The 72,089-nt window shown below is 36.5% G+C and overlaps 3 protein-coding genes across 4 annotated transcripts; 2 read left to right on the plus strand and 1 right to left on the minus strand.

The window, feature by feature from the left end:
- The first annotated feature begins 26,959 nt into the window (after positions 1 to 26,959).
- LOC136800022 (uncharacterized) lies at positions 26,960 to 32,905 on the plus strand. 2 transcript variants are annotated; one of them, XR_010845660.1, is made up of 7 exons: positions 26,960 to 27,548; positions 27,844 to 28,120; positions 28,342 to 28,463; positions 28,590 to 28,761; positions 30,977 to 31,625; positions 31,920 to 32,539; positions 32,716 to 32,905. XR_010845660.1 is itself a non-coding variant. In XM_067056640.1 (6 exons), exons 1-6 carry the CDS (start codon positions 27,479 to 27,481, stop codon positions 32,409 to 32,411), a joined length of 1,782 nt encoding a protein of 593 aa, XP_066912741.1. In that variant the 5' UTR covers positions 26,960 to 27,478; the 3' UTR covers positions 32,412 to 32,576. The 2 variants fall into 2 exon arrangements, 1 of the variants encoding a protein (XP_066912741.1); XM_067056640.1 differs by lacking the exon at positions 32,716 to 32,905 and having other exon boundaries at positions 31,920 to 32,576.
- A 6,987-nt stretch (positions 32,906 to 39,892) lies between these two features.
- On the plus strand, positions 39,893 to 52,426 carry LOC136800023 (nuclear pore complex protein Nup153-like). The gene is made up of 3 exons (XM_067056641.1): positions 39,893 to 40,091; positions 46,696 to 46,773; positions 47,672 to 52,426. Exons 1-3 carry the CDS (start codon positions 39,960 to 39,962, stop codon positions 51,017 to 51,019), a joined length of 3,558 nt encoding a protein of 1,185 aa, XP_066912742.1. The 5' UTR covers positions 39,893 to 39,959; the 3' UTR covers positions 51,020 to 52,426.
- Positions 52,427 to 53,069: 643 nt separating this feature from the next.
- On the minus strand, positions 53,070 to 56,748 carry LOC136800024 (procollagen C-endopeptidase enhancer 2-like). Its single transcript, XM_067056642.1, has 4 exons — positions 56,544 to 56,748; positions 55,617 to 56,027; positions 54,456 to 54,839; positions 53,070 to 53,766 (listed from the first exon to the last, which is right to left on the minus strand). The coding sequence occupies exons 1-4, from the start codon at positions 56,611 to 56,613 to the stop codon at positions 53,564 to 53,566; spliced, it is 1,068 nt and encodes a 355-aa protein (XP_066912743.1). The 5' UTR covers positions 56,614 to 56,748; the 3' UTR covers positions 53,070 to 53,563.
- Between the last annotated feature and the right edge of the window lie 15,341 nt (positions 56,749 to 72,089).

The raw sequence follows: 72,089 nt of genomic DNA on the forward strand, positions 1-72,089 counted from the left end.
TTGTTAAAGGCTTGTGTTCTTGTAAGAAGCACTTTTTGCTCCAAATGATCTTCTTTAGGGATATTGGATTCACTCGGGAACAGGAATTGTTTGGCCACGGCTTCATAAGTTGCAATGACTTTTCCACCTAAAAGAAGCAAGCGGGCAAAATTCAAAAGGTACTTAATGGCACTGAGAGAGCTTTAAGCAAAAATGCAAAGTATTGATTAATGTTTTTTTTATAATTTAACAAGAATACATGAACATACTAACACTAAAATAGGAGGGTTCCTACCCCGACAAAAAGAAGTTACACCGCCATGAGAGGAACCTTTTATAATGTATTGTTATGTCTTCTATTATTCAAGTTTTCAATATTAACGTTTTGGAAACCGGGCTAGCCGTGTATCTCAAGAAAGGTGCATCTGAATGCCTGTCATGTTTCTTTAGGTACAGGGTGATCCGCAAAAACGTTTCCCTCTTTGAGGGAATGGGAATGGGAATTTTTGAAAAATATTTTTGAATCGTAAAGAGGAAAGGTTAACTTAGATTTTGATGTATCATACATTAAATTCTGATCAATATTTGAAAAGTTAAAAAGAAAAACTTTTTTTGTGATTTCAAAAAATCGTCAAAAAACGAGGGTATCAAATTTAAGCAATTAATTCTAAAATGACACTCTTTTTAAGACTTTTACGACTTCATCAATAGTTATAGTCAAACGTGCGCAACGCACTGGGCTCAACTTAGGTATTTTCCAGTTATTCGAAGGCCCAATTGTAACATTTCAAATATTTAGTATTAGGTAGCAAATATACTTTGGGGCAGGCTGGAGACTTTAAAAATTGTCCCAAACTGCCTAAAGTTTTGGCCTCGTTTTTCCGAAAAACTCGTTCCCAGGCCCCAAAAATCAACAATTTAAAAAAATAAAAAAACATTCTCCAGATATTCGCGAAGGAACAAGTGTGCCAAATTTCAGCCAAATCCGACCATTTTTGAAGTCTCCAGACTGCCCTAAAGTTTAAGCCTCGTTTTGGAGAAAATCTCGTCCCCAGGCCCCAAAAATCAAAATTTTCAAAAAATGAAAAAAATACCCTCGTATATTCACCCAAGGAACAAGTGTGCCAAATTTCAACCAAATCCGACCATTTTTGAAGTCTCCAGGCTGCCCTAAAGTTTTAGCCTCGTTTTGGCGAAAAACTCGTCCCCAGGCCCCAAAAATCAAAATTTTCAAAAAATGAAAAAAATACCCTTGTATATTCACCCAAGGAACAAGTGTGCCAAATTTCAACCAAATCCGACCATTTTTGAAGTCTCCAGGCTGCCCTAAAGTTTTAGCCTCGTTTTGGCGAAAAACTCGTCCCCAGGCCCCAAAAATCAAAATTTTCAAAAAATAAAAAAAAAACCCCCGTATATTCACCCAAGGAACAAGTGTGCCAAATTTCAGCCAAATCTGACCATTTTTGAAGTCTCCAGGCTGCCCTAAAGTTTTCGGACAGACAGACACACACACAGACACACAGACATTGTCAGATTGTAGCTCAACTGAAGTTGAGAATAATGGCTTAAAAAACAATTTTTGTCAAATGTAAAACAATGATATGAAGAGCAGAAAAAATAAGGCAATTTTTGGCAATTTTTCAATAAAAAGTTCTGCAAAAACATTAAAAAGGCCTAATTTGATACTCTTGTTTTTGTTGCTTTTGACGATTTTCTGAAATCACAAAAAACTTTTTTTCTTTATAACTTTTTGAATATTGATCAGAATTTCATGTATGTTACATCAAAGTTAGCCTTTCCTCTTTACGATGCAAAAAGATTTTTTTTAATTCCCAATAATTTTCGAAAAAATCCATCTCAAAGAGGGAAACTTTGTTGCGGATCACCCGGTATATTTGGGTGAATAATAGGGCCTGGAAATGGGTTGAGAACAAATATTAATAAAAACGTCTCCAAGCTATTGATTATATATTTTATAATAGATTTTAATCAACCCTGAATGATCAAACTGTTTATTCCATTTATATAGCATGAATTTCAAATCAAACTATATTTCAACAGGTTATATCTTAAGTAATACCTTTAAGGGAAAGAATTTGGGTGTAGTTCGCGAAAAGAAATTCTGCAAAACACTAAAAATCTGGTTAAAAAACATTTTCACCCTAAAGTTGACCTCTTTAGGCAAAACTTGCCCCATAAATTTGCTACAAATTCTCATCAATCCCACGAAACATCCCATTTTTTTGTGGCAATTTCTTTGAATGAAAACTTAAGGTAGATAAATTGCAAATTACAAACCTTTTAGTCTTTTAGATTCTTGTTTAAGCTCGATTAATATGGAGTCATCTAAAAATAAAAAAGAGACGTCGAAAATTTATTGAATGTTAAAGCTCTAATTGAATACTTAGTTTTACAATGCTACATAAATATTGCGCCATTCCTGGAGCTACGTTTACAAATTATCGATTTGGCATTTCAACTAATTTTAACCCCCTCAAATTGGCTATGATTTGATTGAATGTTTTGTTACCTTCTAAGATTTCTAGCACATGATCTGGCGTCTTGGCATTGGTGAAGATCTGCAAAAGTAAAAGTATACAATTTTCAGCAATTTTAAGTTTATGACGTTTCTACAAAATGCTAATTCTCGGTTATCAGACCTTAAAACTTTTAAAGTGTCAAATAAACGAAGGGGGTGTAAAAATAATCAAGAGTATGGAAAATTTCCAAAGTTTTGATAAACAGGAGAAGGAATCAAACATTGTGTCTTGTGTAGAAAATGAGTTTATATTAGACGGTGAGAAGAATTTTTTTTTGCTCTACAGTTAGTTTGAATCGCTTCAACTTTCCTTTATGCATAAGGCGTTTTTTAAGCATACTGAGGCTGAGATTTTTGGTCTAGAAAAATATAGAAACAATTTATTGGTCTATTATGAAGAAACTTTGTAGCATGTTCCAGGCCACATTCATATGACCAAAAGTATAAAAAATGGATCCAAATATTCACTCACTCACCCTACAAAATTTGAATTTGCAATTGAAAACCATAGGAAATGATGGATAAACAGGATGTGACTGGTGTATTCGTCCAAACAAGTACAACGTTAAAAATACAGGATTTCTGTTCCTCAGGTGCAATGTTCCTGGACATTCTATCTAAAAAAAGAGATTATATTAATCAATTCTCTATTATGTTCAAGAATCAGGCAAAAGAATAGAAATTTAGCCAAGCTAAGGATTTATAAAAAGGCATTTAAAAAAAGACAGTCCTTTTTAAGAGTATATTGCCTCAGAAAGATTCCGAGCCATCACAAGAAATCTCCAGGTGGACCGTTTAGCTAGGAAAGAAGAGTAGCGAAAAAGAACCACCTTGTTTGAAAAAGTGAAACCTGCTCAATCTTGATGCGAACTGTACACTTCATTGTGAAAGTAACATCAACAATCATTTATCCTGAAAAACAAAATAAGCAAAGGCTTTGATTAGTTTTCTGTTAATTACCAAATTATATCAAATTTGTTGTCTTATCAACAATATTTATATTTTACATGACCAATGACCATGAAAGGGTAGTCAGGGGTCTTCTCAATGAAAATTGTGTCACTTTTGTCTCGAATTTAGGCACTAGAGAGGGTGTGCCCCTTTGTTGACACTGTTCCATTTTCTTATTTTCTATCTTTTCTATGGTTAAACCCTTTATTTTTTAGGTTTAGATTTTTTAAAGATTTATCTAAAAAGTAAAAAACCCCAAGAAATTTTTCCAGCAAGCAAACTCTTTGTGGTATAAACTCAATAAGTTATCACATAATCTATGGGTTTTTTTTAAGTCGCCCTGATATAGCCACTGATTATCGCGGGTCTAAACGTCATGTTTTTAAGTATATAACGTCAAATATCATGATTTTTCGGCTGCGGTATGGGAATATTTTGGTTATTTCTCAAACAAACAAAAATATCTTTGGAACATTTGTTTCTTTTTCTTTTTAACACACACATGCCATAAATTAACAAATTCCAGAAACTAACTAACAATCAAAATATGTGATATAAACGCTATTATGCGGTGGCTACATTAGGGTGGGAAAAACCAGCCACATTAAGGCAAAACATTGTTTGTCAACACCTTGTCAATTTTCTTGGGTTTATATCATTTTCGCTTATGATTTTGTTGAAATTAGAACTCATTCCTCTGGGAGAAGGGTCTGCGCAATCGCAGAAAAAGAAAACATTCAAAATAAAAACATGAAGTGAAGAAGAACCACGATGATGGATGTATGGATAAAAGGATTGTAGCCCTGACCCCGGCCTGTGACTTGCGACCTATTGTAGAGCGAGCGGAACCAAAAAGACAAATTAAAAAAGGAAATGGCATCGTAGAGAAGCGATGGATTTTTTTAATTGATTTTCAGTGATACAGCTGTTTCTTTCGTAATAGACGAAAGTCGAACCTAATTGAATAAAATCGACAGCAATCGAACCTAATTGACAGTAATCAAACCTAATTGACAGTAATCAAACCTTAATTGACAGTAATCAAACCTAATTGACAGTAATCAAACCTAATTGACAGTAATCGAACCTAATTGACGGTCAATTGAACCTAATAAACGGGCAATCGAACGAGATCAAACACTAAATTTCAATTGAACCAATCAAATTTTCCCCAGAATTTCACGGTTCGATTGAGAATCGATTGCGTTTGACAATTGAATCGCAATTGATCGATTGCGTTTAATTTGGTTTGATTGTCGATTCCGTTCAATTGACATCACCTGGTTAGGCCAAGATCACAAATAACTTGTGTTCACGTCATTATTGGGACTAAAATATGGGTCGGTCAGTCGGTCGGCAATAAAAATGTCGGAAAAATACACTCTGGCCATTAGGCTTGTTCAGACGGCAAGAATCATCTAGCGTGCAGTCTGCAGTATATTTTATTGTTACCGTCGAAAGGGGCAAAATGGGAAGTCACAGTCTATGGGATTACCAAATATCTGGTCTTGTTGGTCTCTTTTTGATAACAAGTTTGTTTTGATGACTTCCCCAAGCTTATCAATCACATCAAAACCAAAACAAGAGTAACATATCAGATTACTGTAATGCAATTAAAAAAAAACATGAAAGTTAATTCGTAAAATGTCTACTTCAGTTTGTCGTCATTTTGTTTTTAGTTTCTTGGTCTCCAGAGATCCGCAAAATAAAAGCACGTAATTACAGAGTAATTAGGTTTAAAAAATTACCGGGTGCCGAAACAATAACGCACATGTTTAGCTTTCCCAATGCTTCTTTATTTTAATTGCTTGGATTTTGTCGTTTTTCAAATTTTGTTTTATTAGTAACCGTTACATTGCACTTCTCTGACCATACTTTGCACTGTGTATTTTACCGAATAGCGATATGTACATTTTAAAAACGAAAGTGAATTTTTGTTATGTTTTGATTTGTAATTGATCACATGTTTCAATCTTCTGTAAACATGAGATTCAATCTGATGACCGGAATTTTATGAGTAAAACAAAGGAAATAAGGTGAGTGCAAAGTATGTCAGAGAAGTGCAATGTATCACTGTTCGACGGTATATCTTGCTAAATTTATTTCAAAGGGCTCTTACACAACCAGTCGTTATTTTTATATTGGTCTGAAAAAAATAAAGCTTACCCTCTTCAAACAGAAGTGTTTATGTTATATACAGGTGTATGTACCGCAAAAGGCCCTGGTACCGCAGAATGTCAGTGTTTGAATTTGGCTTGCTACAGGTCAGCAAATTCGTTTTAAACATACACCATGTTGGTTTTTATATGACTTAAGGATGAGAGATTTGATCCAAGCAGCAATTTGAGCATTTTGACTTCTCTGGAAAATGTTATTGGGCTTTATCACAAAAAATTGTAGTGGAAAATTTTAGATTTTTGAGGAAAATCATGAATAAAAATTTGTATTCTGAATATAACTCAGTAAAGTAGCTTTTTTCTAGCAGCTTCAGCACAGTAAAGGTTGGTTTGAGTAAAAAAATTGGATCCCCAAGGCTGTAAGGAAAATATAGGGTCACTTTTGTAAGAGATATTAGACTGACATTTTGCGGTACACCAGAATACTAAAATTGAACAGTGAAAATTCATCGAGTTTTTAAGCACTATGAACAAATTTTTTGAATAAATTTTGAATACTATTGAATAATATGGAATATAAATAGGTAGAAATAATTAAATAAAATCTTACAATGAAAATATCTATGAATACATTAGAAAAATCTTGAAAAACCTTGAAAAAAAAAAAAAAATAAGCTACAATTTCTTTCTGTCCGTGTTTTTAACTAGTGAAAAGATTTTTTTCACTTTTTCATAACTTGGAACATCAAATTTTGATGAACCTTTGAGTGGATCCACAGACATGCCACTAGAATAAGCTAATTATTCAGACTTTTTGTTCAAATTAAAGTATCTTAAAAGACCTTCAAATCTCTTACCTTTTGTCTGGACTAAACATAAACAATTTTAAAACACTTTGTATCTTCAAAACAACATAGACTAACTAAAAAATCATAAAAACAATCAAAAATGCGTTCGCAATAAGGAATTTTTCAAAGAATTTGTTTAAATGACTGACACTTTGCGGTACCAGCCACTGGCATTTTGTAGTACAAGATGGATTTCCTCTGAATATAACTCTGCACCAATTTAATGCATCAAAGAGGAATTTATGAGAAGCTTTTTGTCCAAATTTCAGGGTTGTAGGTCATTTTGATCAAAAGATACCGCCGTTTTTCCAGACTGACCTTTTGCGGTACGCAAGCATAAAAAGTTAAAAGTTCAATCGGAAAAAAATATATCAAAATTATCAAAAATTGACAAATGCCTTACCAGGAAGAGTTTTTATGATTAAAAACTTACTAGAAATAAAAAGAAAATCAAGAAAAAGCTATGTAGGCAAAATTTATAGGACTTTTAAATTTCATGTACCTTTTGCGGTACATACACCTGTACTACATTTTCTTTTTCCTGTCATGTCATGAAATCAATTGTTTTGAGCTTTGTTTTTTGTCACCATGTGCAAGGGCATGTCCAGGAGTCCAGATAGCTGATGGACTGGATGGACAGCTTCTTCTTACCTACCAGCTTACGTCTGAGGTCTTGCTCTCTGTTCTGTTGTTGTCCAGTGGAAGTTCGGGTGCAACTGGAGTTTGATAGGTATTAGCGAGGTTAAGTATCGGTAGATAAATCAACGCGACGAACGGACGGGTTTTGACCCGCAAACCTGGAGTAAACATGTGGACCTGCATGACCTGTACTTTTCTAGAATCCAAGCTAAACAGCTCAAGAACGAAAAATTGTGAAAATCTTCGTTGTTGAACAAAGTGGATATAATATCTACTTTGCTACCCTTACCATCTTGCAGAGAAAAGGTCCGTTCGTCGCGTTGATTTATCTTCGATACTTAACCTCCCTATTATATGAGATGAAGAACAATGTTTTCATTGTACACGATATATACACCAAAAGCAAGCTAGCATGAGATTCGCCAGCAAGACTTTCGTGAATCTCATGCTAGCATGAGATTCGGCAAAACCCAGCATGAGATTCGAAAAATTTGGCAATTCTGTCAATTTTGACTGAAAATCACAAGGATGGACTACTTCAAACTGCATTTAGAGTAAACTACAATATAATACCTTCCAAATCCAAAAAGAATTAAGTTCCAAAAAACTTTTCCCTTTCCTGGAAAATTCGGTAAAGGCGGCATACTTTTCTTACAGAAAGCTCATTTTCAGCATTCAAGTCTATTTTTAGACCAACCAGAATTATTTGGACGAGTTCAAACTGAATTTAGAGTAATCTACAGTATAATACCTTCCAAATCCAAAAAGAATTAAGTTCCAAAAAAATTTTTCCCTTTCCTGGAAAATTCGGTAAAGGCGGCATACTTTTCTTACAGAAAGCTCATTTTCAGCATTCAAGTCTATTTTTAAACCAATCAAAATTATTTGAACGAGTTCAAACTTCATTTAGAGTAAACTACAATATAATACCTTCCAAATCCAAAAAGAATAAAGTTCCAAAAAAATTTTCCCTTTCCTGGAAAATTCGGTAAAGACGGCATACTTTTCTTACGGAAAGCTCATTTTCAGCATCCAAGTCTATTTTTAGACCAACCAAAATTATTTGAACGAGTTCAAACTGCATTTAGAGTAAATTACAATATAATACCTTCCATATCCAAAAAGAATTAAGTTCCAAAAAAAATTTCCCTTTCCTGGAAAATTCGGGAAAAACGACATACTTTTCTTACGGAAAGCTCGTTTTCAGCATTCAAGTCTATTTTTAGACCAACCATCGGATCTATTATTTTGGGTGTCTTGAATTTTTTTAAAAGGTTTGTTACCGCTGCAGCAGGGCATGTCTGGCTGTTCCTGACTTCCATTGCAACGCTGGTCAGTTATAGTCTACTCTATCCACCACTAAAGAAAAAGCGTTAACCCTCCGATCGCAAAAATGGTGGCGATTTTTTCATCTTGATGATCATCCGAGAAGCTTATCTGAAGGCAACATGTAGAGGCCCTTTCCGACGCTATAATCCAAACTTGACCTAGCTTATTTCAAAGTATTTTGGTACCTTTTCACATCGTTTTGTAACGAGACCGCGTTGTTGATGACGTCTTTCAAGTTGACATGAAAGAGCCGCTGGGCTTCGACATCCTCAGCGTCATTTCCGAGTATGCCATGTTGCGCTCCATCTTGTGAAGTCAACACGAGGTAAGTGTAGGCCCTAATACTCTCGCTGACTTTTCCAAGACCATTTTTAGTAAATCCGTGACAGGCGGGTCTGATCCATTTACTCCATTAGGCGTGAGAGTCCTTCCAAAAGTAATAGCGCCCCGCATAGATGTGAAAATTTCTTGACGTCTCGTACTCGCTAGCGATTACAAAAGCCTGTTCTTTCGATGAGGTATTGTTATACTTGTCGAAATTTTTTTCGTTCGGTAGCGTAGTCAACATCCGCCTTAGCATCCTCCTGACGTGATAATAGGTGTGGAACCTATAGAGAGCTCCAACGAGGGGTTCCTCAGCATTTAGGTGCTCCACAGACATCTCAAGATCGGACGTAGCACAGTGTACAGCAAAATTCAGCTGCGTGTCCCACAGCTTCAATGGATCGTGTTGCATGTTGTTCGCGCTTTTTGCACTTTAAAACCCTCCCGTTTCGTAAAAATCACCGTGGTTCATATAGCAGTATGTGCTTGCAGAAAACAGCGATCCTTCCAGATTGATTTCAAACTCTGCTGAAGTCTTGTTGTCGTCCTGCGCGACGATTTGGAGCTCTAACATCACTCTCGTCCCGTCACGTCTTCTTTAAACCCACATGACGGAGCGTAGTATTGAAAGCTGATTTGTTTCTTTTGAATAAAGACGAAGATGCAAGTCATACTCAAAAATTTAAATCAACCAACAACACCATCACTGCAATCCCTGTCGTGGCAGCTATAGACGGCTCTCTCACAGCTTCGCTTGCTAAACCTGCTACTTTAACATTTACTAACAACTTCAAAAATTGACTCTCTTTTCACATTTCTGATGAACAATATAACAACTTACCGACACAAAAAAAATATTCTGCCGCCGTACAATAGAATGACGAGCGTGTAAGAGGAGAAAATTTACCCTCGAATACCCTCAAATACCTGCAACCGCACCGCCTGATGATGGTGAATACAGGTTAACAAAAATCGATGAACTTGAATGAGGTCCACGAAAGAGAGAAACTCGCCAAACAGTTCAAACGTCGAGCTACAACCCCAACGTTCAGCGACACTTCCGTGATTGCTGCGATCACTGCTCTAGAGGTCGTTTCCATCGTGACTCTAACGACAGGTGTTGGCATGCCGTTAACCATCGTTCTCGCTTCGACAGGACTCTTACTAGGCATGGGATCTGCCGTTATCCACAAAACCCAAAAGGTGTTTGATAGCAAAGCAAAAAAGCATGAGAAGATCAAGACGTTAGCAAAGTCAAAACTAGACACCATTTCGGAAATAGTCAGCAAAGCCGTTAAAGACTCGCACATCTCTCACCAAGAATATCAGCTAGTTCTCAGAGAGGTTAAACATTACCGTAGGATGAAAAAAGAAATTCGCTCAAAGTCGAAAAAGACAACCGATGCCATCACTGCCGAGCAACGTGAAAAGATTTTGAAGCAAGGTCGAGAGGAGGGTCATCAGCAAGCTTTTTTAGCTAAAGTCGCCGCCTCTTCTGCTACCCCCACTGTCAATGCCACATAAACCACGAACTGCCGCCCGCTTATAATTTGTGAAGATCATCTCATCACAAATTTTTTTTAAACATTTTTGGTTTTCTTGTAGAGCGTTTTTTATGAGCACCTCAGTAAACGATCTCATAACCACTGTCTTCCTCACCACTTAGCTGACTCTTATCCCGCTTCACATATTTACACTCCTTCAAAAAGACCTGCAAATGATAGTTACTCCCCTTCTGATAGACGCGTCGCGTGACAAGCCCCAATTTCTTCACCTATTTCCCACGCATTCCCTCGAAACCTAGTTCTAATTTCACCGTCCCAGGTGATCAGTTTTGGATTAATATATTTGCTATTGTTCAGTGGCGCTCCCTCCAGCTTTTTACCTTCCAAGAGATCTTCAGCCTTGCTCCTGATGCCCCCATATTGTCTAACCCAAGCTTCTTCTCCACCCACGTTAAACCCCATCTTCCACGGTGAACTTTCATTGTATCGAGAAACCCCTGAAGAGACGCAATCTCGGGGAGTCTTCTCGCCCGGCTCTACTTCGTAGCCGATGGTGAAGCGGGTGTCATGTTTATTGGCGACAACACCCTCACTGGACTCGGATATTCTCTAAGTCAAATGGCGTCTATCACAAGATATTCGTTGTTAAATTCTCTGCTTGAAATTTGAACTTACCGAACTTAAACATTTATTGTTAGAATTTTGAGTTCAACTAGCGTCGATTTTTTGAGCTTGTCATATAACAGACTCAAAACTCTAGTAGAGGTCTTATAGAATATCCAAACCCATCCTCCTCATACACATAATGCGATACTGGACCATAACATGTCACGTGTCTACATGACCAATTGATATCATTTTTTTTGCAACAATCACTTTTCATATTCATATATGGTCACTTGCGTTACTCCTCCATGCTGTTATACGGCGACGCTCATTTATATTAAACTTTTTTTGAGTCCAAATAATTTTGATTGGTCTAAAAATAGACTTGGATGCTGAAAATGAGCTTTCCGTAAGAAAAGTATGCCGCCTTTACCGAATTTTCCAGGAAAGGGAAAATTTTTTTGGAACTTAATTCTTTTTGGATTTGGAAGATAGCATACTGTAGATTACTCTAAATTCAGTTTGAACTCGTCCAAATAATTCTGGTTGGTCTAAAAATAGACTTGAATGCTGAAAATGAGCTTTCCGTAAGAAAAGTATGCCGCCTTTACCGAATTTTCCAGGAAAGGGAAAAAATTTTTGGAACTTAATTCTTTTTGGATTTGGAAGGTATTATATTGTAGTTTACTCTAAATGCAGTTCGAAGTAGTCCATCCTTGTGATTTTCAGTCAAAATTGACAGAATTGCCAAATTTTTCGAATCTCATGCTGGGTTTTGCCGAATCTCATGCTAGCATGAGATTCACGAAAGTTTTGCTGGCGAATCTCATGCTAGCTTGCTTTTGGTGATATATACAACTGTTAAACCCTGTCACAAAACGTTAAGGCGCTCATCAATTTACCGGCATGTACTAAAAGACGGATCAACGGATCGACGGATTACTAAAAGACGGATCGTCTTATTTTAAATTACTAAAACACGGATCGTCGAATTTTAAATTACTAAAACACGGATCGTCGAATTTTAAATTACTAAAACACGGATCGTCGAATTTTAAATTACTAAAACACGGCGATCGTCGAATTTTAAATTACTAAAAAGTAAGATAGCCCCCACTGGGCTACCTGGGCTACCTTTCTGCTGGGGGGGGGGTACCAAAAATATTTTATAAACAACAAATCCGGTGGTCAGGACCATGTTCCGCTACCAGGGGTAACCTTCTTTGGATTTCAGCTTTGGGGGCGATTTAAGACATTAACACTGACGCTATTTCTTTCTTATCTTCTTACCCTTCAGCTTCATTTTGTCTTGGAACTTAAATTATAATGCCTCCGGGTGCCGAGGGGGTGCCGTTGGCCGCTTACGTTGAGCCGTAAATTGTGAAAAAAGTTACAATAAATGTTTTTTGTCTTAAATACATACGCCCTCTCAGGTGTAAATGCTTCTCTCGAAAAAAAACATCATTATTAATTTTTCTTTTTTTGGAAACGATTACCATATATGATAGCCCTTCTTAGTTCTCATTCCTGCCAAAACATTTTCCCTTTTTTACTTTTTTTACTTCAAACAAAAGTCACCCACCCCGCGTCGAACCAGCATTTTTTCCGTAACAACAAGAAGATTTTTTCGCAAATGTGTTTTGATCTCTTTCTCTCTTTTCTATTGAGAAAGGTGTACGGAAAATATGAAAAATAACAAGTTGTGTCGTGAGTGTGGGATGCTGGGGTTAGATTTTTTATTCAAAAGGAGAGTAATTAATATTATTATAAGACCTCTCCTCCATAGGTTAGAACCTAGTATAGCTCTGTATCCTCATAGGGTCTATTCCCCCGTGCTCACGGCCAAGACTCAAGTCAAACTCAAAGACAAGTTTTAGTAAATCCGAAATACGACGATCCGTCTTTTAGTAATCCGTAATACGACGATCCGTCTTTTAGTAATCCGTAATACGACGATCCGTCGATCCGTTGATCCGTCTTTTAGTACATGCCCAATTTACCTGAGCAGGTTTAGTTTTTCGGAGGGGATTTTCGGAGTGACTACATCTACGGCAGGTTATTTTTAGTCTGCCGTGACCCTAACAACGGCTATATAGACGCGGTTAGAGTTACGGCTGACTATATTATAAATGTCGGTAAATTTCAATTGGTCACCGTATCAGTCAGTTCAATGTAAAATCTCGTATCAGTACATTTATCGTTTACCGTACAATTAGGAATTAAAAAGGTGACGTAATCCTCACAATCAACGCGCTGTGATTGGCTGATCTACCAATACATACAGACGAAGAAAATGGCGAACTGAAAGTTTCTGTCAAGCAACAAAAAAAAAAAGAAATCACACGGTATATATACACCACTCGAATCTACCAAAGGTAAAAGATGTACTTCATACATGTGCTTTGAATATATTTACCCCCTCTTATTATTTCCAAAAACTAGCGTTAATCACCTTGAACCACACCACCAAAAAAGTATAAACAAATTCATTCAAAAATTTGTTGTCAGTTATAGATTAGAACGACTAGAAGAACATAGGGCTTTCGTGGTTTGGGTGTTTGATCGTTTCAGGGAAAGTTTGAGCTCAGGGATAAAAGGTGCTTCTCATCACCATTGATGCCACACAGCCTTTCTTTATCCAGGCGGTGTTGGGCTCGATAGGATATTGATAATTGGAACGGCACGGATGGATGAAGGATCAATAAAGGATCGATAAATTACTTATTGATTCCAATATAGGATCGAGTAGGGATCGATACCAGATCGATACTCAAGAATTTTTTGGTCAGGATCATTTATCGTTTTAGTGTGGTCGTGTTACAAAAATACAGGCTGTTTGTAGGAAAAAAGTATGATCTAGCTGAACCCTTCTCCAGACCTTCTCTATAGGATGCTTATATCTCCAGACGATGTCAATCAAACGAATCGAACGCCGAATCAATTGAACGCAATCGAACGCAATCGAATGATTGAAATTCGATTGCCGAACGCAATCGAATGCCAATCGAATGTTACCGCGATTTTCTCGATTGATTCGATTGCGTTCGATTAGTGCCTGGATTCGATTGATTCGATTGTGTTCGATTGATTCGATGATTCGACTACGTTCGGTTGGCTTATGCATTCGACTGGTTCGACTAATTGATTCTGTTGATTAACGTTGATTCTCGTTCAACATTTGAAGAGTTAAACGAGATGATATGAATCATTTTAGCCTGGATTCTAGAAAATGCAGATCATGCAGGCCCACTGCCCACATGTTTACTGCAGGTTGTGTGTCAAAGCCCGTTCATTGCGTTGATTTATCTATCGTATCGATACTTAACTTCCCTAATAAGAGGCGCTCGAAATTGAAAGGAATTGAGGTATATAAATTGGAATCTAATTTAATCGACCACCCGTCGAACGCAGTCAAACGTAATCGAATATCAATCGAACGTAATCTAATATTAATCGAACGTAATCGAATATCAATCGAATCAATCGAATTTTACCCAGAATTTTACGTTCGATTGATATTCGATTGCGTTTGGCAATCGAATCGCAATCATTCGATTGCGTTCGATTGCGTTCGATTGGAATTTTCGTTCGATTCCGTTCGATTGACATCGTCTGGATATCTCAGGAAAAATTCCCCTAAAATCCCACTGGCGGAACATCCCTTTTTTGGGACATTTCTATTTTCCCCAGGCAAAACCCTAAGGGAGAAATATTTTGAAAATTTCAAACTTATTTCCAGACAATATCATGTATACCATTCGAAAGCTCTCGAAAATCTGTATAGAAGACTTTTAAACGGTTATAGCTGATTTCCTTACCTAACTCGAGATATTTTTCAAAAAAATTGCCTGGGAAAAAAAGAAATGTCCCAAAAAAGGGATGTTCCACCAGTGGGATTTTAGGGGAATTTTACCTGAGGCATAACCATCCTATCTAGAGAAGGTCTGGAGAAAGTTTCAGCTAGATCTTATTGTTTTCCCGTAAATTATGCTAAACAACCCCACTAATTACTTATCGATCTTACATCGATCCAATCAAATTATCGATTGTAAAATTATATCTATTACTTATTGATCTTCTTATCGATCCAATCAAACAATCGATTCTAAAAATATATTGATCCAATTGATATCGATCTCTATTCGATCTGAAAAATATATTGGTAGCGACAATAGCAGATTTTTCTGGGTACTTTGGCGGATAATAAGGACTTTCCAAATTTCCATTCAGGGCCGGCGAAACAGGGGGGGGGAGCGGGGGACCATGGCCCCCACTTTTTTACTAAGAAAAAAAAAAAACCAACCATGGTGGCGCCTCCTTAGACACTTACTATTTGGCCCCTCCACTTTCAAAATTGATTCGCCGGCCCTGCCATTGGGTGAGAATACACCTTTCCCGTAATTCAAAGTTCTCAGAAATGGTCCGGGAAAATGTGCGCTCCACCGTTGTGTATAAAATTGTTTGGGAGGTAAAAAATGTGTTTTTGCCTGCGAGGAATTAGGGAAAGTGGGATTTCAGCCTCTAACTTTTGACAGCAATCTTCTTTTGCCAAAATATTTTCAGGGTGGTATAATATCATGAATAGATTGAAGAACATACTTAAATTTGATGAAATTTTGTTCGACAGAACTTAAGAAAAGCTAAAAAAAAAAACTTTCCCTAAGGGAATACAGGCAAAAACGGGTTTGTTTACCTCCAGAGACCAAACGGTGGAGAGCATCAAAATAATGCGCGCGCATTAGTTTTACGAATTACTGGAAAGGTGTATTTCGTTATCTGATATTTCGATGGTGGATTGGTGGCCGCCCACGCTACAGCTCTAATAGATAGGAGTGGGCCAATTTCCCATCGGAGAGGAATGATAATCGGCCTTTGATGTGCCGCATCCCCAGTCAGGTTCAACTAGACTATTTAACTAGTCGACTAATTCACGCTCAACCCCATGGTTTCTCGTTGGGATACAAGATTTCTTAACATTCTTTAGCCGTCCCGCCTGAGAAAGTAACTTTTTTGACTTCAAACTTAATAGGAATACACCAATCGATAAAAATAATCCAAGCGGTGCCCCTAATCTGGACAGATTCTCTTACGCTTACGGGGTCCCATATGGTCTTTACTTTAGAGAGAATACGTGCCATGTGCGGAAAATTAGAATCTGTTCAGAGATTACTCTTGATCGGGCTATCGTTAACTGCAATAGACGGACAAATGGTCATTGTAACGAGTATTCGATAAATTCTAATTGGATGTATACAGATTTATTTTGCGTCAGCAAAAATTTCCCAGTTTGCAGAGTACAGTATGGCAAGGCTGCACTCAAGGAAAAATTTCGGAAAACCAAGTTCTGTGCACTGGAATAACACACCTGATAAATTTTGGTCCAGACAAGGTGCACCTATACCTCGAAAATTCGCCCAAAAAGGCAAAAAAAGAATTTATAATATTATACGCCTGCACTTGAGCTTGAGGAAAAAATAGCTGAAACTCTGCTGCAAGTCTGAACTTGCACCTGAAAACTTCAAAATTTTGCACCTACACCTTACTTTTTCCGAGTTGTGCACTCGATCTCCATCAAACGTGCCACACTCTGCAAACTGGAAAATTTCTGGGTTCCTCCGTTTTACCTGCGCATTGACTATTTAAAAACTATATTACTTACTTGTGTTACTTGTGTAGGTAAGATTTTTGGTGAACCAAGCTTCTGTTATCAATCTGTTGAGGGAAAAAGAATTTTTCATGTCAAGTATCGAATTCAAATTAGCTCTCCTGCACCCAGTATATCCATGAATTTGGGGTTCATCCGGGATCGACTTTAAGTGAGTGTCAAGGGCATTTTTAAAATTTTCAGTTGAACTGTTTTTTAAGTTTCTTACAGACAGGTATACATGTTTTTTTTATAAAAGCAATTGTATGATCCTTGGTGAGGCTCGAGTATGCTTAAGCTTTCAAAGCATCCAGACATAATATATGCTTAAAGAATTATTATGCTTTTGATTCACCCAACCAAATTTGGAATGTCTTTTTTTTTACTTGACCACTTGCAAACCTTTTTGAATAAAAAGAGATTGACTACTTGAAAAGTATTTCAGACTAGCCTTCATATGCTTATAAGTGTTATGCTTATAAAAAAAACATGTAATGTACCACAAAACCCACAGGTACCTCAAAACCAACAATTTCATTTCAGGAGTTTTAGAAAAATCTAAAATGTTTTTATTAGCATAACTTTTTAAGATTATGTTGGCATAATAGTTTCTTTATTATTTAAAACAAAATTGAGCATTATTGCCAAAATTGAGCAATATCCCAAAAAATGGGATAAAAGATAATAATAAAGAGACAATAATAAAGAGAGAAAAAAGTAGCAGATAAAATTATTAACAAAGAGATATTTCTAGTTTTTACGATAGTACTAAAAATATTTCTCAATGTCAAGATTCATTATATATTTTTTGGTCGATTTATTGAAACATAATTTAGATTTTTCTGTGCAGGATTTTTTGAGTTCTTTGCTAAGAACATTATTCTATATGAATGGACCCCAGTATTTGATTGTAAACCTTTTTACGGCTAATTTCTGTCCCGTATTTTAAAAGCATTCTTTGAATATCTTGTTTGATATTTGATCGTGATCTCTGTTTTTGGAAAGGTTTTGTCTTAGCATCTTGTGAAAATTTCTTTGAAAACATGATAAGAATGTTTCGCATAATTGGTTTCTGTTACAAGCTCCCAGTTCATAGTTTTAAGTGAATCACAAAATTTGTTGATTGTTTTTTTGTCAATGAAATGCTTGGAAGAAGTCTTTTCACTTTTGAAAGTTTATAGATTTTTTTGATGGATGAGAAAGTTTGGGAATTGGTCAGATACATCACACTTGATTACACCTGTAAAGTTATTAGTATTAGTTATTAGTCATTATCAAAAAGTCTATATAAAAACACTCAACACACTTTTCCTTTGTAAAAAGGGGTCGGTTTTTGGAAAATTTCCTGAAAAATTCCTCCTGAGCAGAAAAATATATCAAAATGAATATCAAAACAATCAAATTTATTTGGAATGATCAAAATTAATCATTTTGACAAACTGAAAACATTCAACCACCAAATTAATGATTTATTTAATGAAAAACTTCAAAGTGTAAATAACCTTACTCAAAATAAACAATAACTTGTAATTGAAATAATGATGTGACAATGAATGAATATTAATGTTAGATTTAACAAGAGTAGTCTTATTGCGAGGCTAGAAAATAGTGTTTACAGACTCATGCACTCAGAGTCAGTTCTAAAAGGTTAAAAATATTTATCAACCAAAATGCTTTAGTATAAACACCAATTTTTACGATCCCTTCGAGATGAAACCACATTTCAAGCCTTTGCATTTTTGTCGTCTTACTTCAATCATGTAAACTTATTTGAAAAATAAAATAGTACACATTTTTAATTATATCCAGCTACAGCAATAGATGCCCTCTTTTCAAAATATATTTTTCTAGCAACATTCCATTGGTGTATGAAGAATTCAACATAAAACGTAAAATGTTCCTGGGTCATTAGTTTGCCAGACGTCTTGACACATTGTAGAAAGCTATTAAACTGCTCACAGATTGAAGTGTTCACTCCTTTGAATCCCAACAAACGGCGTGATTTGTATGTGAGTGAACATTTATGCGTGTAGCCATGAAAAATGTCATGGAAAAATCTTGTGTCAGCAAAAAATCCATTCTCTCTGTTTCTACAGTACTCCTCCAAGGAGCAAGAGAAGTCATAAAAAATATTTTCTGGTGCTTTTTCTAGATACGAGTAAAGCGAGTTGGCAGCATCCTTGCGACCCTCAGACGATGTAATGATGTGGTATCCCCAGCAATGGCCGTGACTCGGACAGAACCAAAGGAAAAGGTAAGTCGTACCTTTGTGGGATACATTAGGGAAAATCTTTGAGCATGGTACATCAGGTGTATCATCAAAGTTACCTTTCTTTTTCTCATTATCACGGTCAATGGAGAACACACACGTGGCTTCCTGATCTGATTACCGTGATCAGTGAAATAGTAGGCTCTCCCTGTTTTTGCTGGGTTGTAAACGTCGAACATGGATGATGCCTGAGGTGGAATGTTATTTTCCTCTAGTTTTTCTCTCATCGATACGAGCTTGGTGATGATAAATCTTTCACGTAGGGATCAATGATACCATTTGAGAGATTGGTTGTAATAACATACCAATCTCCCAGCTCGGGAAAAAAGTGCTTCGTAATGCAGTGAAAGGTATCTTTGAATGTAGCATCTTTCGTTACTTCAGAGTCGACTGTCTTTTTTGAGCATTTCAATATATTTTTTAGGTATTGTGTTGGTGATGCTGGCATCTGTGGTCAATACGTGAAGAACTTTCGCCAATGAACCGCGTTCAAGTGGATGCACTGATTGGACAAACAATTTGTTGACTACATCAACGATCACTTTGTCTTTGCAATCATGTTTGACCATTTCAAGATGTTCATCGATCTTTTCTTGATCAAGCTTGTTCTTCCCCATCACATGGTTTGCCAACTCTGAGACTGCCTTGTTGACATCAGCTCGTTTACCGGTCGTGTTGTTGTTATTGATGAAGGTGCGTCCGTACCTTCGTGTGAGCGTTTTGATTGGTTCACCTTCTGCCGTCTCGATCGGAACCACGTCAGACTGTTTCAATGTGATTCCTATTTTGGTACCGTCTGCAGCCAAGCATTTTAGTTTGTCGCCGCAACCGAAACATTTTTTCCTGAAGTTGATTTTCATAGATGATGCCCAGGAAAACCACCACTTGATGAACGTGTTTCTCGACATGAAAGTCTTTTTTGATTTTGCACGTTTGTATTTTCGTTTGTAGAACTTTACAAAACCGGAAAATGTTTGGCGACTGGTCATAACCAAATCCACAAATTCCCATCCCATTTCCCAACTGCAGGCTACACTCGGGGATGAGCGATAAATACAATCTTCGAAACCATCATATTTTCGAATGCACGATCCTTTGATGCACCTTCGCTTGAATATTTTGGCATCAACAGCACCAGCTGAGGTATAAAGCGTGGTTTCGCCATCAGGAATCAAATGACCATCGGGAATATCTTCAGTGAACCATACACCCTGAACGAAAGGAAAACAAACTTTATGGTAGTACTAAATTACAGTATAATTGCAATTGACTTTGGAGTTGCATGAATTTATTCCGGTTCTTCTGCTCAAGCAAGATGTCATTATGTCATTAAACTTCGATATACCGAATTACGAACAAACTATGGTCAGAAGTTGAACTTTCTGTTCTTCTATTTTTGTCATTATTTTAAAATTTCAAATCATTAAATTTTTTGAATTTGAATGTTCTCAAATAATAAAACATTATTATCCAGTTTTAAAAGTGGTGGTCATACCTCACATTCACACGAGCCTGTCTTGTCAGGTATTAATTGTATATCTTCCCGTTTGAAAATTTTCAGTGAAAATTCCTCAACCTTTGACATCAACGTTTCGTAAAAGGGATCTTGATCGACTGATTGTTTGCTTGTAGCGCAATTGTGAAACTGCCACTGCTTGAGCTCCTCGTCAAACACCTTTTCATTTGGTTTCTATGAGACAATTGTTATTTAAGAGCATTAAATTATTCGCTATTTTTTTATATATCGATACCAGGGGGGGGGTCCACTTTCAAAAATGGTAGTGTGTATTTGTATATGATTCCTAGGATATAAACTTGTTTGTAAATCTCATTTTTACTAAAAAAAGAATATTAACTGAAGTACCTGTGTGAAGACAGGTTGAATATTTGCATCGTCGTTTTCTTCTACTTCTTTGTCATCATCGGCGTCGTCGTCGCAATCTTCGCTTGAAAACGTCAGCGTAGATACATCAAAGCAGGATTTGAGTTTCTTCAAATGAGTGCAAAGGTCATCAGTTTCGAAATACTTTTTTGCACTTCTCTCCCTAGTATCAGTTGCCTGGCAATATTTGTCATGACAGGTGATGATGTGGTTTTGTTTTTTTTTTTTTGCCAGAAAAAGGGTCACAAGGCTTGGATGCCCAACATCGTCGACGACCGAAAATTTGTGAACATTGCTATTCGATGGTAATTTGACAATGGGGTCTTTTGCCAATTCTTCTCCTTTTTTCAGTAACGTTTCGTTTAGATAATACGGAGGAAGCGATAAATGATCTGATTCGTTTGGCACAAACATCATCGGTTTCTTTATAAGGATATCCTTGGCCAGTCGAGCATGACAGCACTTTATACCTTCCCAATCATCATCTCCTTCTCCAAACATTTCCTCCATTGAATCTGATAGCATTCCAAACAGCTGACACGAACATGATATGATAGGGCCTCCGGGGGTTCCTCTTATGGTCACATGAACGAAATCCTTCTCCTAAAGATAATAGACGATATCGGATTTAGATAAATGCAATGCATTCTGGTTTCTAGGGACTCTCAAAGGAATTATAATCTATCTATTATATAATTTTCTTCTTCATTAAATTTTTTTATTGCGATTCTTAAATTTTCAGACTCACGGATAATTTGCCTAACAGAATATGTATAACATGCCACAGTTTTGTGTGCTGCATCAAGTAGAAATTTATATTTTGTAAGTGGCAAATATTAAAAGAGCCCTTAAATGCTGAAAGTTGGCTAAAAAATTGTAAGTGAAAAGTACCTTGAATTCTCCGGTCTCAGCATCGTAATTGTTCATCAGTATAACCTGCGATGATGAGTTCTTCAACCTCCAGTTTATGCAGCCATTAGCAAATAATTTCTCAACAAAAGTCAAATAGAGAGTCTGTTGTTCCGCCGAATACAATTGCTTTGACAACTCGTCAACTTCTTGAGGGTCGACTCCAAGACTTTGGCAAAGCAAATTTTTATCAATCACGGGGCGAGCCTTTTGCACATTATATTTTCTCCTTTTGCGTGGCCTCTCCCCCGATGAATTGTCGATTTGAACATAAATATTGAGCATTGTGTTAAGGGCTGTGATGACATCGTGCTCACTTCCATTCAGTGCGACAGCGTGAACGATTCTATTCCTAGGTGAACCAGGCAGATAGCGTGTCGATGAGGAAAATTTTTGCTCAAATTTGACTTGTTGCTTCGAGGGGTCGTCAAGAGTCCAAAGCCATTTGTAAAAATTAGGAATGCTGCATATCATTTCTAATTGCTCCCTGAAATCCAAGGAGCTTTCTGCCACCCGATCAAATATTCTCAGATTTTTCTCCACATCTTTTCCGAGCGCTGAGAGCTTGTATTCTCGCAATTTTCCCCCCAAACTTTCTCGATGGTCCAGCATTTCTTGAGTATACCATAACCTAAAAAGTAGAGATTAATAAATCCCTTAATTAATCTCAGCTCGCGGAAGCTCAGCTCCCGTCAAATTTTCCCCCATCTCAAAAATTACATTTTAGAAAAGGTCCATGATAGTCCTAGGATGTAGGATACGATGTTTATCAAAGAACAAAATAGCAAAAGTTGGGAGGCGTTGACTCTCGTGGAAATCCCGTTATTTTTCCCCATCTCAAAAATTACGTTTTAGAAAAGGTCCATGATGCAGAAGGAAGACTTAGACTTAGACCGTTCACTCGATCGATGGACCGGTCACTCGATCGTCGAACTGTCCACTCGATCGTTGAACCGGTGGTCGAACCATTCACTCGATCGTTGGACCGGTGGTCGAACCGTTGAACCGGTCACTCGATCGAGTGAACGGTTCGACCACCGGTCCAACGATTTTGACCTCGATCTAACTCCATAGAATCCGAGCTCAAATGACTATCGAATAAGACTCACAAAAAAATCCCATTTACCCTACTTTGAACAGAAATATCTCGGAATCCGAGCTCAAATGACTACGATCGAATAAGACTCAAAGAAAAATCCCATTTACCTACTTTGAACAGAAATGTCTCGGAATCCGAGCTCAAATGACTACGATCGAATAAGACTCAAAGAAAAATCCCATTTACCCAACTTTGAACAGAAATGTCTCGGAATCCGAGCTCAAATGACTACGATCGAATAAGACTCAAAGAAAAACCCCACCTACCCAACTTTGAACAGAAATGTCTCGGAATCCGAGCTCAAATGACTACGATCGAATAAGACTCAAAGAAAAATCCCATTTACCCAACTTTGAACAGAAATGTATCGGAATCCGAGCTCAAATGACTACGATCGAATAAGACTTAACGAAAAATCTCATTTAACCTACTTTGAACAGAAATGTCTCGGAATCCGAGCTCAAATGACTACGATCGAATAAGACTCAAAGAAAAATCCCATTTACCCAACTTTGAACAGAAATGTTTCGGAATCCGAGCTCAAATGACCACGCTCAGTTTCTCTACTTAAGAACTTAGAATGGGTTTAAAATCTGTTAAAATCAGTACTTTCTTAGAATAAACTTCTAAACTCTGAGGATCAGATTGTTCTTAGGTTTTGACCAAAATCAAGGCGACAGAATATTATAATAAAGTCCGCTAAAATCAATTTCTTATTTGATTCACTGCGCAAAAAAAAGCTGTGGTTGTGTGGCAAGGCTAAGTATTCGTAAGAATACCCCAATGAATATCCTCCAGGGTGAGTTTCACAGATTTTTGATGAGGATACAGTCGTTTTCTATTCAATCAACCCTCAGCCAAAATACTATTCTTATTAAAAAAAGTACGTAATTCAGGGATCTTATTCTCGGCGAGGAAAAACTTCTCAAACTAATATCTTCATATGGTTGTTTTAATCGGTGAACTAACAGTAAAAGCAATTTTAATCAACGGGAAGGGAAGTGGTAAAGGACAAGAAATCAAGCAACAACATATTGTTTTTTATGAATAACGTTTGTTTTGTTTTCTTTTTCATTAAATAAGGAAAACATTAAAAATAAAACACACCCAACCCAGATCATGGTGTTTCAGAAACAGAACAGAATATTATAATGTAAACGATGTACGATGAGAATATTAAACAGTTCTGTGAGAAGGGGGTGTTTAAATGGCCTAAGTTTAAATATCTTAGTTAGGGATTTTGACTAAGTACGGGTCAGAAAACAAATTTTGGCAGTTTCTTTGTTATTATGTACCATTTCGGAGAAAATCGAGTTTAGCAAATGTTTAGCACATGCATTTTAAAACAGAGTTTCAAAAAGTACTTCAAAGTTTCCCTGTCTTTTCATCTCCATCTTTATCTCTCATAGAACAGCATCGTATATTTCAGTCAAATAACCCAGAAACTCTTGGATGTACGAGTCAAGTCTTATGCTTACCGTGAAATAATTGTAAACGTCAACTGTCAAAATCGTCATGTCGTCATAGTGAAGAATAATCAAACGTCAAACTATATTAAGATTTATGTAAAGTAATTTAAAAACATCATCAGTGCCGAAGAAAGAAAGTCACCATCTACAAAAAGACTAAGGGCTTGCTATAAGATAAAAAATTACGTATCGTGAACATCTAAAGTTCGTCAAAGTTGTTATGTCTCTGTCATTTTAGTCAAAGGAAACGTATGGAAACTCTACGCTAGACGCTACTAGATACTACACTGATACGTGGGTCGTCAATGTAAATTCTCGTATCATATATAATATTACGTAATCGGATTCAATACTGCGATATGATTGGACTAAAGCAATCATGTATAATAATGGTAGACCTAGTAGCGTCTACATCCCCGATTAGCTTTCTAGCTGGTGGGTAGTGCAGTGGGATGGGATGGTAGATCCTACTACTCTTTGCTCTTCTTCTGCTTTCTCTAGCTTTAGATAGCAGACTTCTAAGTTTGGTAGGTATACTTGCTATATAAACATCTCTGCTGACCTCATGCAAGATAGACTTGGTGGTCAAGAAAAGTGTAATGATGCAATGAATATGGATGATGGCATGGTGGCATGCGATTGATGATGGGGGTGAGGGTGTTGGTAGACTGTTTTTTTTGTATACAAATAGGATTAAGGTTTAATGTTTTGATCGGCTATAATGAAGTTTGGTTATTGGCTTTGTTATTTTGGTAAGGCGCTAATTAGAAGCTTGTTATTGAATTGAAGAAGGTAAAAATATAATACATACAAATTAAATATGGAAAGATCGGGTAACTTGCATCAGTGGATACAAACCTGCATAGCCCTCAAATGAATGACCTGTCTGGTCATTGTACATTGAAATACAAAGTTAAATCAAAACAAAAATGGTAGAGTAGATCTGCAAACGGAGCTGCGTAGTTCATTTGTTTCGAAATTTTGCTGCGCTTTGATTGGTCAGTCATTTGATGGCTATATACAAGTTTCCCTCCACTCATCCAAGTTACCCGACTTCACGGTAATACATGTAATAAGAGATCCTTGATAGACTAGAGTCAAATAGTTGATTATTGCAAGACAAGAATAGCGAAAAATTTGGAATAATAGATTATACCAGACGGTGTCAATCGAACGAATCGAACGCAATCGAATCAATCGAACGCAATTGAACGCAATCGAATAATTGCAATTCGATTGTCAAACGCAATCGAATCGCAATCCAATATTACCCAGGATTTACTATTCGATTGCTTCGATTACATTCGATTGTATTCGATTACGTTCGATTGTATTCGATTACGTTCGATTGTATTCGATTACGTTTGATTCAATTGTGTATTAGATTTTATTCGCTTTGGTATGGTACTTAAGCACTCGGCCGCCCACGCTTAAAAGCTCTAACAGAGTGATCCAATTTGATTTAATCGCAATCAAACTCATCGAACATAATCGTAAATGAACATTAATCCAATGTAATTGACAATCAATCGAACCAATCGAACATAGTCAACTATCAATCGAACATTACTCGAACGCAATCGAACACAATCGAATATTACCCAGGAATAGGCCGTTCGATTAAGATTCGATTACGTTCGACAATCGAATCGCAATTATTCGATCGCGTTCGATTACGTTCGATTGGTTCGATTGCGATTTTTGTTCGAAGTTGTTCGATTGACAACTTCTGGATTATAGCTTGGTTGGGCAAAAGTAAAAGAGATTGTGTTAGATATGGAATATAATGGGACTTGGAACCACGTTAGACCATATAGTAATATATAAAAATCAATAAAAATACATATATTTTACTCCTAACAAATATTTTAAACATCCCATCAACTGCTCCAACTTGGGACTATCTTACGCAACATGGGACGGCCATTCCACCACCATTTCACCAAGCCTCATTTGATTTGAGTTTAATGAACCACGTATTAAAAAATACACAATTTCTCTTTCGCACTGAGTAGGCTTTTAAATCGAAATATGAAAAAAATCTGTAGTGGAAGTGCGCGAATGTGAGCATTTGACGTCACTCGCGCGGCAAGTTACACACTCGCGCGGCAAGTTACACACTCGCTAACGTTATTTGTTAATCTCATCGGGTGGTAGGCAGTTAGGCGGCGGGCGTTCTCTAAGTCTCCATTTGGCGTCCGGTCATTTTAAATGAAAACAAAAGTTAAAGAGGGTGCGCTATCAGTGAAAGTTATCGTGACATGTTATGACAGAAAGTATGATTGATAAACTTGGTGGAGTTATCAAAACAAATTTGTTGTCAAAGACACTTAACAGTAAGTGAAAATACAGGCCAACAAGTCCCATGTTGCGTACACTCGTCCCAAGTTGGAGCAGTTGACGGTAGTAAATCTAAAGTATTAATACAATTTTCAAAACAGAACATTATATTTTATGCATAGGGAACACAGAGCTTGAAGAGTTAGATTGAACACAGAGCTTGAAGAATTAGATTGTAATTGATTATCCAAATTTGCTTGGAGGTAACTCAATAAAATTTTAGCTTTTGACCAATAATTAGGTGAAAGAGATCAGTTGAGTTATTGTCGATATTATCGAGAATTACTTAAACTTAGAAAAAGCAGAAAACTTACCCTTCCCTTGCTAAGGCAACAGCTAATGATTTATCTGAAAAATATTTCTTTGTTTGATTATAAATAACAAAATCTCATCCAGATTACGTATATTTTCTTTGGCAATTCATTGAACACATAACATGCTTGGTCGTTAAAAGTGCATAGCTGTCAACTTTGCCTCACAAACATGTGAGAGAGTTCCAAGTAGGAAAAGTTTTCCCCGATAATCCAATTTTTCCAAATCGGAAAATCAGGAAATCAAGGAATTTTCCCGTGAAATCTGATTTTATCAGAAATTTTTTTCGGCAAATCGTAATATAAAAATTGGTAAAGAGCCATTAATCATGTTTAATGATTTAATATAATTCTTAAAAAAAAGAGCCCTTTAAGAATAAATCGAATTGAGCAATCATAGTAATTTGACAGGTAAGGTTATGGTGTGTTTTCAGACCAAGCTAGAGAATTTATTGATAAGATCTAAGAAGCAGGGTGAATAAAAAACAAATAGGATATAATCTAGGATTTGGATCTGGGATTTGGAAAATCTTTAATAATAAGTTAATGCATATAACATTTGGATATCGGTTGGCAATCAAAATTAACAGATTAGATTTTTAGGATTCTTATTACACTTTACACACATACAGTGCTTTGATTATTTTATTTTCAGTCACTTTTCAAATCTTTTATTCTAGAAATTACAAAAAAAAAATTTTAAGTTGCAAATCTTCAAATGATGGGTGAACCATCTAATGATACAGACAATGGATTCAATATTGATGATAACAATTCTTTATGGGAAGGTATACGTTACCTAGCTTTAGTTTTTATTTTCATAAATTTATCATTGACCCCCCCCCTTAATATAAGGGGGACTTTAAATTTTGAGATAAACTTCAAGAGGTAATAACTTCAAAACTTTTGAAATAAGTCACAAGGGTGGTCAGCTTTCTTTAATTACTAATACTTACTTCATTGGATATTTCAGCTGACGATCTAATAAAGACTGTATGACAATTGACGTTATACCTTCTATCTTATTGCTCACCCTCATGCCTTGTGAGACTATTCATTAAAGTTCTTTAATTGTATTTTCAGAAATCGATAACCAGACAAATACAGCGTTGGGAAACATTATCATGTGCGGCGAGGCGTGTCAATTTTTGTTTAGTGTAGACACTGTATTAAGATCTTCCTTGGAATCTGGCATCACTGGGCATTCAAGCCTCTTCTCAACTGAAGAAACTCTCCTTGACATTGCCAGCAGTGGTGAGGCAGAGGGTATCTTCTTTTGTGTGACATTCCGGCTCATACAAGAAAACATCTCCATCGTTCGATTCTTCGAGCATGGTTGTTACAAAGGTGCTATGAAAAGGTTAAATGCATAATACATTTTTTGTGTAAATTGTTGTCCTCATTGCATACATATTCTGCTTTTTATCTTTATTCACAAGTTAAAAAATTACATTTCGTTTATTGTGCGAGCCTTGCAGATTTCTTTGTCGAATCGAATCTTACTTATTATTGTTATGATCTGTAAGTGGCTACATCCTAAGAACTTTACCGTCTATGACCTCTCATTTTTTAATTTTTCAGTTCGATGCAAGAGACCATTAACACGATGATTGAAGACGAAAACTCGCATTACATTGAAGTTTTCAATGATCATGATGTGGAGAACAAATTGAAGCGGGAATCTCTACTCAAAAAGAAGAAAGGTAAAAAGTCAAGACCATATCCTTCTCTCCCTTGAAAAATTTGATTAAGTAGAAAAAGTCTGCCAATACTTTTCAGCAAATAAAGTAAACTATTTCAATGTTTTCTGTCTTTTTCACGATTTTTAGGACCCGCGAAAACAAAACGATCCAATTTTCATCGAAAGTTATTGGAAAGTAAGGAGAGTGTTGGCTTGAACTTGCCGTTCATCGCTAAAGAACTGAATGTTAGTGGTCAAATTAAATGCACAGGCATCATTGCTAGAGTCGAACGAAATAATGCTAAAAATGATAAAGACAAGTAAGTAAAGTTTCCAGACGTTTCCTTTGACTAAAATGACAGAGACATAACAACTTTGACGAACTTTAGATGTTCACGATACGTAATTTTTTATCTTATAGCAAGCCCTTAGTCTTTTTGTAGATGGTGACTTTCTTTCTTCGGCACTGATGATGTTTTTAAATTACTTTACATAAATCTTAATATAGTTTGACGTTTGATTATTCTTCACTATGACGACATGACGATTTTGACAGTTGACGTTTACAATTATTTCACGGTAAGCATAAGACTTGACTCGTACATCCAAGAGTTTCTGGGTTATTTGACTGAAATATACGATGCTGTTCTATGAGAGATAAAGATGGAGATGAAAAGACAGGGAAACTTTGAAGTACTTTTTGAAACTCTGTTTTAAAATGCATGTGCTAAACATTTGCTAAACTCGATTTTCCTCCGAAATGGTACATAATAACAAAGAAACTGCCAAAATTTGTTTTCTGACCCGTACTTAGTCAAAATCCCTAACTAAGATATTTGAACTTACGCCATTTAAACACCCCCTTCTCACAGAACTGTTTAATATTCTCATCGTACATCGTTTACATTATAATATTCTGTTCTGTTTCTGAAACACCATGATCTGGGTTGGGTGTGTTTTATTTTTAATGTTTTCCTTATTTAATGAAAAAGAAAACAAACGTTATTCATAAAAAACAATATGTTGTTGCTTGATTTCTTGTCCTTTACCACTTCCCTTCCCGTTGATTAAAATTGCCTTTACTGTTAGTTCACCGATTAAAACAACCATATGAAGATATTAGTTTGAGAAGTTTTTCCTCGCCGAGAATAAGATCCCTGAATTACGTACTTTTTTTAATAAGAATAGTATTTTGGCTGAGGGTTGATTGAATAGAAAACGACTGTATCCTCATCAAAAATCTGTGAAACTCACCCTGGAGGATATTCATTGGGGTATTCTTACGAATACTTAGCCTTGCCACACAACCACAGCTTTTTTTTGCGCAGTGAATCAAATAAGAAATTGATTTTAGCGGACTTTATTATAATATTCTGTCGCCTTGATTTCGGTCAAAACCTAAGAACAATCTGATCCTCAGAGTTTAGAAGTTTATTCTAAGAAAGTACTGATTTTAACAGATTTTAAACCCATTCTAAGTTCTTAAGTAGAGAAACTGAGCGTGGTCATTTGAGCTCGGATTCCGAAACATTTCTGTTCAAAGTTGGGTAAATGGGATTTTTCTTTGAGTCTTATTCGATCGTAGTCATTTGAGCTCGGATTCCGAGACATTTCTGTTCAAAGTAGGTTAAATGGGATTTTTCTTTGAGTCTTATTCGATCGTAGTCATTTGAGCTCGGATTCCGAGACATTTCTGTTCAAAGTTGGGTAAATGGGATTTTTCTTTGAGTCTTATTCGATCGTAGTCATTTGAGCTCGGATTCCGAGACATTTCTGTTCAAAGTAGGTAAATGGGATTTTTCTTTGAGTTTTTTTTGTCTTATTCGATCGTAGTCATTTGAGCTCGGATTCCGAGACATTTCTGTTCAAAGTTGGGTGGTAAATGGGATTTTTCTTTGAGTCTTATTCGATCGTAGTCATTTGAGCTCGGATTCCGAGACATTTCTGTTCAAAGTAGGTAAATGGGATTTTTCTTTGAGTCTTATTCGATCGTAGTCATTTGAGCTCGGATTCCGAGACATTTCTGTTCAAAGTTGGGTAAATGGGATTTTTCTTTGAGTCTTATTCGATCGTAGTCATTTGAGCTCGGATTCTATGGAGTTAGATCGAGGTCAAAATCGTTGGACCGGTGGTCGAACCGTTCACTCGATCGAGTGACCGGTTCAACGGTTCGACCACCGGTCCAACGATCGAATGAATGGTTCGACCACCGGTTCAACGATCGAGTGGACAGTTCGACGATCGAGTGACCGGTCCATCGATCGAGTGAACGGTCTAAGTCTAAGTCTTCCTTCTGCATCATGGACCTTTTCTAAAACGTAATTTTTGAGATGGGGAAAAATAACGGGATTTCCACGAGAGTCAACGCCTCCCAACTTTTGCTATTTTGTTCTTTGATAAACATCGTATCCTACATCCTAGGACTATCATGGACCTTTTCTAAAATGTAATTTTTGAGATAGGGGAAAATTTGACGGGAGCTGAGCTTCCGCGAGCTGAGATTAATTAAGGGATTTATTAATCTCTACTTTTTAGGTTATGGTATACTCAAGAAATGCTGGACCATCGAGAAAGTTTGGGGGAAAAATTGCGAGAATACAAGCTCTCAGCGCTCGGAAAAGATATGGAGAAAAATCTGAGAATATTTGATCGGGTGGCAGAAAGCTCCTTGGATTTCAGGGAGCAATTAGAAATGATATGCAGCATTCCTAATTTTTACAAATGGCTTTGGACTCTTGACGACCCCTCGAAGCAACAAGTCAAATTTGAGCAAAAATTTTCCTCATCGACACGCTATCTGCCTGGTTCACCTAGGAATAGAATCGTTCACGCTGTCGCACTGAATGGAAGTGAGCACGATGTCATCACAGCCCTTAACACAATGCTCAATATTTATGTTCAAATCGACAATTCATCGGGGGAGAGGCCACGCAAAAGGAGAAAATATAATGTGCAAAAGGCTCGCCCCGTGATTGATAAAAATTTGCTTTGCCAAAGTCTTGGAGTCGACCCTCAAGAAGTTGACGAGTTGTCAAAGCAATTGTATTCGGCGGAACAACAGACTCTCTATTTGACTTTTGTTGAGAAATTATTTGCTAATGGCTGCATAAACTGGAGGTTGAAGAACTCATCATCGCAGGTTATACTGATGAACAATTACGATGCTGAGACCGGAGAATTCAAGGTATTTTTCACTTACAATTTTTTAGCCAACTTTCAGCATTTAAGGGCTCTTTTAATATTTGCCACTTACAAAATATAAATTTCTACTTGATGTAGCACACAAAACTGTGGCATGTTATACATATTCTGTTAGGCAAATTATCCGTGAGTCTGAAAATTTAAGAATCGCAATAAAAAAAAAAAAATTTAATGATGAAGAAGAAAAATTATATAATAGATTATAATTCCTTTGAGAGTCCCTAGAAACCAGAATGCATTGCATTTATCTAAATCCGATATCGTCTATTATCTTTAGGAGAAGGATTTCGTTCATGTGACCATAAGAGGAACCCCCGGAGGCCCTATCATATCATGTTCGTGTCAGCTGTTTGGAATGCTATCAGATTCAATGGAGGAAATGTTTGGAGAAGGAGATGATGATTGGGAAGGTATAAAGTGCTGTCATGCTCGACTGGCCAAGGATATCCTTATAAAGAAACCGATGATGTTTGTGCCAAACGAATCAGATCATTTATCGCTTCCTCCGTATTATCTAAACGAAACGTTACTGAAAAAAGGAGAAGAATTGGCAAAAGACCCCATTGTCAAATTACCATCGAATAGCAATGTTCACAAATTTTCGGTCGTCGACGATGTTGGGCATCCAAGCCTTGTGACCCTTTTTCTGGCAAAAAAAACAAAAACCCGCATCATCACCTGTCATGACAATAATATTGCCAGGCAACTGATACGAGGGAGAGAAGTGCAAAAAAGTATTTCGAAACTGATGACCTTTGCACTCATTTGAAGAAACTCAAATCCTGCTTTGATGTATCTACGCTGACGTTTTCAAGCGAAGATTGCGACGACGACGCCGATGATGACAAAGAAGTAGAAGAAAACGACGATGCAAATATTCAACCTGTCTTCACACAGGTACTTCAGTAATATTCTTTTTTTAGCAAAAATGAGATTTACAAACAAGTTTATATCCTAGGAATCATATACAAATACACACTACCATTTTTGAAAGTGGACCCCCCCCCCCCTGGTATCGATATATAAAAAAATAGTGAATAATTTAATGCTCTTAAATAACAATTGTCTCATAGAAACCAAATGAAAAGGTGTTTGACGAGGAGCTCAAGCAGTGGCAGTTTCACAATTGCGCTACAAGCAAACAATCAGTCGATCAAGATCCCTTTTACGAAACGTTGATGTCAAAGGTTGAGGAATTTTCACTGAAAATTTTCAAACGGGAAGATATACAATTAATACCTGACAAGACAGGCTCGTGTGAATGTGAGGTATGACCACCACTTTTAAAACTGGATAATAATGTTTTATTATTTGAGAAAATTCAAATTCAAAAAATTTAATGATTTGAAATTTTAAAATAATGACAAAAATAGAAGAACAGAAAGTTCAACTTCTGACCATAGTTTGTTCGTAATTCGGTATATCGAAGTTTAATGACATAATGACATCTTGTTTGAGCAGAAGAACCGGAATAAATTCATGCAACTCCAAAGTCAATTGCAATTATACTGTAATTTAGTACTACCATAAAGTTTGTTTTCCTTTCGTTCAGGGTGTATGGTTCACTGAAGATATTCCCGATGGTCATTTGATTCCTGATGGCGAAACCACGCTTTATACCTCAGCTGGTGCTGTTGATGCCAAAATATTCAAGCGAAGGTGCATCAAAGGATCGTGCATTCGAAAATATGATGGTTTCGAAGATTGTATTTATCGCTCATCCCCGAGTGTAGCCTGCAGTTGGGAAATGGGATGGGAATTTTGTGGATTTGGTTATGACCAGTCGCCAAACATTTTCCGGTTTTGTAAAGTTCTACAAACGAAAATACAAACGTGCAAAATCAAAAAAAGACTTTCATGTCGAGAAACACGTTCATCAAGTGGTGGTTTTCCTGGGCATCATCTATGAAAATCAACTTCAGGAAAAAATGTTTCGGTTGCGGCGACAAACTAAAATGCTTGGCTGCAGACGGTACCAAAATAGGAATCACATTGAAACAGTCTGACGTGGTTCCGATCGAGACGGCAGAAGGTGAACCAATCAAAACGCTCACACGAAGGTACGGACGCACCTTCATCAATAACAACAACACGACCGGTAAACGAGCTGATGTCAACAAGGCAGTCTCAGAGTTGGCAAAACCATGTGATGGGGAAGAACAAGCTTGATCAAGAAAAGATCGATGAACATCTTGAAATGGTCAAACATGATTGCAAAGACAAAGTGATCGTTGATGTAGTCAACAAATTGTTTGTCCAATCAGTGCATCCACTTGAACGCGGTTCATTGGCGAAAGTTCTTCACGTATTGACCACAGATGCCAGCATCACCAACACAATACCTAAAAAATATATTGAAATGCTCAAAAAGACAGTCGACTCTGAAGTAACGAAAGATGCTACATTCAAAGATACCTTTCACTGCATTACGAAGCACTTTTTTCCCGAGCTGGGAGATTGGTATGTTATTACAACCAATCTCTCAAATGGTATCATTGATCCCTACGTGAAAGATTTTATCACCAAGCTCGTATCGATGAGAGAAAAACTAGAGGAAAATAACATTCCACCTCAGGCATCATCCATGTTCGACGTTTACAACCCAGCAAAAACAGGGAGAGCCTACTATTTCACTGATCACGGTAATCAGATCAGGAAGCCACGTGTGTTTCTCCATTGACCGTGATAATGAGAAAAAGAAAGGTAACTTTGATGATACACCTGATGTACCATGCTCAAAGATTTTCCCTAATGTATCCCACAAAGGTACGACTTACCTTTTCCTTTGGTTCTGTCCGAGTCACGGCCATTGCTGGGGATACCACATCATTACATCGTCTGAGGGTCGCAAGGATGCTGCCAACTCGCTTTACTCGTATCTAGAAAAAGCACCAGAAAATATTTTTATGACTTCTCTTGCTCCTTGGAGGAGTACTGTAGAAACAGAGAGAATGGATTTTTTGCTGACACAAGATTTTTCCATGACATTTTTCATGGCTACACGCATAAATGTTCACTCACATACAAATCACGCCGTTTGTTGGGATTCAAAGGAGTGAACACTTCAATCTGTGAGCAGTTTAATAGCTTTCTACAATGTGTCAAGACGTCTGGCAAACTAATGACCCAGGAACATTTTACGTTTTATGTTGAATTCTTCATACACCAATGGAATGTTGCTAGAAAAATATCTTTTGAAAAGAGGGCATCTATTGCTGTAGCTGGATATAATTAAAAATGTGTACTATTTTATTTTTCAAATAAGTTTACGTGATTGAAGTAAGACGACAAAAATGCAAAGGCTTGAAATGTGGTTTCATCTCGAAGGGATCGTAAAAAAATTGGTGTTTATACTAAAGCATTTTGGTTGATAAATATTTTTAACCTTTTAGAACTGACTCTGAGTGCATGAGTCTGTAAACACTATTTTCTAGCCTCGCAATAAGACTACTCTTGTTAAATCTAACATTAATATTCATTCATTGTCACATCATTATTTCAATTACAAGTTATTGTTTATTTTGAGTAAGGTTATTTACACTTTGAAGTATTTCATTAAATAAATCATTAATTTGGTGGTTGAATGTTTTCAGTTTGTCAAAATGATTAATTTTGATCATTCCAAATAAATTTGATTGTTTTGATATTCATTTTGATATTTTTCTGCTCAGGAGGAATTTTTCAGGAAATTTTCCAAAAACCGACCCCTTTTTACAAAGGAAAAGTGTGTTGAGTGTTTTTATATAGACTTTTTGATAACGACTAATAACTAATACTAATAACTTTACAGGTGTAATCAAGTGTGATGTATCTGACCACTTCCCAAACTTTCTCATCCGTCAAAAAAATCTATAAACTTTCAAAAGTGAAAAGACTTCTTCCAAGCATTTCATTGACAAAAAAACAATCAACAAATTTTGTGATTCACTTAAAACTATGAACTGGGAGCTTGTAACAGAAACCAATTATGCGGAACATTCTTATCATGTTTTCAAAGAAATATTCACAAGATGCTAAGACAAAACCTTTCCAAAAACAGAGATCACGATCAAATATCAAACAAGATATTCAAAGAATGCTTTAAAAATACGGGACAGAAATTAGCCGTAAAAAGGTTTACAATCAAATACCGGGGTCCATTCATGTAGAATAATGTTCTTAGCAAAGAACTCAAAAAATCCTGCACAGAAAAATCTAAATTATGTTTCAATAAATCAACCAAAAAATATATAATGAATCTTGACATTGAGAAATATTTTTAGTACTATCGTAAAAACTAGAAATATCTCTTTGTTAATAATTTTATCTGCTACTTCTTTCTCTCTTTATTATCATTATTGTCTCTTTATTATTATCTTTTATCCCATTTTTTGGGATATTGCTCAATTTTGGCAATAATGCTCAATTTTGTTTTAAATAATAAAGAAACTATTATGCCAACATAATCTTAAAAAGTTATGCTAATAAAAACATTTTAGATTTTTCTAGAACTCCTGAAATGAAATTGTTGGTTTTGAGGTACCTGTGGGTTTTGTGGTACATTACATGTTTTTTTTATAAGCATAACCTTATAAGCATATGAAGGCTAGTCTGAAATATTTTTCAAGTAGTCAATCTCTTTTTATTCAAAAAGGTTTGCAAGTGGTCAAGTAAAAAAAGACATTCCAAATTTGGTTGGGTGAATCAAAATCATAATAATTCTTTAAGCATATTCTATGTCTGGATGCTTTGAAAGCTTAAGCATACTCGAGCCTCACCAAGGATCATACAATTGCTTATAAAAAAAACATGTATACTTGTCTGTAAGAAACTTAAAAAACAGTTCAACTGAAAATTATAAAAATGCCCTTGACACTCACTTAAAGTCGATGCCGGATGAACCCCAAATTCATGGATATACTGGGTGCAGGAGAGCTAATTTGAATTCGATACTTGACATGAAAAATATCTGCTGAGATTCTTTTTCCCTCAACAGATTGATAACAGAAGCTTGGTTCACCAAAAATCTTACCTACACAAGTAACACAAGTAAGTAATATAGTTTTTAAATAGTCAATGCGCAGGTAAAAACGGAGGAACCCAGAAATTTTCCAGTTTGCAGAGTGTGGCACGTTTGATGGAGATCGAGTGCACAACTCGGAAAAAGTAAAGTGTAGGTGCAAAATTTTGAAGTTTTCAGGTGCAAGTTCAGACTTGCAGCAGAGTTTCAGCTATTTTTTCCTCAAGCTCAAGTGCAGGCGTATAATATAATATTATAAATTCTTTTTTTGCCTTTTTTGGCGAATTTTCGAGGTATAGGTGCACCTTGTCTGGACCAAAATTTATCAGGTGTGTTATTCCAGTGCACAGAACTTGGTTTTCCGAAATTTTTCCTTGAGTGCAGCCTTGCCATACTGTACTCTCTGCAAACTGGGAAATTTTTGATGACGCAAAATAAATCTGTATACATCCAATTAGAATTTATCGAATACTCGTTACAATGACCATTTGTCCGTCTATTGCAGTTAACGATAGCCCGATCAAGAGTAATCTCTGAACAGATTCTAATTTTCCGCACATGGCACGTATTCTCTCTAAAGTAAAGACCATATGGGACCCCGTAAGAGAATCTGTCCAGATTAGGGGCACCGCTTGGATTATTTTTATCGATTGGTGTATTCCTATTAAGTTTGAAGTCAAAAAAGTTACTTTCTCAGGCGGGACGGCTAAAGAATGTTAAGAAATCTTGTATCCCAACGAGAAACCATGGGGTTGAGCGTGAATTAGTCGACTAGTTAAATAGTCTAGTTGAACCTGACTTTTCGGGATGCGGCACATCAAAGGCCGATTATCATTCCTCTTTCCGATTTTCCTAGGGCTTGGCCCAAACTCCTATCTATTAAGACTTTAGCGAGGGCGGCCACCAATCCACCATCGAAATATCAGATAACGAAATACACCTTTCCAGTAATTTGTAAAACTAATGCGCGCGCATTATTTTGATGTCTCCACCGTTTGGTCTCTGGAGGTAAACAAACCCGTTTTTGCCTGCATTCCCTTAGGGAAAGTTTTTTTTTTTAGCTTTTCTTAAGTTCTGTCGAACAAAATTCCATCAAATTTAAGTTCATGTTATTCAATCTATTCATGATATTTACCACCCTGAAAATATTTTGGCAAAGAAGATCGCTGTCAAAAGTTAGAGGCTGAAATCCCACTTTCCCTAACCCCTCGCAGGCAAAAACACATTTTTTACCTCCCAAACAATTTTATACACAACAGTGGAGCGCACATTTTCCCGGACCATTTCTGAGAGCTTTGAATTACGGGAAAGGTGTATTCTCACCCAATGGCAGGGCCGGCGAATCAATTTTGAAAGTGGAGGGGCCAAATAGTAAGTGTCTAAGGAGACGCCACCATGGTTGGTTGGTTTTTTTTTCTTAGTAAAAAAGTGGGGGCCATGGTCCCCCGCTCCCCTCCCCCCCGTTTAGCCGGCCCTAAATGGAAATTTGGAAAGTCCTTATTATCCGCCAAAGTACCCGGAAAAATCTGCTTTTGTCGCTACCAATATATTTTTCAGATCGAATAGAGATTGATATCAATTGGATCGATATATTTTTAGAATCGATTGTTTGATTGGATCGATAAGATCAATAAGTAATAGATATAATTTTACAATCGATAATTTGATTGGATCGATGTAAGATCGATAAGTAATTAGTGGGGTCGTTTAGCATAATTTACGGGAAAATGATAAGATCTAGCTGAAACTTTCTCCAGACCTTCTCTATAGGATGGTTACGCCTCAGGAAAAATTCCCCTAAAATCCCACTGGTGGAACATCCCTTTTTTGGGACATTTCTTTTTTCCCAGGCAATTTTTTTGAAAAATATCTCGAGTTAGGTAAGGAAATCAGCTATAACCGTTTAAAAGTCTTCTATATAGATTTTCGAGAGCTTCCGAATACATGATATTGTCTGGAAATAAGTTTGAAATTTTCAAAAAAAAAGTATTCAGTAATGGTTTGTAGTATTTTCTATAGCTTCAGTTTCTTCTACTGATAATAAAAGATGTTTGTTTATGATTTTCTCTCTTTTTAAGTGATATTTGTGTATGATGTATTATTTACTTTGTTTTCTCTTGTGTAATCAGTTTAAAGCAAAAAAGATTCTTTTTTGAGCATATTCATCCATTAAAGAACCTTGTTTGTGTAATACAATAATGTTTTGCATGCTTCTTTTCCAAAAAAAGTTCTGAATTTGCTTTGAGAGAACTTGACATATCTCCCGACCCAAAAATTGTCGGCCATGACACCCTTCCCTGTCGACATTGCACTCGGACCTGTTCCTCTTAAATAAAATTCTACGCGGTCCGCGTACAGGCGCGCGACCATATTCTTCAGATTGTATATTTTCGCCCACGTCTTTAGAGCTTCAGCGTACTGGGCCAGAAAATACACAATCTGTTATCAGGTTAGGGTATGAGGACCATGAAAGTAAAAGGCAAGGGTCCAGTCCGACATTAGTGAGGTTAAGCATACAAGGATAATCACGACGACGGACGAAAAATGTATAAGGCTAGTGAAAATACGAAATTTGATTGGCTGAAACTCACTAGCCTGTTAAATTTTCGTTCGTCGTCGTGATTTTACCGATTTACTTAACCTCACTATTAGTGAGGTTAAGTATACCGGGATAATCACGACGACGGACGAAAAATGTAATAGGCTAGTGGAAATACGAAATTTGATTGGTTGAAACTCACTAGCCTGTTAAATTTTCGTTCGTCGTCGTGATTTTACCGATTTACTTAACCTCACTATTGTTTTCATCACAACAGAGAGGATAATTACAAGGTCTCAAAAGAAGGTTGTCTATTGCTCATTCCGACATCGACTTATAACCTGACTGAAATTCGAGCCGTTACTAGCAACCCTGCGGGGCCCAAGGCGCCGAGTTATGCACCCGGCACGTGACAACCCGTACTAGAAACCATGACCTACCTAACTGTTAGTTATCAATTCAAACCAAACAAAAAAAATGTCGGAATAGTAGACAACCTTCTTTTGAGACCTTGTAATTATCCTTTTCCTCACAAATCAACTGAGGACCGCTCTATCGAACTATAGCTCAGATGACCAATTTTTAATCTCAATAGAAGATGTCGTGCATTTTCAATAAAATTTCCATCAGAACGACTGTAAAAACAAGGGGCTTTCTTCCGGGTTATTCCTAGTCACTGGATTTTCAATTTAATCGGGAATTGACCATTTAGGGAAATGGCTGCCGAAACTCTGCGATTGTAACATTTTTGTCGCACGTGCCAAAAGATTAACTTTGAAATGGATGAAGAGGCAGATGTCCCAAACCACTCTCGAAAAATAAGGCAACGATCAAACCGTAACAGAACCCGAGCAACTCCATATGGTAGATCAAAAAGAAAGTATTCAGAAGGAGAAAATGTGAACAACGAGGTAAAAAAAACTTATTTTTGACACAGACAGCTGCAGGCTTTTAGGCTCTCGACTCTTAATCTATAGGCACTGTTACCGTTAGTCACTAGCCTAATAATAGAAAAATGGGAATGTCCCTAAAATATTTCTGCTGATGTGAATGTTCTTTTGATTTGGGGTTTCTCCTTTCAGAAAAACTTATTTATTCTTTAGACCAGAGTCCCCTGCCCAGTTGGCGACCAGTCTAGTTGGCGACCAAACGCCTTTGAACCCAGAAAAGTCATACAAAAACAAACCTCTAGAGAATTTCTTTTGGTAGTTACCGTAAGTTGGTCTAATGTCGACATCCGTCTTCTAATTTCGACATCCTTCTTTATAGATAGGAATAATAAGAAGGTCGAAATCACTGATAGACTAAAGATTTTTCCTCTCATCGCGCTAATCAAAGTCAATCAGCAATTCCGACCTTCCTCACTTTCTATTGTTCCTATCTCTAAAGAAGGGTGTCGAAATAAGAAGACGGATGTCGACATTAGACCAAGTTACGGTATCTGCCTTGACCTATTTCCCGTACTGTGTAAAAAAAATTCTAGAAAAGAACGAGTAGAATCTGAAAGATCCAACTTCAGAAGCACAGGAAAAAAATAAAAAATGGCTACCTGTGGACAAAAAAGCTTCGTAAAAAAAATGCTTCAACTGCCGCTCCAAAAAATACTTGTCCAAAACGATGAGTATGTTAGAAAGCATCTCTATAAAAATCAGCTCAATACAGTTTCATTCGTCTGAAATATTGATAAAAAAGTTGATGCAATCAGTTCGAAATTAGACGTCCAGTCTACGACCAACAAAATCAAAAGTAAGAAAAAGAAGACTCTACATTACAATCAAAACATTCCAGTTGCCGAGATAAAAAAGAAGACTTTACATTGCGATCAAAACATTCAAGAGGCATGCCCGCAGTCTTCAACTTGACAGCTCTGATGCAAAGTTTCTAGCTCCGGATTGAAATAACAAAGGAAACCGGTATATTGAATCTCCGGGTAGACATAAAAAATTCTCGCATTTTTATCAAATGAAGACTCTCCATAGACCGCCACTTTCAAAACAAATCAAAAATAAACTTTAGAAAAAAATGGGGACTTGAAGAAAAATTCTGATAAAACATGCCAAAGGGAAATGTAAGTGAGCTATTTTAAAACAAAAAAAACCAGTGCAAAGAAACTTAATACGGGAAAGCTTATGAGTTTTTTATCATCCTGATCAATTCATTTGACCTAACCTGCAAGTAGAGCACTGATTTTCTCTTTTTAGCCATCGGTCGCAGACTGGTACGTCAGTCGGGAACTGGGCACTAGTACCGCTCGCTTCGAAAGTTCGAAAGTAAAAAGTAAGTGAAAAATTTGAAACGAAAAATTTCGGTCACCAGACCAACTGGGCAGGGGACTCTACTCATATTTGTTCCTCCATTTCTAGAGGCCCCGTGAGAAAGGGTCCAACCACCTTTTTTGCCTCATTTCAAACTTTCCCAAGCTATTTTTCTTCAAAAACAAAACATTTTGCTTTTCAATCAAACTGAGCAAAAAATCTATATATCAAAGTCTCAACTTTTTTAGATCGAAGGTTATGGGCGTTTTTGTGGTTAAAAAAGTGTTATGATTTTGCATAAATTATGCAGATTGTAGAAAAATTCCCTGTTTTCAATCATTTTTTGACCACAAAAGGGGAGCCTTCCAAACTCAGACTAGCCATAGAAAAAACGTCAAATGGACGTTTTGATTTCGAACCCATACACGTTTTTTTTTATAAGGAACACGTTTATAAGGAACTCGAGGCTGAAAGTAGTCCAAAAAATAAGGAATTGTTAAGGAACTGCTCAGGCTAAGAATAAGAAAACAAGTTCTAAGGAACAGTAAAAGTAAGAGTTTTCACTTGAACTAGCTATGTAAATAAGGAACTCAAAAGGAACTTTGAGGCTGAAATTTTCTGTAAAAATAAGGAACTCCAGGCTCAGAGCAAAGTTAAGGTTCCTTATATAAAAAAAGACGTGTACCCCTATTCAAGTAAGGTCTGCTGTGGCAATCAAACTTGATCTTAAAATATTCAACCCTTCTCCCATCGCTTGCTGTAAATATTCCATTGTTGTTTCATCAGCCATCTTTATTTTTGCTATTGCTTGCATAGTTTACATTGGGCCATTCCAGAATTTTTCTATAACTGGGGGCGGACAACACAGGATTTCCGAGGGCAAAAGTTTTGACCAAAGTTTAAAATTTCCAAGGCAAGAGAAGAAAATGTATGAATTTCCAAGCCAATTCAATTAGAAATGATAAAAAGAGTGGAATTTCTGATACATTTTGCAAAAGTATCAGGCTTCGGCATAAGAAAAAAGAAGGCGTGTGATCATCGCACGCCTACATAGTAATTTTTAGTAATTTAGGCGTGCGAATCATGGCACGCCTCATTTGCTTTAGACCTGTGATCACGTGCGATCGTTTTATTCTTTTTTTTTCATAAACATCATTAACAATGATGAGGCACAAATTTTTGAACAATTCCTGAGAATGATCATCTTTTATCTACATAAAAACTAGACAACAGGAAAGAAGAAAGTGTATATTCAATCTTCATATTTGAAAAACAAAAACAGAAACTAAAAGAGCACTGAATAATCAAGAAGGAGAATACTTTAGGAAAACAAACGAGACAAATACTCATGCAGCAAAAGTAACTTTTAAGAAGAGCTACAGTAGTTTAATGTCATAAACCAAACAGCATGCGAGAGGGAAGGAAAAAGATTTGAGAGAGGAATAATCATACATGATTTTTTAAAAAGGTTTTAGAGAGACAAAAAATCGTGCAGCAAAAGTTATTTTTGAGAAAAGCTTGTTTATTGAAGACCAAAGCATAGTATGAGAGAAAGAGGAGAGAGAAGATGTGTATCCATTAGAGTAACTTTTATATAAGAAATTTTGTATACATATAGCAGTTTGAAAGAGTAAAGGAAAGTTTATCTTTCATCTATTTGGTTCTTATGATTAAAGTAGAAAATGATATTTGATCTTCTTTCAACAAGCAGAAAAAATATTTCTAGAATAAATTTTTGCATGTCCGATTGATCGTACGCCTCGTTAGGTTTTCATGATTTATGTCGTGCGATAAATTGCACGCCTAAAAGGTTTTTAGACGTGTGCAGAGGCGCACGCCTCATATGCCAAAGCCTGAAGTATATAGATTTTCATCAGAATTTTCTGGAAAAAAATTTTTGAGTTTGGAAGGCTCCCTGAAGCTCCCCTAACTTTTATCCAGAAAAGTTGAGAATTTGATGTAATACATTTATTGCTCAGTTTGAAGAGCTCTTTTTACGTAGTACATCTTTTTTGATTTTGAAGTCCCCCCAAAAATCATGAGTTTTTAGGGCTTACAAATTTGCTTGAAACGCAACAAATCTCAAATTATGCAAAAACTGCAGGTTTTCAAGCTTGGTAACATTCAAATTCTGAATCTGTACCCTCAAATTGACTAAAATCAATTGTCAAAGCTTGTTCACTGACATTTTAAATTTTTTCTTAATTTTTGAAACTTTAGCAGTCCCCTGGCTATGGTCTATACTATATGGATCTCCAGACTACTTCCACCCAAACTAAAAAGTAAAAATAAGAATACAAAATACTTGTTTATAGCTAAGGAAGTTTTATTTTTTGGACCTACCTCCGGGTGCCCCGGTGGAGGTTCGTTCGTCCGTCTGTTACCAGCTTTTCTTAGGATTGGCTCATTAGTTTTTTCTGATTTTTTGCACAATGATGCAAAATGGCAATGCCCAGAACATGACGGAGCCCGATTTTTGAGAAAAAATTATTTGGACAAATTATGGCCAAAAACTACCTAAAAATAGGGTTTTTTTGACTTTGTGCAAAATCCTGTCATTACTTTTTTCTGATTTTTTGTACAAAGATGGAGGGAAAGATTCTCTAAAGAATGGCTGAAGTGGTTTTTCTCGGAAAATTCTTAAAGACGGATTCTCGTACTTTGGGGAAATTCCATTTAACCAAATAAGAAAATATAGCTTTTCTCAATGTTGACTCATAATTTTTTTCTGATTTTTGCACAATGATGCAAAATGGCAATGCCCAAAATGTGACGGAGCCAGATTTTTAAGGAAAATTATTTTGGGCAAATTTGGGCCAAAAATAGCTTAGAAAGTGTTTTGGGCCTGAATGGTTTAAGTGATTTTCGTATTTGGGGAAATTCCTTTTTACCATTTTACATTATTCAACACACAAGCTTTATTTTTCCATTCTGAATTTTTGTACAATTATTGTCACTTTTTTCTTATTTTCATCTGATGTTAATCATTAGGTAGGTCCATTCAGCATGTTGCTTGTTATTTTTTGTTTTTTAATTAAAAATAACCTTAGATCACAAAGTTAAAAAGTTTCTGAGCTTGGTACAAGCAGCCTACAGTCAAGCACAAGTGCAAATTAGGATACTTTCGATAGTCGCTCCTATTTAATGAGAGCTCTCCTAATTTGGAGATTTTGGGTATCCAAATTTGGATACATTTACAAAAAACTTTAAATATCTTTTCCATTTCCTGGTGACTTAGTAGACCAAATGAGACAAATGACTCCATTTTTTTAGATCTGCTCTTCAAGCTTTACACGATGGTAAAATCAGTTCCTGTTGAGAATTGACTTTAAAAATTGACTTTCCAGTGGTCTCTAGGCCAAAATGACCTTATGCCTTTCAATGCTCCATAAGAACTTTTCCCCTACTTTGCCATCTTTACAAAGTCCAAAGGGACGATATATAAGAAAAGAAAACTAAAACCTATATTAGTTGTCAGGCTCAACCAAGATTGCCTCTAGAGTAGTCCCTGGTAGTCCCATTTTAAAACAAAACATCCAGAAGTATCCATTCTAATCTATCATATCAATATCCTCTTGCAAATTGGCAATTAACTCAAAATGTGACTGAGCTTTAATGCTCATGTCCCAAATTGTATGTCCCAAATATTTCAGGGATGACTAAAGACTTCAAAAATGAAAAATCTTTGAATTCTTTACATTTAACCTTTCCACCACGCTGTTTTTTATATTTTCACGTTGTCCCCTCGCAACATTTTTTGACAAAATGGACATGTTCGGTTATTTTGTCATAACTCAAGAACTAGAAATCTTTTGATAAAAAATTAGCTATCCCTGAAAAGCTAATTGAGTACCAATCCAAATAAGATACTCTAACTAAAATGGTAGCTCCACATTTACCAAAGCTTTTTCCTTGTTTTCGGTAATGTCACTTTTTTGGTATTTTTCACTTCCTATGCAAAAAAAAGTGGGGGAAGTTTAATTATTAAATCTTTCTTTAGTATTTTATCCAGGCTGCATCACTTGAGGCGTGTGATAGCACGCGCACACCTCCACACACACCTAAAATGTCTGAGGAGTGCGATCAATCACACCCCATTAAGTTAGTTTCACAACTGTAATTTGTGCAAATGATGCAGCCTGTTTATCATTATATACTTACTCCTGAAGCCATATACCAAAAATTCGCCAAATTCTACTGCTCACAATGGCTTTCCAAACATCAGTCACTTTTCTCAGAAATCAGTGTTTTTCATCCAACATTTTGAATCAGTGTTTTTCTTCGAGAAATGCTGACTCGCCACGTGATCATAAGGGGCCATTCAAAAAGTACGTTCGTCACCGAGGGGGGGAGGGGGTCAGCAAAAAAGCGAACTAAAACGAACGGGGGGAGGGGGGTCAAGTCGATCTGTGTACGTTCGCTTTTGCGGGGGTGCTCGTCACAAGCATGACTTTTAACTTAGTCTATGAAAAATCTTATTCTATCTATCTCCTTAATACATTTTTTCTTTGAATCGATAACCAAAGATAATTGTTAATCCCCTAAACAATTGTGTATGTTATAATTGTTTAGCAATTATTAGATAATTAGAGAGCAAAAACTTAGGTGCGATAAGATTAAAGAATAACGCTAAAATCATATTCTTTGAAGTTGTCGTACGAAAATTTTTTATGTATTTGTGATTGTAAGAATTAGGGTGAAATCGAAAAACCCGGGGGGGGTAAAAATTTTGAGATAAAAACGAACGTACAAAGGGGGGGTACTTCAAAACGAACGCTGATGAACAAGGGGGAGGGGGTCTGAAAATAGGGAAATTTGGATGAATGTACTTTTTGAATGGCCCCTAACATTACATCATTATATACCAATGGAAAGCTTAGACTCTCTACTTTCTTTTTCTTTTTTTTTTGAACAATTACCAAGCAAGCCAATAAAAGATGGCTTGAGAGAGAAGTGACTATCAAAGATGTATATGTACAGGCTTTGTCATTTGAAAATTCCAGGCGTGTGGTCAATCGCACTCCTAAAAAGTACTTTAGGCGTGTGATAAGGAGTGCTATGCATAACTTTAAGTAGTAAAATCCAAATTTATGGCGTGTGATTAATCACTCTCCTCAAAGATTTTAGGTGTGTGTGGAGGTGTGCACGTGCTATCACACGCCTCAAACGATGCAGCCTGTATGTACGTCATTCTGGGTGGAAAAGTTAAGTTGTAATGTAGAATTTTTACAATTAAATTTTCAATTTGTTTTCTTTTTAGGGTATAATTGGCAAAGTCACAAATTTGATTGTCCCAACATGGATTAGTAGCTGGTGGAAACCTGATCTAGCCTCAAAAGTAAGTTTAGATCATATTATGTTTTTCATTCTGACAAGCCAATTTGGATACTGGTTTGTTGGATCAGGCAGCTCTGGCAAATTACGTTAATTAATGTGTTGCACTCAACTTTTGATAAAGTAAAAAGATGATTGTTGATAAAATGGGACTTTCAAATCAAGAGCTATGGGTACTTAATATTAAATTTCGGTTTATATCTACCTAATATTAAATGTTTTTCCATACCATCAAATTACTTTTTGAGGTGTGTGAATTCTCCGAGATGGTTGATTGGATTGGACTTCATAGGATACCTAATCACACGACCTTAATTCTAAAGCCAGGATTTTTCTAATTGACAAAGCCTGATTTTTTATAATACAAAAGCTCTCTTTTGAAGACATAAGGAAAGTTTCAAAAAGATAAATAAAATTTTACAATTTTATAAAGAGAAAAACCAGACTTTGTACCTTTTCTGCAAGCTACATGTTTCCTAATTATAAGCCTCATTCTGAAAGCTTTTCAAAACCTTTTTTGCATATGCTTAAAGACACAAGTTTTACATGCTTTAGATGTATGATTTTCAAGATTATGGGGTTAGAACTAAAAGGCAAAGGTGATCAAATCTAATGATGACATACCTTAATTGTAATTAAAAAAAGCTGAACTTTGCTCGCTTGTGTTTGATTTTGGGGGTATTGAGGCTGGGTTGTCAAGGTGATTATTGAAAAAGATTATTCTTTTTATGATGTAGAAAGGAGACACAACTCTGTGATGACAAAGCAAAATAAACAAAAGAATTTCTCAAATTTTGTGTGGGAACAAGTTGTGTTTAGAACTGCTGTGTAAGCAAATTTTAAGGGGTACATTAAATGATGTTATTTAAATGCTTTTAAATTTTATCAATTTTCTAATTCAGAATGATGGAAGTGAATCAGCTGATTCAACAGATGAGGAAGTTGGGGATGTTGAACAAACTCTTTCAAATGGAATTACTCCGCACATCAAAACCGAAACCTTAGTTCAAGACCACTCATTCAAACCAACTCAACCTAAAATTTCAGTGAGCAGTCAAAAAGAATTTCTCTTGTCAAATCGAAATTCAACAACACAATCTGAAACCTTCTCACTTTCAACCAAATATACTAACTCTACAGAAGCAACAACAAAGAGCATCGAAATTTCTGACACTGAAGAGAATCAGCAACAAAACCCAGTAGCTGAGGAACCAGCTAAAACCTCGTTCTATACAAATTTACGTAGCCAGAGGGGACAACCATTACCATCTAAACCAGCATTTAAAGTGTCTGCTTTTGTGTCGCCACTCAATCAATCTACAGCATCTACAAATGTCTCGTTCAATTCATCACTCAATGCATCCTCATTCGATTTCTCTATGTCTCGATCACCATTTTATACTGGTGGTACAACCTTTGGTGGTGCTAATTCGTATCGTGAAACATCTGGTAAAAGGATGAAATTATCACCAGTCTCCAATCGAGTACGAACAACAAGGACACTGATGAAAGCGAAGCCACTTCCAAATACTAAGAAAAACATTGTTACAAGTCAGACTGCTAAGCGTATTTTAAATACTCTTGGAAAGATGTCATCGCCGGTGAAAGATTCAAAGAGAATCCCACGGTCAGTTTTTACCAAACCTGCATTGAGCGAACTTGTCAAAAACCAAGCAAAAGTTGTGAGTCGGCAATCTGAATCAGTTGCTCCACCTGTAAGCTCTTTGAATAAACCTTTAAAAATTGTTAGCAAACCAGAAAACTTTCAAAACAAGATGGATTCTATTCGAAGGTTCAATCAGAAATCTGAGGTAAAAACTCAACCAGCACAAGTACCATCGTTTTCATTCAAACAACAAACTGTTCCTCCGTTGGTTGCACCACCTAAGCAAGAGATAAAGATCCAACAACCTCCCAAGTTACCCACGGCTGAACCTTCCAAGTCTAGCATGAAAATAAAACGAGATAAAATGACCTCCCATTTCACCATGGCTAAAGAACCAGAAGTAGTTAACAGTATGCCAGAAATTACATCTACTGCAGCTCCATTACCCATCACTGTCATGCCCACATTCAACTTTGCAAAAAGTGCTTTAGAAAAACAAAAAGCCAGTAACATATTTTCACCGTCCTTGAACGTTACTCCCATTCTAAAACCAACACAAGAAAAACAGCAAGAGATAAAAACCAAAATCGAGCCACCAATACCGTTTGAAATCCCTAAATCTGTAGAGGTGACAAAATCAACCGATGGGTTTACCTTTGCTACGCCAGAAGTTAAAGGAACCAAATCGTTTTCGACACCTCTCTTAAAAGACTTTGTGTTTAGTACACCTGTTAACCTTGCTAATAAAACTAAGGCGACTTCTGATATACCAAAACCAACTGCAAAGATAGAAAAACTTGTTGTTTCGACCCAACCAATAAAACCATCTCCAGCACCTGTGATAGAACAGATCGTTAAACCGTCCACAACAATTAAACCTTTCAAAGAACTAAAGCAAAACAATGATAATGCAACTTGGAGTTGTCCAACTTGTATGATAGACAATGAAACAACTGATTTGAAATGTGTTGCGTGCGAGACAGCAAAACCTGGATTGGCTTCAGTAGCTTCCACTGTTAAGTCATCGGCAAAATCAACTTTCGAAATCAAGCCATTAAAAAATCTTTCAAAGCCTATAGAAGATTGGAATTGCCCAACTTGTATGATTGATAATTCAAATGACGATTTAAAATGTGTAGCTTGTGAAACTGCAAAACCAGGTTCTAAGCCTGTGTCATCAGAAACTTCGTTTAGCGGCTTTGGGAAATCGTCCGAAACTGGAGTCAAGCTACCTACCGATACTGGCTTTAAATTTAATAGTGTTAGTACAACTGGGTTTAAATTTGGTAATGATAATTCTAGTGGTTTTAAATTCAATTCAGATAGCACCACGACAGGGTTTAAATTCCAATCAACGGAGAACACTGGGTTTAAATTTCCAACAAAAAGTGTAGACGAACCATTCAAAGGTGATGCAAGTGCCGAGAAGAAAACTACTGAAGTTTCCGAACCTTCAAAAACAAACAACTTATTTGGTAAAAGTGCACCTTCATTTTCGTTTGGTAAACCCACTGAGACTGAAAAAGCTCCATCATTCGCATTTGGTAAACCATCAGAGACAGAAAAAGCTGCATCGTTTTCTTTTGGGAAGCCAACGGCTACGGAAAAAGCTCCCTCGTTTTCGTTTGGTAAATCGACTGATAATGAGAAGGCTCCATCGATTTTGAGTAGTTCGACATCCAACAAGCCAGCAGAAGTAGAAACACCAAAACCTGCGTTCGGGTCGATTGCTGCAGCCGCTGCGGGAGGTTTTCTGAAAGTCACTGGTTCACCATCAGTACCATTTGAGCCAACAATTACTAAACCAGATCCACCAAAATCAACAGGGTTTGCATTCGGACAAGCATCGTCCCAATCTGTTTTCGGAAGCACTTCATCATCCCAATCAATGCTTGGTTCAGCCTCCAAAAGTGAATCCCAGCCACCTGCACCATCTTTCAACTTTGGTCAAACCAAATCTTCAACAACAAGTTTTGGTTCAACATCCTCAGTTTTCGGGCAAGCTTCAACCGGTTCAGTATTTGGTACTCCCGTTCAAAGCGACTCGCAATCAGCCGCTCCAACATTCAATTTCGGTCAAAATGCTGCACCTGCTTTTAACTTTGGAGCTACCCAAGAGAAGATAGAACCTCAGAAAACATCTCTTCCCAGCTTCGGATCCAGCCAACCAACCGAATCATTGTTTGGAGCAAAGAAACCCGAAGCTTCTGCTCAACCACCATTCAACTTTGCAGCACCATCCAAACCTGAATCTGTATTTGGATCAGTTCCAACCCAACCGGCAGCTTCTTTCAACTTCGGTGCTTCCTCGACCGTACCATCGTTTGAGACCAAACCGTCAGGCTTCATTTTGTCAGCGAATAACAGTGCAAACCCTACTGTTAGTCAACCGCCTGCTCCATCAGGAGGATTCAATTTCTCTGCACCGAATGCATCCTTTAGTTTCGGCGCGACGACCACGAACGGAGCAAGCGATGCTCTAAAAACTGGTAGCGTTTTCGGACAACAGAACACTTTTGGTGCATCTAATACAGGGAATCTTTTCGCAATCGGTCAAGGTAGTAATAATAGTAACAATACATCTAGTGGACCAATGAAAAACAGACAAATCCGTAAAGCTGTAAGGCGGAAGAAGCCGGTTTAAATATTAGTTCACTTTAGTTTTTATATTTTGATTTTATTAACAGTACGTTCTTGTTGGTATGGCTATTCATATGCTTACTCTACACTACTGGATTTAAAAACTTCTTTAGAAATTCTGTGAATAGAATGACGATGAATTACTTTAGGTGTACGTACAAACTTTTGCGAGTACAAACTTTCGCGAATTGCCCTGTTAAGAATTTTCAAAGACATTTACTTTCGCGAAAAGGCCTAAATTTGCGAAAGCCGCGAAAGTTGTTTCAATTTTATCAACTGGGCTAACTGAGAAAATCAAGGGAGTTTGTCAAAAATCGCAGAGTTTATAATAGTGGATTGTTAAATCGAGCTGTTGCTTCTGTATAAAAAAACAATTTTTAGGGTAAGCTAATTGGAATGGCCTCAATAAGATAATTATGGCAAATTTAAGGTATAATTTTGATTTTAATGCATTTTTATGGTTTTATTATAAGAGTAACAGTTTTGCTTAAAGTAAGTATGGGCACTCGCTCATATCTATAGATTATTTTCTCTACAAAGGAAGCGAGTTTTTATTTTAACGAGCTGCAATGTCCTTTGTCTTACAATTTTCTCGATAATTCTAACGAGTCTCCTCTCTTGTGCGTTTGATTTTACCAAGCTGAAGTTGCTGAAATTAATGCTTTTTGAATAGAAGAGTCTTCATAAGTTCATTATCTCATTAGGATCACATCACGTCCGATATATCAGTGTGTACAGTGTGTCCGTAAAATGGGCTTTTCCCGAAAAAAATTTACTATGGGGTGGAGGATATAACCATTTTCAGTGATGGACAAAGACAAAGTGACTTTTGGCCCCCTGGACAAGGCAAATTTTGATGATTTTCGCCACCCCTGGACAATATATAATATATCCTCCACTCCCCGGGCGCACTGTATATTAATTTTGATATGTTTATTCATAAATTTTGATGGTTTAGTGAACTTAAGTATTAAAGCTCAGGCTGGAAAATGGATCATTGCCTTCTGATGAGTCTTGTATGTGTTAAACCAGAAATTTAAATCACTTGCGTAAATTTTCATTCTCACTGTTGTTAGGTATAGAACGTCGCAAAGTATGTCCAAATGAATCAAGCTATCTCTGATAAACTTTTTTTTTTCACTCGAATAGAGTTTTTAGCCATGGCTTCAAACAATCGATTTAGATTTCTTAAAAGAAGAACAAAACTTTCAATCTTTCCTCGAAGTTTTTTTACAGTGTTAAATGATGTTTGGGGATTGAGCTAAAAAGAAAACTAGTTTTTTTTATATTTTACATTTTTTCGTTTATATAAAACCTGTCGCATAAGCTCATATGTTACATCCTTAAAATATATTTTTAACAGTTTTCCTACGATTTAATACAAAATAAAATGGACACACTCTCCTCTTCATTCGTATAGGTTTCCTTTGGAATATAGTTGTAAAGTTTCCAAATCTCGCCGATTCTCAATGTCTGCTCAAAACTAAACTAATGTACACATTTTTGGGCCTACAATAGACGATATCGGATTTAGATAAATGCAATGCATTCTGGTTTCTAGGGACTCTCAAAGGAATTATAATAGATCAATTATAATAGATTATAATTCCTTTGAGAGTCCCTAGAAACCAGAATGCATTGCATTTATCTAAATCCGATATCGTCTATTATCTGGTACCAGATGTGGAAATACGCTCCTTCAGAGCTTTAGCGTGGGCGGCCGCCAATACGCCATCGGAATATCAGATAAGGCCTACAACGGAAGTTCTTTAGATTAACCTATGCATGTGTTCGTCCGTTCTTTCGTCGCTTTTCTCGAGATGGTTTATTAGTTGTTGTTTTTTTTCAGATTTTTGAAAAATTGACAGTACCCAAAGAGTGACGGAAACCGATTTTTCAAAAAAAATTGGTTCAATTTAGGCCCAAAACTGCCTAAAAATAGAATTTTTTGAACTTTGTGCAAAATTGCTTCATTATTTTTTTTCCCCGATTTTTTTGCATAAAGATACAGGGCTAAAAAGTAGCTCAAGCCCCCTGGACATTTTTACGTCACTGACCTCCTTATGTGTCTTAGAATCGTTTATTAATTGCCCTGACTCGCGATTGGGATCATGTACAATAACAATCATTTAGTTTATGAAAAAGGTCGGGTTGTTCCGTTTTGTAAAAATTATCAATCGATATAGGTTTAAATTACAACTAGCAATACTATTTTAATAGATCAAAGAAAAATTTACTACGTAATAAATGGGATAAATTTTCGCAGTTGGGTTCATCAGCGAAATTCTAAGATTATGCGGGGACTTAATTTCATAAATTTCCATTGGGACTTACTTTCCGGATGACATCCAAAATCGAGAAATTTAATTCTCGCGAAAATTTATCTAAACTAAAGTCCATTTCGCTTTGAGTGTGCACTCGCTTGTTACCGACTTGTTACCATGTGTGGAAACCGCTCTCAAAGGTTGGCTGTTATTACTCTGAGGAGGTTTCTATATGATAGCAAAGTAGAATGCTTACTCGGAATTATAAAATTTCTTGTTCGTCCCTATAGTTCATTGTAAAGTCTCTTTTGTTTGTACTTATCTTGTTTAGTACAAGCATAATAAATCATTCCTTTCTGTCGTCGACAATTATACAAATCCACAATTAGTATAAGAGCAAGCAATCCAATTATTATTCCCACTGCAACTTTTTCACCAGTGTTCTTTGAGCCACCTGCTCCTGTCGATTCTCCACTTTGTGGTGTGGCTGAAAAAGAAAGAGTAGTAGAAATGTTTAGAATGGTTCAATCGATCTTTAATCTTCGTTTTTGTTGATCCCTCTCTATCTACAATCTTGATTGAAATATATTGAGAATTCTTTTTTCAAGATTTAAAGTTCTGGCGAGAAAGTCGATTTTGGGCTAGTCTAGATCTAGACTAATAATTTAAAACGGTGCTACTGAATAACCGGTTATCTTTAAATAGCTCTGCACATGAACTTATCTGATATTCCGATGGCGGTTTGGCGGCCGCCCACGCTAAAGCTCTGAAGGAGCGGGCCAAACTAACCTTTAAATTAACTAACCGTTTAAATTTTCCCGACCTTCAGAGCTTTAGCGTGTCGGAAAAAATTTCCACATCTGGTTACCAGATAACACATGAACCTCAAAGAATACTGCAGTGCTTATTTTAGCACGATATGCACCATTGCAATGTCTTCCGTTCCACCCAATCTGATTGGTTGAAAGTGACGTATTGACTGCTTTTACGTCACTTCCAACCAATGAGCTATTGGTTCCATGACGTAATGTCAGAAGACATTGCAGTGGTGCATATCATGAATATGGAGCCACTTTTGTGGTAAAGTTTGCCAATCTTGTCTCGGCATTTTTCATTGATTTCTACACTAGCTCGAACATCATTAATTTCACGAAGCGGAGATAAGTGAGAACTTACATGAAAGAGGCGTAGTCGAGATGATACTCCCATTTCCAGTGTACATTTTATATACAGCGTCAAACCCTGGTGATTTATTCGTCCCATTATCTGTTACCAGCTTGATAAACACACTTGGTGTTTTCGAGATGAAATTCAAAGTCGGTTTGTTTCGATTACAGTATCTTGGTAACGTGTTTTCATGTATTATATCACCAAAAGTAATGTAATTATTTTGACAATCTTTTGAATCATCATTGATATCAATAGTGTTGAAAGCAAGTTCGATATAGTCGTTTTCGTTTTTAGCATTGATATTCCAGATACAGTTAAGATTGGTTTGCGCTTCAGGGAAAGATGGTGAATTCAAATGACCAAACGGAGCAGTGACTCCACCTCCACACGCTATGATGAAGTGATGTTTTTTTAGCATTTTTCGTTTTTGTCAAAAAGATATTTGTCAGTATTTCATAAACTTACAGCGTTAGGACCCAACAGCTGATTGGTTGAAAGTGACGTATTGACTGATTTTACGTCACTTACAACCAATCAGCTAGTGGGTCTGTGATGTAATGTCAGAAGACATTGCAGTGGTGCATATCACTAATAGTAGATGGGGCATACAGGGTTTGCATACACTGAAATACCGATAAATTTTTGTCACCGTCAACGCCAACAACACCGACAGCGAATGCTGAAATTCTTATTTTGTCACTACTTGGCATGTTTGACAACGAAATACTGCGTCACATTTTTCTCCATAAAAAGGGCTAGCATTGTATAATCAAAAGGTGGTGTAACGTAAGGGGCTCTGCGTACGAGGTTTAGGGCGATTTTGAGGACTATAAGATAGATTTTCGTAGTACCGCTAACAGATATATAATGAATTTACAAACTCAAACCCATATTTAGCTTTTTATGATTCTGATAATAGCCCTCATTGACTTCAGAGCACCAAAACTCCCGGATGGGAAATGAGTCCACTTATTTTTCTTCCAAAACGCGTGACCTGTGTGGTCTTACACAAACGCTAGGTTGAAAGTAGAAGCTGTCGCCAGATTTGAATAAGGTTATTTATTCATCTCTGGTCCCTTTGGGGCTTTCAACTCAATGGTCCTCACGAAAGGTAAACTCAAAAAGTGCTGCAAGGGGCTCTGGGTACGAGATTGATAAATTTCTTACTTGGTATGGTAGGTATTGTTTTCGGTACCGTCATAGTTGTTGTGAAAATCTTCTGAGATATCACATATTTCAATATAAATCCTTTTGAATATGTATGATCCCTAGCTGAAGTCACCAATGTAATCACCACAATATTGGATTCAGAATCTAATACACCAGGGGGTAGTTTATCATCACAAAAACGAACACCACGGCTGCCATAGTTACTAATTTCGATATATGTTTTGCTACAATCTGTACTCTCCGTATCATTTATACTAAAAGCATCAAATTCCAATGATACCAAATCTCCGCGTCGCGTTCCGTTGATGATCCATGTACAGTGCAGGTTATTTGATATTGCATTCGGGAACGATGGAGATTGGATATCGCCGAATCGGGAAGTGTAAACGCCTCCGCAATCTAAAACACCTGTTAAAACAACCGATTAAATCATTACAGAACTTTTGTCTCATTGGATTGCTGAGAATGTAAAATACCCTGCATTTGCCTTTCGATCTTCGTTTACTTTATTCCACCTAAAGTGGAAAACTTAATTGGAAGATTTTTTTGAGTCAATTACATTGATACCGTCCTCTCACTGCTCCTTCATAAAGCACTTCTTAGAGAAGATATGAGAAATCTTTGAGCTGATTGGTCCAAGGAGGGATTTGTTACAACAGGGGTGTTACATAATCAGTCTAATTAGAGATATTTGTTGTGATACTAATATTAAAACATTCTACTGCTCTATAAGAAACTTTTGATGAGCAGAACCCTATACTTGGTGGAGATATTTTTGGGTCTCGGTTATCTTGTGTCAGTCATAGATATCCCGACAAATATATCTATTTAAACTGATCATGTAACACCCCTGTCGTACTATATCCCTCCTGAAACCAACCATATCACTTGGTTCAAAGGGAAATTTGGTATTTGATGACTTACCACTTTTTACTCCAAAAACCAAATGATTTAAAAGCAGCAAACTAGCGCCAACTAAAATACAATACATCATAATTGTATCACTTCTTTTTCCAACTTAGATTTGAAATCACAAACCGTCCATAAAATTGCTTAATTTCTACAGGCCATCAAAATTATTTCAAACCACTAAAACTAACAGTCTTGAGCAATCAAACACAGAAGAAACATAAAATTTTTTTTTTAACGATACAAATATTTTGTTTATGTAGCATTTAGCAGTATTCCGGAGATAACAGATAAATAAAAACAACAAACTATTACACAAACTAGACAATATAAATGTAACGTCAAGCCAGTACTCGAAAACCCTTTGAGGTCAGAGATTGTGGCTGCAACGGAAGGTTTTGCTAAGGCGTTGCAGTTGTCATGACCTTTGCCTTTTTAAAAGGCATTGTATGGCATTCCGCGTGTTATGATCTATCGATGCTCGTTTTATCCTGAGAAGCGGACATTCAGAGGTGCTCAAATATATTTTTATCCCAAAGCCTGTAATAAATACATATATTACACCACCTTCTCACAGCCCAACTGGGAACCCTTCCCACTGGAAAAATGGGCCAAAACATCGTCCCCGGTGGAAAATTTTACTCTAATTTTTGTCCCCGCCGAAAATAATCAGCTAAGCCAATCCTCACTGCAAATTATTGTGGTATTTTTTTCATCCGCACTGAATTTTCTTGCTAAAAAACAATGGAATCTAAATCCCCAGTCATGAGAAAAATAGGAATGTCAATCTCCATTGAGTTTTGGTCCGCTATTTTTACCCCCACTAGCTGAAGAAGTTCACTGAGTCTGTGAGAAAGGGGTGTTTCATTCAATTTTTCTCACTCACATCTGTGAGCGCATCAGTCAATGCAATGTCTTTTGGGCCAAACTCAAACCTCAATACCAGGACTCACTTTATTTTGATACTGGTAGTGCTCATAAAAGGTTGTAAAGATTGCATCAAATCCATCAGTTAAATCAAAAAGTGGTGCACGTGGCTTTGCCAATGAGATTGCTGATGGGCATTCGATGCCATTAGATGCTGGTGAACTCTCTTAGTGACGAATTTGAGGAGGTTCAAAGGAGAGAGGGGGTCAGATTCTTCATTTCTGTATAAGACAAATTAAAAGAAAAAATATTAAATAAGAAAAATTGTCCAAAAGATAGGCCCGGTGGAAATTATTTTGCATTTTGCAAAGGGACAAGGACATCTTAGGCGGAGTACTTCATGTGAGTCATAAAACAAATCGTGAAGTGAGGTGTGGTGTAGAGAGTTTTTATTACTTTGCCAAAGTCAGAAAGCTATTTTCATTTATGAATTTATGTAATTTGTGATGGCTAAATGTGTAAAAGGTTGATTTTTGATGAAATGGTGATTGGAAAGATAAACTTCGTTCGTTATTTTCATCATGTTTTCATCCGCACTGGCTGAAAACATCCTACCGGGTCCGTGAGAAGGGGGTGTTATAAGGATTATGGCTAAAAGAAACACTCTCCGTCATAAACTTCCAACCCCTTTCAGACCCATCACTGAAAACTGGGTTCTTTTCCATGTAATTTTTAGCGCTGAGAATGGCACATTTTCACAGTGGTATAATAATATCTATCATAAAATAGTGAAACTACAAATATATCATAAATCATAATATGTAATTCATTTACAGCCTTCTAATATTTACAATTTCTGCTGTCTCAAATTACAAAATGATAAATATCAATTCTATTCTACTATGATTGAACCATTAAACCTTTGACAAGTCAATAAGGTCATTTTATGAATCATATCTCCAAATCTTCTGCTTAGTTGTTATCTGTTACTTTCTAGAAACTTTGGTATATTCTAATAAGGTTATGTTCTTTTGTAAGTAAGGTTGTTTGTGTCCATGTCATCGATGACTATGCAAAGCTTTCGTTCAGAGAGCGGTTTTATAAAAATTCCATATATTACAGGCCCGGCGGAACAACCGTAAAAGTGTGGGAGGCTGAAGGCTCAAATGAGATGGAATTCGCTAGGAATTAGAGAAAATCTCATTTGTTCATAAGTGGGGAGGCTGAGGTCTCCCTAGTCTCCCGGCTTCCTTCAGGCCTGTATTATCAACCGCGTTCATTGGAATTTCCATGTCTTCGAAATCCTAAAGGTTACAGTCTTCTTGATTCATAACCAGCTGACCTGATATAATATGAGTTACTGAGAGCTGAATACGTATCTCTGTTTATAGATTTCTGAGAATACAATAGCACGCACCTGACCTATTTGGTAAAAATCTCAAATACGAAGTTGTGTGAGCGCCAAAATTAAAAAAATGTTTGTAAACCAGTACACATCATTTTCCTGATCTCATGATAAAACAACTCTTACACATCCCCAACAAATGAAGTGGGAAGAACTATTTATTCTTTTCGTACAGCTCTGTCAACTTTTTTACATTTACATCTTTAACTGCTTTGGATCGTTTTCTTGGAAACGAGTTTTGATCTCCAACACTCCTATCAGTTTTAGTACTACCATCAACTTTGAAATTTGATTTTCTTCTCATTCTCTGGCTATTGTTTTTATTGAATATGGACAAAAACCGTTTCCTGATTGTCAGACGTCGGGTTGGACTCGGCATCACATACCCTGTTTCATCCTCTTCTTCATCTATCTCCAGAGTTTTTCGTCCCTTTCCAGATGTTCCATATCCATTCGTTTCATTCCTTTTTGGATTGTTAGGAGTTCGATAACCACCGTTTTGCAGTGCGGATTCCAATGGTGGTTGAAATTGTTCACCAAGATCAATGTACTCATGATTCATCATATCTTCATATTCAGTATCACTATCAACGTCGTCAGAAAGCTGACTGTAATATTTCTGACCATGTGTTCCACCAACCGTGGCAATGGCTCCGCCTTTATCTTGGCTACTCTGGTGAGTATTGTTTGTGTCGTGTGTTTTATCACTGTTTCTATAAGCTGTCACTGCGATACCAGGGTTCGTATTTAGATCTTCGTAATCTTCCTCTGAATCATGACGTTCATTTGTTATGATTTTTCCATCTCCTATCTCACCAGCAGGGATTTCAGTATAAGTGTTCATTCGTTGGACTTGTATCTCCTTCCTAGCTCTCCTCTTCTTTAATAAAGGGAAAACGCAAACCAAAAGACGCACCATACTGCGAAACTGTGGTAAAAGACTTTTAAACGGCGAAGTTTACGGTGACGGAATATATTAAATGATTATGCTAAGTTTTTCTGGAGCAATGAACCAACACAATTAGTATCCTCGATACGAAAATCTTCTAAAGTTTTGCAAGAGTAAACGATTCGAAGATTTATAACAAAATGAAACTGTACAGTAACCAGGTTAGATGCGTAGACTATCACTCGGGTACAGAACTACGATCTTTTCGTGTTGATTATAATAACCCAGCAGCTAGCGTATCTTCTTGCTCTTGTTTCTCTTCTCGTAGTGAAATAATTTCCGGCTTTATTTGGAGTTTCGAACCTCAACTCATAAAATATAGATCCTGTTTAAGGCTTAAGGCACTATTCAAATATCATTTCTCATTCTATTTATCAATAAGTCTTGACCAAAAGTATGTGACAAAAAATGTCATTTTATGATTATGTCATCAACATCCTACATGCTAGCCCCGTTTTTTATTGTTTTAAAACTGTATTATCACTTCTACTTTATGTGGTTTAATGTTTTGATCACAATCTTTCGAAAAATGATGACGTGTTTTTAATCCAATATTAAACATTTAAAGTTTTCTATCTTTTCAAAATTAAAGTGTCAAATCATAATATAGTTGACGCTCTCTAATTCGATCTTTAAGGGAAATTTGATTTTCATCAAATTAGGGAGCTTATCGAAAAAGGGAGCGTCGTTTATGAGAGTTTCATGTTGACGGGGACCTTAAATTTCATCAAATAAGGGAGCCTATCGAACAGTTAGAATGTTGTATTAGAGAGCATCAACTGTACATATAAATTACAGAGCAAATAACAAAAGTACACAAAAACTAGATGGTAGCAACCTATATGTACAAAAATCAAGCACTCTTAAGTGTAGCCTGCAGCACATACACCGGTCGTATAATAATTTTCAAATATGAAGAAACCTGGAATCCTTTGATGAAATTAAAATCTCAATACTTTAAGTCGTAGCGTGTTCTTTAGCAACAAAATCAATGAGGATTGAAATACCAAAAGTATGACCAGGACTTAATTAGGCTGCACACGTCCCATCTGATATTGTGTTAAAATTTCCGTCTGAGATTTACCCCCATCTTTGTGTTTTTGAGTTTTAACTTGATCAGTAACTTTTATTTATACGAGAGAAATTTAAGTTTCATTAAATTTGCATTAAAATTTGAGTGGCTAGAAGTTAATAAAATCATTGGATCCACCCTCGCGAGCCAGGGCCGCTAAACGATTCTGCGACTTAAAGAGGCCAGTACCGTATAATTGGAGGAATCGTTTAGGGCCCTGGTACTTTAGAAGAGAAAATATCAAGAATCTTGATATTTTTCGACCTTTGGACTCTGGCAGCTTGAGTGTGGGCAATATGTTGCGAAGACAAGTACAGCCGAGCTGCGAGCACACTTACTAAAATAATTTATATCAAAATGCTGTAAATAGTTCTTCTCCGTATGACCATTTGGCATGGGAAAAGAAAATAATGTTGATTTGGACATTTGGAAGCGAAATGCAAGTAGAAAATGACTGTGTTTGTTGTTTTGAAATGAGAATGGCTTTCCTCTGTCTTTTAATGGTTTTTTACTGGCTCAAAATAAATTAGTAGCCTTGCAATAAGTCTCAACTTCCAATTACTGTTTTTTAAATTTGGCTCTCTGATATGGATATTTTTTTGTGGTGAAGTTTTAGGGTTGGTAGAAATTTCAACCTTGAAATTATTGCTTTCTTTCTCACTTTTAGATATGTGAAAAATAAATAAAACATTTTCAACAGCTCTAATGCTTTGCTGCTGACTCTGGCTGATGCTGCTCATCCAAAAAGTAGCTGATAGAATTTTTATATCCAGCCTCAAGAACGTAAACTCCAATTATCCACCCATATCATGTCACCACAGCTGGGAACGATGAACGACAGTGACAGTAGCAGTAGGATGAATTCAATCAGATTTTTGTACAACAACATAATGTTTTTGTGTGTAAAAACATGAAAAGTATCATGTCCTCAACATCATCATTGCATCTTGCTTTTGTGACGACTAATTGGCTGATTGGAATAAGCATGAGCTATAAAAACTTTGAGAGATTGCACTATTCGACAACTAAAAGAAACTCCTTTCTAGATTCTAACTAAAAGAAACTCCTTTCTAGATTCTATTTAGTTGAGCATAAGGCCTTGGAGCGCTGAGGCCATTGTTTTTTCAGAGAAATAAATAAACAACTGAAATATCAACAAAAGCCAAGAAGAAAACGAATACCGGGTAGAGGCTGCTGATCCCGGGGCCTAGGCCAAAGGTAGCCCAACCCACCTGAGTTGTTTTATACTCAGAAGTGGCCGATCAAGCGGAACTTCTTTGGCTTGCTGGCTATCAAAAATCAACCTGGATAAAGACCAAAGACCACATAGCTTTAACACACCAGGTTAGCCCTGGACTACTGAGGTATTACTTTATTTTTTACTTCTTCCGTCCAACATCCAACGTTTCAATATCACATCTCAAGACAAGGGTCCTGTGGCTGGTCACACAGGCATTTTGCCAAATCCTGAGGAGCAGCTGCACATGACAGTGAATGGTTTCCCATGTGCAGCTGATCAGGTATCTGTATCCTGAATTATCTGTTATCTGTATTTGTCTTCCAACTAATTCTTTTCAACTATCCTGTTGGCTACGAAATTCTACTAAACCACTAAGCTAAGTACCTGCCCAGTCTCTGGTTTGGTGTTGTTTGTTTGCAGCCATGCCGACTCAGCAAAACTCTCAAAATACCACAAAAAATGCTGTACCAGTCGATCTCATCAACAATTGGAAGCAAGTACTTGCTGAACTAGCAGAAGAGGCCAGCAATGAAACAATTAGAAACTGCCTCAGACTCTACAATCCAGAAAAGCCAACTAAAGATAACATAAAAACCCTGAAATCATGCCGAAAGGATCCCATCATGGAAACACTGAATTTTCTGTCAAAAACAACCAACACAATGAACAAAGACGAAGCAATTGAAAAATTGTGTGTGGTCATACAGAGCTATTTTCCAGACATATGTCAAATATGCAACCAGTCATATAGAGTAAAAATGCATGACGATTCACTCTTAAAATGTGGCTCCTGTGGACAAGAAGTCCATCGACCATGCTACCTAAAACTGCTAAAGAACATTAATTTGATTGACCAAGACGAGGAATTGAGGGACTTAATCTACCAAATACCTGGTATGTTTTACCTTTGTCAACATTGTCAGGAAAATACAATAAATTTTCCACACAAAACAAGTTTAACCAACACTGCCAATTCCAGTGTGAATCATGTCAACTCTATCCAAACACCTACACAAACAATGAAAACTACCAACACCACATTTGTCGCAAACTCCCCACAACATACACCTGTATCTTCACCTACGAAAAGTATTACTGACCTCTCATCATACACCTCAATATCCTCCACTCGACCTCAATCAAGATCTCTTCCTCCAACGCCAAGGAACCGATCACTACCACTAACACCTAGTGTTATTATAGACAACAACAATGTAAATACAGACAGAACCCTTGATGGTGTTTATCTAGGAAGAACCGACTTCTTGAAGAAAAGATTTCAAAGACAACTTGAAAACAATACTAAGCTTACATCAGACTCTACAGTCCCTCAATCATCTGACAAATCAAAAGATGAAACCGAGATACACAACACACCACCAACCTGCCGATTTTATGTCAAAGGTAAATGCAAGCACGGTATTCGAGGCAAGAACTGCCAGTACAACCATCCAAAAGCCTGCACCAAACTCATGAAACATGGAAACAAGGGTCCAAAGGGATGTAATGCTGGAACTAAATGTAACCAATTCCACCCAAGAATGTGCCCTTCTTCAATCAAGAGAGGTGCATGTTTCAACACCCATTGCACTTTTGCCCATGTCAAAGGCACTCAAAAGAGACCAGAAACTCCAACAAAGAATCATGCTGACACAAATGATTCCTTGGATTTTCTCAAAATCCTGGACAACTTCCGTCTGCAAATGATTTCGTTCATCAACGAAAGTCTCAAACCACCACCACACACCCATCTCCCTCAAAATCTCCAACAAACACACCAACCACACCACCTACAGGACAATTTTCTTCCAAACCACCAATCAACAAGAACCCTGCACTAACAACCTTTGCTTTCTTGAACATACAAGGTTTATGTCCACAAACCGCACCATCTTGTGTTCCCTATATCAGAGATATCTTGACAACTGAAAATCATATTTTTATTGGATTAACAGAAACTTGGCTATCACCCAACCACAAAGCTGGAGAACTAGAAATCGAAGGCTGCACCTTACATAGAAAGGACCGTGATCGTGATAAACCCAAACAAGGAAGATACAGTGGTGGTGTTGCCTTCTATCTGAGGGATGACATCTCTCCATTGTTCAAACCCCTACTCGAATTCTCAAATGGTGTAAATGAAGGACTTCTACTTTACTCTGAAGATCTTAACATTATCATTGGAATTCTATACAGACAGCCAACAAACCCAAATCACAAATCAGATGCACCAGAATTCGCAGAGCTTATATCATCAATAGTATCAAAGATTGAAACTCTCTATGGTTGCTGTCCTGATCTTTACATTTGCGGTGATTTTAACATTCCACATACACTCTCAAACCAACAATGTGTACCTACAGTGAACTGTGACAGATCACTCTTAAAAAATTTAGATGAATTCGCACTACAGTTCAACCTTTCTCAAATTGTGAATAAATGCACACACACCAACGGAAATATTTTAGACTTTCTTTTAACAAACAATACAGACATGATCTTTAACTACCAAACAACACCAACCATATACTCCGATCACTACAACATTGAGGTTGTTACACATTTATCTTTTAACAAAACTAGAATTACTGATACAGAAAAAATTTTTAACAATGACTTCGACAAATTCAACTTTTACAATAACAAAATAGACTGGGAAAACGTCAATAAAACTTTGGATGATATTGATTGGGAAAATATTTTAAAAACTTATGATTCTAACCCTGATGAACAATACAATGTATTCCTTGAGAAATGCATTGATGTTATCACCAAAAGCAACATTCCTTTACGAAAACCGATAAAGAAAACAATTATTCCACGCGATCGTCGAATTCTTATGCGAAAAAGAAAGAAACTGAAGAAAAGACAGCTCAACAAGAACACAAAGTCAAGATTGATTGATATCGAACTAAAATTACAAAGCAGCTATGCCAACGAAAGGTACAACCAAGAGCTAGATGCAATCTCCAAAATCAAAGTGAACCCCAAATTCTTCTACTCTTACGCAAAAAGATTTTCTAAAACCAAACCTAAAGTGGGACCATTATTAGATCCCATCACAAATAAGCTAACAGACAATAACCTTCAGATGGCCAATATACTTCAAGATCAATATAAATCTGTATTCACACCACCAAAATCACAATATGAAAATCCTGATCTCAATCCTTCGCAAGTTACGGAGAAACTTGATTATTTTGACCTCACAGAGGACGACTTTATTAGAGAGATACAAACCCTCTCTTCAAACTCAGCTGCTGGCCCAGATGGCTTTCCAGCTATATTTCTACTCAAAAACAAATCACAGCTTGCAAAACCACTCAGATTGATATGGCAGAACATTCTTGACAAAGGATTCACTCCAAAGATACTGAAAACAAGTTACATCACCCCTATTTTCAAAAAAGGAAATCAAGGATTGGCTGAAAACTATCGCCCTGTCGCTCTTACATCACACGTCACTAAAGTTTTTGAAAAGATTGTAAGAAAAAATTTGCAAGATCATCTGGAAAGAAACAACCTCTACAACAGCAACCAACATGGATTTAGGTCAGGAAGATCCTGCTTAAGCCAACTGCTTGCTCACACTGAACGTCTAATCCACTATATTGAAAATGGCTACAATGTAGATGTCATCTATCTCGATTTCAGTAAAGCATTTGACCGTGTTGATCACTCGATACTGCTACAGAAACTTGAAAGAAATGGCATTTGTGGAAAACTTCTATCCTGGATAAAGTCATTTCTTACAGGGAGAACACAGAGAGTCTCTGTCAACACAACGCTATCCAAAAATGCAGATATCATATCCGGGGTGCCTCAGGGTTCTGTGCTAGGTCCCCTTCTGTTTCTTGTAATGATACAGGATATTGATGAAGATATATACAACGCTGTCCTGTCTTCATTTGCGGATGACACCAGGCTGATGAAAGCACTGGCCAGTCAAAATGATGTCCAACTTCTCCAAAACGATCTCAACTCAGTATACAAATGGTCAGAGATCAATAATATGCAACTGAATGGACTCAAATTCGAACATATGCAATATGGAAAAAATGAAGAGCTGAAACCCTATTCAGTTTATTATTCTGATACTCGAGATCAAATTGAAACAAAAAGCCAAGTCAAAGACCTTGGAGTTACTCTAGATGTAGATATGAGCTACAATCAACACATCAAAAACCAAATCAACAAAGTGAAATCTATCAGCTCTTGGATATTTCGTACTTTCAAGACAAGGGACAAAGATGTCATGTTAACCCTTTGGAAGTCACTTGCCATTCCACACCTTGACTACTGCTCTCAACTATGGTCTCCATCAAAGAGATGTCTCATTCAAGAACTAGAGCTGCTACAAAAATCATTCCTGAACGGTATCCCCTCGTTGAGCCACTTAAACTATTGGGAAAAATTGAACCAACTGAAAATCTACAGTCTTGAAAGAAGAAGAGACAGGTACAGAATCATTTACACGTGGTGCATACTAGAAGACATTGCCCCCAATTTCAACTACAATGACGAGGCAGGCGGCGTGCATTCTTACACAAATCAGAGACTGGGTAGAAAATGCAATTTGAAAGCTATAAATGTCAAACATAAAAATATCTGGAGAGGTTGTCTCTCACAAGAAGGACCAAGGCTCTTCAATGCTCTGCCAAAATCCCTTAGAAACCTCACAAACTGTACCAAACAAACTTTTAAACAACATCTTGACCAATTCCTCAGTACACTGCCAGACGAACCGCTGCTTCCTAATTATTTCAACTTCAGGAGAGCTGACTCTAACAGTACAACAGTAATGGTCAATCATCGGATTCAACGAATTGGATGAGTACCATAAAGTACATAATCAATAACGAAGTATCACGAAGAAGTATTTTGTTAGCCCTGATGCTAAATAACTAAATGCATTGCTCAGTCATCAGTGTCAGTTGAAGTTAATTTTAAACATTTGGCCACTGTATGATGTTTAACTGGTTTAAATAATAAGAAAGAAAAGATTGATGGACACTTTATGGATTGTGTAACAATTAAGAGTGAAAATGCTTGATCTTTGTTACTTTCACTTCACTGAAAAACAATTATTTAACGAAAAGGGACAATTGGAGATAAAATGGTGAAATCAGCAAGAGGCAAAAATTGCGAAAAAATAAGAATTTGGGGAATACAATTACTTTGGAGAGAACTTATTTTGGCAAGGAGCTAAATAAAATAGAATTTTTTATAAATGTGGTTTTGAAGAGAAATCCAATTTTTAATTTATGGCAAAAACTAATTTGGGCAAATAGCACGTAGTATATAAAGTGGTTCTTTTATGCTAAAAAATTAGTGTTTCAAATAGAACTTTGTTGTTACTAGGGGCCGTCCATATAGTACGTACCCACTAAAATGTCAAAAATTGAGTATATATACCCCTCCCCCCTATAGGCAAGCAGATGCAAATAGCTATACCCCCTGGTGAGTACGTACTTTTTTCATTCACACCCCCCCCCCTGGCTGAAAAAAAAATCAAATTCAAAAGGCTTGGGTTTTCCCCTTTTTCTATGAGAGAGAAACAGCTGATATTTTGTAAGGAACAAGCTAGTCTGGAGACCATACTCTGTTACAAAAATATTTCTATCCTGTCAAAATCCCAACAACTTCACTGAAATACAGAGTATGGAATTATTGACTCAATTCAAATCACTTCAAATCACAAAAGAAAAAACCGTTATCTTTTCAAAACAATTTAAAAGCTCGCGCCACTTCTTGAAACAATAGAGCTGTTTGACGTCATACTTTTGTTTATCAAATCATAACAATAAAATATTAGCCAATCAAATTTTGCGCTGATTCTTACATCTTCAATAATTCCCGGCTACTATGTAAAAACTCTGATATTTTCTGCTCGAACTAAATGCTATACCTCAAAACCACACGGACATTGTAGCCGGGTCTCCCAGCTAGGAACAAGCGAATAATAATTCTCTTTTTATTCTCTTTCAACCAATTTTACAAGCAAAAAAAGGGCTGTGAATTTTTTTTTTCTGCGTACTTACTTTTTCTTTCGACCCCTTCCCCTCTGTACGCAAGCATATGCTTTTGAGAAGACACCCTCTCTCCCCCTTAGTGTGTACGTACTATGTGGACGGCCCCTTGGGAAAATCACTGGAAATTTTAATTCTGGCAATAACTTATTAGGGGCCCTTATTATGGCGAGGCAGGGTGAGGAAGCAATTCTTTCAATTTTGGCGATAACTAATTTTGGTGAATTTTGTTCTGTTACTATATCATCATTCATTAAGAATTTATTTATTTATTTAGAGAACACATTGAATTATGTAAAATACCCATTTGAAATTTTATGAAAATTTAATGCTAGCTATGAATCATTGTATAGAGTTTGGAGTTAAATTCTAATTACAGTAATATGAGTTTTCTGACTAGTAAAATGAATTTGATATTCTTGTGTGAATCTTTATACGTGCCATTTTTAAGATTTTTCTTGTGAATCTTTAAACGATTTTCAACTCAGGGTTTTGATAATAAAAACATGGCGTAATAAGTTTTTTAGAGATTTGGCAGATGATCAAAAGAAATGTGCAGGAATACATTTTACATGAAACTGTAATAAACTTGGAACATTTCGTTTTATTCAATTAACAAAAAAAGTTAGAAATATTTACTGGTCCAATGAAAAATGTTCATGGGAAAGGCTTGAAAATAATATTAGATTTTGTTGAATTTCAATATTAAAAATAGGTCGGTTGTAATCAAGGACTACCTTAAAGGAATAAATTATGACGGAAATAAAATTTGGCGGATTTACCAGGAATTCCGCCATACGTCAAATTAAATTCCCGCCAAATTTAATTTATCTCGTGTATTCTCCAAATTTGTGCTATTTCAGGCCTTAAAAACAGGTTTTTGCTTATTTGGTAACAATTTTTGGCCAAAAATTTCCTTCAACCGCCAAATTAAATTCTCGCCTAATTTCTTTTTTCTAGCAATCCGTCAAATTAAATTCCTCTGAAAAAACTTTTTCAACCACCCGCCAAATTGAATTCCTGCCAAAATTTCTTCCTTCAAGGTATTATTATCAATTTTGTCAAGTCTCGAGAACAGTGAAAGTAAAGTACAATAATTCCAAATTTTATTTTTGCCTTTAATGGTTCCTAATTTTTGATTGAAAAAAGTTCCAAAAATTAATCTTGTTTTATCAGTCCTTTCAGCTTCAAAGTATCAGATGCTTTAAAATGAAACAGCTTTGCTCCAAAGAAAATGTGACATTTACAAAAAAAAAACAGAGATATATATTCAATTTTTTGTAGTAAATTTCTCAATCATTTTGTATCAAAATAACAGAACTTGAACTGAAAAGACATATTATATAATCTTAAAGTTCTATTCTGGAATTTTGACCAAAATGTAGTTGATTGCTATCTTTTGAAACAATGTCCAAAAATATTCATCTATAAAATAATAAAATTTGACACTTAATACAGCTTATGAAAAAAAATCTGTCAATGTTACTTTAGACTGTATTCCTATTTGATTTTATCCTCAAAATAGGTTAAAAACTGAAGACTCTATGGAAAACTTTCCAAAAATTTTGTTATGTAGCAAATCAGCACATGATGACGACAGTGAAACATAATCTTTAGGTCAGAATAAATTCAACTGAAATCCAAAAAAGTCTAACATGTCATAATTGATATTGAAAATCTAGATGACAGATTTGTTATTTATATGTTTGCATAAATTTTATCCCGATAAAAAAACTACTTCCAGCTTCAACATTTTTTGTCAAATTCAGTCCAATATACACACTGTACCATACTAGTTTGTATACTTTTTGACATTTACGGTCAATATAAATAAATTTTCAGTCTGGTAATAGGATATGTTTAAAGAATTGTTTCATGGTAAACATTAAAGAAACAGATTTATTTCTTTTTCAATACTTGAAGTTTCTTGCTTTTACACATTCATCAATTGATTAGAATTGTTCACATAATTGTATAAACCATAACCAGAACATTTTTGTGAACATTGCAGTGAGTTTGTATTGTACGTAAAGTCTCAAGTTTTTCTGAAAAAGCTTCTTCACCGATCAGTTCATTTTGACTACCAGTCAAGCAATCACTGGAGATGTATGCTTTTTTCTTTTTCATACTCCTGATGCCCATGGTCATGGACAAGATAGATGCCAAAATGTATAAACATCAGTCATTCATCACGAGTGATCAGATTATAAAGAAACATGCAAGATTGCTGTTGGAAATCAGTTCAAGCAAAACAATTATATGTGGACAGCAGAGGGTCTTCTCGAGTGAATCTTTAAACTATTTTCCATAGTCATTTTGTCTTTCTGTAAAAAATCGTTTTACAAGCAGTTCCAGTTCGCTCAGTGCAGGGATAGACCAGGATAGACTGCTTATCAAGGTCTTGTAGTATCTTTCTCTGCCAATCAAGTAAATGACATTTTGCAATTTTGTCAATTGATTGGTTTGCCAAGAGTTCTTCATACTTCAACTTCTTCATGTTGAGAATCTGTCTTTGACTTTTAAATTTACTATTTACATCAGCCATTCATTACATATTTAGCTTGTTTTGATCTTTTCAAATTCTCGGAATTTGTAAAATGGCGGGATTATGCTAATCGACATACGTTTCGCGTACATGCCTAAAAGTACTTTCGTTTTTAAAGTGCACCAGGGCTTATATCCCCCGTCAACGCGTCCATCAGAATCATCAATAGCGTAAGGGGGTTAGATAAGCCATGGAGTCGAGGGTGCATTGGATCTCAAAACCTCTTTAAGAAAATCGAAGCAGGTTATCCTCGGACGGGAAGTTCATACAAAGTTAGCATCTCCCCAAATGTCAAAACATATCAGAGAGGATGCGTGCAGCCTATAACCTCATTTGTGCTCTGTTAGTGTTATTATTATCAAAAATTGGAAATGAAGAACGAGAAATCCCAAAACAGATAATATCAGTTGGAATACCGGAAACCCGGCTTTTATAATACAAATTTTCATTCTTTTAGCTATAGTGTGTATAAATAGAGGAAACTATTTTGGTCAAAGCTGCGAAATAACCCCGAAGGCTCGAGTAACACCGCAGTCAAAGTAAAAAGTGCTTATAATAAAAAATATCAAAATCTACGATTTAGAAAAAAATTATTTCACTTTCGACGGACTTTCGATATCAACCATGGCTGCCATTTTTTGTTTGTACTTCGGTTGGTTCAGAACGAAAACAATCGCTCGACCGCAGACATTTCAATAGAAACAAAAAATTATACAGCTTAGGTTTCAATAGATGAATAGCGCATTTCTTATGCTCTTCTCAATCCTCTTGTTGCTAACGTTGTCGTTGTTGCTAAGGTTGTTATAGGCAAAGTTGTCGTTGAAACATCAGTGATGGCAGACGATCGTGACAATGAAAAGGAAACATAGATCTTTGAGTTCTCTTTTTCATCTCCAAAATCAGTCGAGTCGTAAATTTGACAGGAGTACTTGTTGTTAATGCTCAATGTTTCGACCACAATTGTACATTTTGTAAACGTTTGCAAGCAATACGTGAAGCACTTTAATTGGTTACTCACAACGATGGTTGATTCCGGATTAAATGATGAATCAATAGAGTGACCACTTTTCTGCAATTCAAATATCCCATGAGAGCTTTCCATCACAGCACCATCGATAGTCGACAGGAGCAAAAGTATTCGGAAAGATGTAACCCATATCTCTTTCATATTAACTTTGTTTTTATTCAAAGGAAAGTGACTGGAGCTTCCAAGAGGCCCCCCCAGCGGACCCAAAATTCACGCCATCACGCCAATTTTTTTTCGATTTCACGCCATCACGCCTGAAAAATTTGATTTTCACGATCACGCCAATTTTTTTCGATTTCACGCCATTACGCCTAGAAAATTTAGTTTTCACGCTCATATTTTTTATATAAACTTAATTTTTGCCCACGTATATGTGTGTTTGGTCGTCAATCAGTTTTTCGGCATTCTCATTAGACTGGGAATCCAG

Source organism: Clytia hemisphaerica, unplaced genomic scaffold (assembly GCF_902728285.1).
Source record: "Clytia hemisphaerica strain Z4C2 unplaced genomic scaffold, Clytia hemisphaerica genome assembly, whole genome shotgun sequence".
Classification (NCBI taxonomy): domain Eukaryota; kingdom Metazoa; phylum Cnidaria; class Hydrozoa; order Leptothecata; family Clytiidae; genus Clytia; species Clytia hemisphaerica.

Excerpts from the sequence above, each read along its gene's own strand:
- LOC136800023 (XM_067056641.1), top strand. The coding sequence starts at position 39,960 with ATGGATGAAGAGGCAGATGTCCCAAACCACTCTCGAAAAATAAGGCAA. Across the intron at positions 40,092-46,695 it reads GAGAAAATGTGAACAACGAG|GGTATAATTGGCAAAGTCAC; the intron begins GTAAAAAAAACT and ends TTTTCTTTTTAG. Across the intron at positions 46,774-47,671 it reads AACCTGATCTAGCCTCAAAA|AATGATGGAAGTGAATCAGC; the intron begins GTAAGTTTAGAT and ends TTTCTAATTCAG.
- LOC136800024 (XM_067056642.1), bottom strand. The coding sequence starts at position 56,613 with ATGATGTATTGTATTTTAGTTGGCGCTAGTTTGCTGCTTTTAAATCAT. Across the intron at positions 56,028-56,543 it reads GGTTTTTGGAGTAAAAAGTG|GTGTTTTAGATTGCGGAGGC; the intron begins GTAAGTCATCAA and ends TTGTTTTAACAG. Across the intron at positions 54,840-55,616 it reads AACAATACCTACCATACCAA|CGTGTGGAGGTGGAGTCACT; the intron begins GTAAGAAATTTA and ends ACTTCATCATAG.
- LOC136800022 (XM_067056640.1), top strand. The coding sequence starts at position 27,479 with ATGATGGGTGAACCATCTAATGATACAGACAATGGATTCAATATTGAT. Across the intron at positions 28,121-28,341 it reads TACAAAGGTGCTATGAAAAG|TTCGATGCAAGAGACCATTA; the intron begins GTTAAATGCATA and ends TTAATTTTTCAG. Across the intron at positions 31,626-31,919 it reads CTGAGACCGGAGAATTCAAG|GAGAAGGATTTCGTTCATGT; the intron begins GTATTTTTCACT and ends TATTATCTTTAG.